General features: G+C 43.8%; 1 protein-coding gene across 1 annotated transcript; it reads left to right on the top strand.

The window, feature by feature from the left end:
• The first annotated feature begins 19,498 nt into the window (after nt 1–19,498).
• Nucleotides 19,499–21,438, top strand: foxe3 (forkhead box E3). The gene is made up of 2 exons (XM_078561838.1): nt 19,499–21,004; nt 21,240–21,438. The coding sequence occupies exon 1, from the start codon at nt 19,705–19,707 to the stop codon at nt 20,935–20,937; it is 1,233 nt and encodes a 410-aa protein (XP_078417964.1). The 5' UTR covers nt 19,499–19,704; the 3' UTR covers nt 20,938–21,004; nt 21,240–21,438.
• Nucleotides 21,439–72,089: the final 50,651 nt, after the last annotated feature.

Raw genomic sequence — 72,089 nt, 5'->3', positions numbered from 1 at the left:
ATTTAGCATGAAAATGCCATGAAGAGATAGGCAGTTCTTTTACACAGGCTCTGTTAATGGCAGTTCAAATCATTCAGTAATTCAGCTTAAAAAACACCAGGGTTTGTTTCCTCACTGGTTGGCTTTCAGGATTTTATTTGGATGTTATCTTCCTGTTTAGTTTATAGGAGCTTCTGTAATCTGAATTTTCTGCTATCTTTTTTGTTAAACCCATCTGAATTAATTTTCTGTGGGCTTTTCTCCATATATTAATTAATTGCTGAAAAAAGAGACATGTCTAAGCTTTTCATCTTGCACCCATCAGGATATTTTGCAATAATACCAATGTAAGGAGAAAACAACAATTTATACTGTATGAGATGAGAGTGCTGTTTGGTTTGCAAGTGGACTCTGATTGGCAGAGGTGTTGCCATGGAGAATGCACCAGTAATGGTGACAGTTAACTATCAGGCATTGTTTGAAATTTAAACCAGGCAGCTTGACCATGATTGGTCAAAGCACTGCCCCGAGGAATAAATCAACGAATGGCTGTCACTTATTTTGTTTAGCTGAAGCAAGCGCAGTGTGTGTACATGTTCTTTCTGTCTGCAAAGAACAGGGCCCTGTGTATTAGTATATGTAGCTTCCAGTACACGCAAATGCTCCACACTGTGAGCCTGACTGGCAATCTTAAATTGGTTGTCAGCGTAATTCTTAGCACATTGAGGACCATTTAGCGAATGTTGCCCAACCGTGGAATCACATCTAATGTTGGACACTGTGTTTGGAGTTTTGCAAGCACAGGCTAGTTGGGTACAGACTGTACCCTGCCCATTGCAAACAGTGGCTGGGACATGCTGTTTGATATGATCTGCCAATCTTTGGGACGTATGGTCCACATACCTAGCATCACACTGGCACAGAGTGACACCTAATCCCCCACCTCTTGCATATTCCCGATATGTTGATGATACGTTTGCTACATTTAAATCCGCAGCTGCATGCACTAATTTACTTACATGCCTTAATGGGCTCCATCCTGCATTCAAATTCATCTTTGAAATCGAACAGTCAAATGAACTCCCCTTCCTTGACGTATTAATTGAGAGATCTGTTGGGGGTTCTCTACCACTGTCTACCACAAGCCTACCTTCACTGGTCAATATGTGCGTTGGGATTCTTACAGTTCCACACACTATAAGATTGGTCTTATTGCCAATCTTGTAAATAGGGCCCGAGCTGTTTGCTCACCATGCAAGCTTGATGTTGAAATAGGCATCAAAGGCATCCTGCAGGGTAATGGCTACACTGGTCAGATAATTTCGCACTGTATATATTATGCAAAGTCATGAACGGGCCTAAGGCCTTCACTTTTGATACTGAAACGTGCCCAGTCTATCTTGGATTACCCTGGAAATGAAGGGTATCTCAAAAATTTGAGCAACAGGTGAAGCTAGCTGTTTCACACTGCTACTATGCAGTAGCAACATGAGTGGTATTCACCATTAACAGGATGCTGCCATCAAGCCAAAAAGACGTTCTGCCTATCACATAAATGAGTAATGTGGTTTATGAATTTCAGTGTCAGTGTGATGCTAGGTATGTAGGCCATACGTGCCAAAGGCTGGCGGATCAGATCTAACAGCATGTCCTAGCTGCTGTTCACAACGGGTAAGATGCAAACCGTACCCCACCAGCCCGTGCTTGCAAAACTCAAATCACAGTGTCAAATATTAGATATAATTCCGTGATTGGACAAGATTTGCTAAATAATCCTCAGTGTATTAAGAATTACGCTGACAATCAATTTAAGATTATCAGTCGTGCTTACAGTATGGCATGCTTGCATGTACTGGAAGCTACATATATTAATACACAGGGCCCTGTTCTGTGCAGACAGAAAGAACATGTACACACATTGTGCCTATTTCAGCTAAACATAATGGGCTGAATTTTGCCGTCGGCGAGCAGGGGGCGAAGCCCCCTCGCCGACGTGTAAAATGACGCGGGATGACATCGGGCAGAACCCCCGACGTCATCCCACCCCATTTAAATTTTCAGGAAGGCAGGGGCACAGCAAAATCAGCTGCGGGCCTGCCGACCTGTCAATGGCCAATTGAGGCCATTGACAGGATCAGTTATACAATTAAAGGACCTGCCCGTCCAACCTTAAGGTTGGCGGGTCGGCCAGGAGCCCTGGCAGCAAATAGATAAAGCATGAAACCTCATCCAAGGGCAGGATGAGGTTTCATGCAGGGTTTTAAAAAGTTTAATAAACTTATTATGTAAATTATGAACATGTCCCATCTCATGTGACATTGTCACATGCGGGGGACAAGTGAGGGAATTTCTTTTCCACTTTTCATATTTTTAAAAGTGTAAGCGATCTCCCTGAGGCAGCACTTTGCCTCAGGGAGATGTGGGCTCTTTCGTGTGCATGCGCGAAAGAGCACACTCTCGCTTTTGGGGAATCCACCCCCCGCCCACAAAGGAAGCGCATAGCGCTTCCCGCCAGACGTCACGCTGGGCGGGCCTTAATTGGCCTACCCACGTAAAATACCAGCAGGGCCCGCTTCTCCGGCGGGGATCGGCTCCCCACCCGCCTGAGCTTGGGTTGGGCCCACCCGCCTGAAAGGCAGAAAATTCTGCCCAATAAGTGACAGCTATTCGCTGACTCATTCCTCAGGGCAATGTCTTGACCAATCAGGGTCCAGCTGCCTGGCTTAAATGTCAAACAATGCCTGACAGTTAACTGTCAGTCACCATCACTGGTGCATTCCCTGTGACGACGCCTCTGCCAATCAGAGGCCACTTGCCAACCAATGAGCACTCTCTTCTCATACAGTATAAATTGTTGTTTTCCCCTTATATTGGTATTCTTGTAAAGTGTATTGATGAGTGCAAGATGTAAAGCTTAAACATGTCTCATTTTTGAGCAAAACTCAAGTTCTGTACTACCAAATGACTATTTATTATTTAAATTCTTTGAGAAAATTAAAGTTCCTATGATGTCTTACTTACATCTAAGAACATTTCCCATTCAATACAGCTTTGGCAATCTGTCTTAGTTAGAGGCTGGTGGGGGAAAAGAAAATGGCACAGATATTGCAGTCAGTGGCAAAGGGACATCACTTGCTGCTGGCATCAAAGCTTCCCACAAAGATTAAGCATGCTCTGTGGCATCAATTTCCTCAATTACCACTCTACTTTCTTTCTGGTGCAAGTTATAGCGGATCTCTGGCATTCAGGAAGAGTGAAATCATCTAACAAACTGAGCAGCCAAACAGATTGAAGCATTCTCACAGACAGAAAGCCAGGAAGTAAACTGCACTGAATATCATTCAATTTTAATAAAAATACCTGGAAAAACTCAGCAGGTCTGACAGCATCTGCGGAGAGGAACACAGTTAATGTTTCAAGTCCATATGACTCTTCAACAGAACTAAGGAAAAATAGAAAAGAGGTGAAATATAAGCTGGTTTAAGGGGGGGTGGGACAGGTAGAGCTGGACAGAGGGCCAGTGATAGGTGGAGATAGCCAAAAGATGTCATAGACAAAAGGACAAAGAGACGTTGAAGGTGGTGATATTATCTAAAGAATGTGCTAATAGGTGACATTAAGGGTAGAAAGCACGACGAGCAAGGGACAGATAGCCCTAGTTGGGGCGGGGTGGGGGGAAGGGATCGAAATAGTCTAAAAGGTAGAGATAAAACAATGGATGGAAATACATTAAAAAATAATGGAAATAGGTGGGAAAAGAAAAATCTATATAAATTATTGGGAAAAAGGAGGATCAGAAAGGGGGTGGGGATGGAGGAAAGAGTCCATGATCTAAAATTGTTGAACTCAATATTCAGTCCGGAAGGCTGTAAAGTGCCTAGTTGGAAGATGAGGTGCTGTTCCTCCAGTTTGTGTTGAGTTTCACTGGAACAATGCAGCAGGCCAAGGACGGACATGTGGGCATGAGAGCAGGGTGGAGTGTTGAAATGGCAAGCAACAGGGAGGTCTGGGTCATGCTTGCGGACAGACCGAAGGTGTTCTGCAAAGCGGTCACCCAGTCTACGTTTGGTCTCTCCAATTTAGAGGAAAACTCACGGTGGTTGACAGGGCCTTCAACCATGTCTGGCCCATCTCCCGTGCATCCGCCCTCACACCTTCCTCTCCCTCCCAGAACCATGATAGGGTCCCCCTTGTCCTCACTTATCACCCCATCAGCCTCCGCATTCAAAGGATCATCCTCCGCCATTTCCGCCAACTCCAGCATGATGCCACCACCAAACACATCTTCCCTTCACCCCCCCTGGTGGCATTCCGCAGGGATCATTCCCTCCGGGACACCCTGGTCCACTCCTCTGTCACCCCCTACACCTCAACCCCTTCCCATGTCACCTTCCCATGCAACTGCAGAAGGTGCAACACCTGCCCCTTTACTTCCCCCCCTCCTCAACGCCCAAGGGCCCAAACACTCCTTTCAAGTGAAGCAGCATTTCACTTGTATTTCCCTCAATTTAGTCTACTGCATTCGCTGCTCCCAATGCGGTTTCCTCTACATTGGAGAGACCAAACGCAGACTGGATGACCGCTTTGCAGAACACCTTCGGTCTGTCCGCAAGCATGACCCAGACCTCCCTGTTGCTTGCCATTTCAACACTCCACCCTGCTCTCATGCCACACGTTCTTGGCCTGCTGCATTGTTCCAGTGAAACTCAACGCAAACTGGAGGAACAGCACCTCATCCTCCGACTAGACACTTTACAGCCTTCCGGACTGAATATTGAGTTCAACAATTTTAGATCATGAACTCTCTCCTCCATCTCCACCCCCTTTCCGATCCCCCTTTTTTCCAATAATTTATATAGATCTTTCTTTTCCCACCTATTTCCATTATTTTTAATGTATTTCCATCCATTGTTTTGTCTCTACCTTTTAGCCTATTTCGATCCTTTCCCCCCACCCCACCCGCTCTAGGGCTATCTGTACCTTGCTCGTCCAACTTTCTACCCTTAATGTCACCTATTAGCACATTCCTTAGATAATATCACCACCTTCAACACCTCTTTGTCCATTAGTTTATGACATCTTTTGGTTATCTCCACCTATCACTGGCCCTCTATCCAGCTCTACCTGCCGCCCCCCCCCCCACCCTAAACCAGCTTATATTTCACCTCTTTTCTATTTTTCCTTAGTTCTGTTGAAGAGTCATATGGACTCGAAACGTTAACTGTGTTCCTCTCCGCAGATGCTGTCAGACTTGCTGAGTTTTTCCAGGTATTTTTATTTTTGTTTTAGATTTCCAGCATCTGCAGTTTTTTGCTTTTATCATATAATTTTAGTCATTTTACAGAGAGCAAAATAAAGGTTGAGACATATGCATGGAATTAAAGTAGAAACTGATATATCATAAATGAAAGTAAAACAATAACAAAGATTAAGTTCGATTTTTCTAAGAATCTATGGAATTTTTATTGTGCAGTGGAGGGAATGATACTCCAAATTTCTAAAATTAGTTTTTCATGGGTTGCTCAGCCATAATTATAGCTTTGAATGCCTTTTGGTTACACCTAATTCAGCAGAAGTGTAACATCTTCAGTTGTTGTTACAGTGAGAATAGTGTGTAAGAAGTTAAAATTCACATCAAATCACTGATTTCTGGGCTGATAATATCTATGAAAACTACAACAGTGCACACTGTGAAAGAGCATGATATCACAAACAGCAGCTAATGGATGTCCATGTTTAAGTGCCCACCAGAAGTTGCTGTCAGTTTCACAGAGTAATGATGGTGAAGCTATCAGCTTCTCTCTGATTATCGAGGTAAAAGTGAATGACCCTTGTGCTTGAAAAGGAATAGGAAGCCTCCTGCCCAACATTCCACCACCAAACACATCTTCCCTTCACCCCCCTTGACGGCATTCCGTAGGGATCGTTCCCTCCGGGACACCCTGGTCCACTCCTCCATCACCCCCTACTCCTCAACCCCCACTTATGGCACCTCCCCATGCCCACGCAGAAGATGCAACACCTGCCCCTTCACTTCCTCTCTCCTCACCGTCCAAGGGCCCAAACACTCCTTTCAAGTGAAGCAGCATTTCACTTGCATTTCCCCTAACTTAGTCTACTGCATTCGTTGCTCCCAATGCAGTCTCCTCTACATTGGAGAGACCAAACGCAAACCGGGCGACCGTTTTGCGGAACACCTGCGGTCTGTCCGCAAGAAAGACCCAAACCTCCCTGTCGCTTGCCATTTTAACACTCCACCCTGTTCTCTTGCCCACATGTCTGTCCTTGGCTTGCTGCATTGTTCCAGTGAAGCCCAATGCAAACTGGAGGAACAGCACCTCATCTTCCGACTAGGCACTTTACAGCCTTCTGGGCTGAATATTGAATTCAACAACTTTAGATCTTAAACTCCCCCTCCCCCCATCCCCACCCCGTTTCTTTTCCCCCCCCACCCGCCTTTTTTTTCAATAATTTATATAGATTCTTCTTTCCCCACCTATTTCCATTATTTTTAAATCTAAAACTAAAACCTTTAGTCTTTCCACCCCACCCCCACTAGAGCTGTACTTTGAATATCCTGTCTTGCATTCTTAATTAGCACTTTTCTCAGACAAAGACCACCACCTTCAACACCTCTTTGACCCTTTTGTCTCTGACATCTTTTGATTATCTGCTCACACCACACCCTCAATGTGTCTCTTCCCCCCCACCCACCTTAAACCAATTTATATTTCTCCCTTGTTGAAACTATGCTTCAGTTCTGCTGAAGGGCCATGAGGGCTCGAAACGTTGACTGATTTCTTCTCCACCGATGCTGCCAGACTTGCTGAGTTTTTCCAGGTAATTCTGTTTTTATTTTGTTTTGGATTTCCAGCATCCGCAGTAGCTTTTAGCTTTTTGTTTTTATTCCTCTTTCAATATTGTATCACTAAAAACACCTTGACTGGGCAATCATATTATTTTCTGTTTATTTTGGATTTTGCTGCACATAATTGTACATATCCAAATGACTGCATTTTAGCAGCAGCGACCACAGACATGCTGAACGTGGTGACATTGGACTTAAACTCCAGTTAAATGCAAGGGTGCAAAAAAATCCTCAGGAGGGCATTGACGGCTGATCCAACTCAGGCGAATGGGACTGCCCTGTGGATGTGCTCCTCACCAATTTCAAGCAAGCCCGTATAATTTGTTAGGGGAGACCCTCTGATTGGAGGTTAGAAATCTGCTGCAGTGCCTTTCTGCAGTATAAATGGCTGTGTGTGCTGTTTAAAATAGGAAAGAGGTACCCTGATCTTAAGTAAACTGGTTTCCATGATGAAGTTGATCACTCTGATCAATTACAGTACAGAAACCAACTTTTTAAATTTTAAATCCTCCTTGCGTTCCCTTATCAACTCTAGATGTCAGGGACCCACAATTATCGCTTTGAACCCAGTGTTTTTCAGATACATTTCATTCATTTGCATGGCACCACATATATCCGCCCTAAATAATACCCAAATTTTGACTGACAGGGAAATAGATGAGGACCTGGCCAAATGGGGCTTGACTTTAACTTCCAGGAAGATGCATTTAACGAAGATTTTTTTTCTCTTGTTTTTTATTGTACTTGGTGGAGAGGACTAGACCCAAATTTTCACTCCCAGGTCGGGTGTCCAGAAACAGGAGAATTCCCGGCTATGTGAACTTGACCTTTAAAAATGGCTGCCTGGAGGTCGGATATTTGGTCTGGGGTGGCTGGGGGGGTTTTGGCTGGATTAGATGCCAAGGCTGGAAACCTGGGAAAAACTGAGGAGGATGCCAGGTGTGCAGGCAGGCTGGGCGGACGGCCTGCTGCAGGGCTCCGGCACTGTGTCCAAAGTTTAAAAATAAACATGAATCATCCCTCCAGCACTCACCCCTCACCCTCACACACTCCCCATGCCCCATCCATGCCAACCCATGACACCTCACGCCCCCCACCTACACCCATGGCCCTTTATAACCCCTATGCAAATTCAATGCCAACTCATGCCAATCCATACCCACCACCCACCACCTTATACTACCATGCCAACTCACACAGTATCCATTATGTGCATACCTCAGGACCCGTGCAGAGATGAGATAAAATTAAGTTCTATAAAATAAAATTTGAAGTCTTTATTACAGATTTCACTATATTGAAAAAAACACTCCCATTCATGAGAACCCATTTATTACATTTACATTCCTTCAACTAAATAAAGCCATAAAACAACTAACATTTCATTCAAGTGCACAATCCCTTATAACAAGCATTGGAATTCATAGTCACACATCAGAGAGTCTTTCACCACTTGTAGTTGTCAATCAAACTGTGAAATAGCAGGCATCCTATTGTGATAATGAATTGTTGTGAAATCAGCCATACAGCACTAATCCAGTGATGGAAGCCTTCAGGCTTATACCAAGGACAGAGTGATTTTCAAAAATTCATTCATGGGATGTGGGCTTCTCTGGCTGGGCCAGCATTTATTGCCCATCACCCTTGAGAAGGTAGTGGTGCGCTGCCATCTTGAACCGCCACAGTCCATGTGGTGTAGGTACAACCACAGTGCAAGAATCATTTTTTAAAAACATTCCTGACATTTTTTCCTGAAGGTTTAAAGGGCAGGACTTTTAAATGCCTTGACAGCTCCCTTTGACAGGTGCTTCTGACAGTTTTGACTTGATTTTGACAGATCTGTTGATAGTTCCAATTAGCTTGACAGTAATGAGTTTCTGCACCTTTTGTGCACATTTATGCCAATTTTAACAATTCTAAAAGACACCTGATCTACCACAAATGTGCTCCGGGATCAGATCCAAAGGGATCCAAATGGCTATCCTGGCTATCCAAATTAATCCACAAAGTTCAGACCTGCTCTCACCTGGTCTAATCTGCACACTTTGGATATCAGACTCCTGCCCTACCAAAGTTCCACTAAATGGGAGGAAACTGATGATTTAAATGGCTAGCTGCTTCCTTAAACAGTGCATGTGCAAAACCTGCCCCACCTCCATTTCTGCCCTTGTGTAAATGGAAGTGCTGTGTTCAGGGATGGGACTTACGATTTTTGGCCAATTCTGCCATTTTCGTCATGATGGAGGACTCTCCATCCTGGTGAAAATCTGGGCCTTTCCTGCAGCCCTGATCTTCCTGCTACAACCCTCAATCTTTCTCTAAAATGCAATCCTGACACCTCCCTGCCCCCCATCCCGCCCAGATCACAAGGCTGAGAGGAGAAAAGTTACGCACGCCAGAGGAAAATGGAGACAGTGAAATAAAAAGTAAAGGAAGGAGCAGTGAATAAAGAAGTCATGAGGAGAAAACTAGAAATATAGAGCAAGCAAATAAAGAAGCTGAGGAAGTGATTGTTGCCCATATCACAACCTGGCTAGCTGCCCAACTAGGAAGCACCTGATCCCAGTGTTGATTTCCGCTAGACCACTCTCTCCTGTAACTTAATTATATAAAAACAAAAATTAATGCTCCTCCATATAAAATTCATCTAAGGCGTAACTTAAAAAAAATCCCAGCTCAAAAGACATCAGACCCCACCCATCTACAGTGCTAATCACAAGGAGTTATAACTCAGAGCATGAAGAGACCAGCCCTGATGTTTAAGATGTTGAATCCGGCTTCTCCAGCCAACACAGCAACAACAGGGAAGCAGCAAGATCAGCATTCCAAAACAAAGCCAGCCAACTGGCTCAGGTTCCAGCTCCCACTCCAAGACTACCTACACCCCTCCATCACTGAACTCAAGAGCAATCCAACAATGCCAGCAAGGAAACTCCTCGCAACAGAAGAAGAACTGCTCCAGGTAATACTTAAAAAGCAATTTTCCTCAATTGAAAAGGTTAGAACTGAAACATCTCGCCTCCAAAGGTCCTACTGGCAGCCTCTGCCATGCAGGCCTCCGGCGTCACCATTCAAATCTAACAGTCTGGCAGCTGACATCCCTAATCTCTTTTGGCAGACCAGTGTCCAGACTGAGACAAGGATGACTGAGACAGGGAAACATGAGATCCCTAAGCAGAGATGCCCAGCCTCTCATTCTACCCTTAATGACATTTGTCTTTCTAGACATAGCTGGAGGTTTCTCTTTGAGAGATAGATTGGAAAATCCTGGAAACGGTAGAAACCTGGTGCAATTAGGTCCCGACTATTTTTTGCTGAATTCCACAGTCTTTTGCTGGAGTTACCACAGAAGATTGACAAATCACCTGCAAATATTTAGGATCAATATATCTCACCTTGATTCTATTGAAAACTACTGAGACTTCACTAACTACATTACGTTATTCCTCCAAGTACCAGACTAAAAGCACTTTACAACCAATTAGGTATTTATGAAGTGTGTCTACTGTAGGAAATGTGACCAATGTGCGCACTGTAAGGTCCTGAAAACAGCAATATATAATGACCAGTTTACATGTTTTTCATTGTGTGTTGATTGAGGGATACACATTCATCAGAGGTTCCCTGCTTTTCATCATGGGATCTTTTATGTCCTTCTCAGAGGACAGATGAGGCCTGGGTTTAACTTCTCATCTGAAAGACATCACCTCCGACAGTGTCACGCTCCCACAATGTAAACATATGAATTAGGAGCAGGAATAGGCCATTCAGCCCCTCAAGCCTGCTCTGCCATTCAATAAGATCATGGCTGATCTGATTGTGGGCTCATATCCACATTCCGCCTACCCCACCCCCCACCGCTACCCCCCCCTCCCCCCCCACCCCCCCCCACCCCCAAAACCCCCAATAACCTTTGACTCCCTTGTTAGTCAAGAATTTATCTATCTCTGCCTCCATCGCTCTCTGGGGAAGAGAGAAAAAAATTCTTCTCATCTTCGTCTTAAATAGGAGACCTCTTATTTATAAACTGTGTCCCCTGTTCTAGTCTTTCCCACAAGGGGAAACATCCTTTCAGCATCCACCCTGTCAAGTCCCCTCAGGATATTTTTTTCATTCTTCCATGGGATGTGGGCATCACTGGCAATGCCAGCATTTGTTGCCCATCCCTAATTTCAGAGTGCAGTTAAGAGTCAGCCAGATAGCTGAGGGTCTGGATTCACATATAGGCCAGACTGGGTAAGGATGGCAGATTTCCTTCCCTAAAGATCATTAGTGAACATTAATGAACCAGATGGGTTTTTCTGACAACCGATGATAGTTTGATGGTCAACATTACTGAGGCTATCTTTATATTTTTCAGTAATTGAATTCATGATTTGAACTCATGTCCCCAGAGCATCAGCCTCGGCCCTGGATTACTAGTCCAGTGACATTACCACTATGCCACTGTCTCCCTCTTATATATTTCAACATGGTCAATATTGCACTGGAATGTCAGCCCATCTCTAAAGTGGGACTTCAACCCATAATCTCATCACCCAGAGGCGAGATTGCTACTTGCTGAGCAATAGCTGACACCTAGACAGAAAGCATGTCCCTCACAGAGGATTTTCCTATACAAATATGGGAATCCAAACTTTTACATGGTCAGGGTGCTTTTAGATACCTTTATGTGCATGACACACCACAAATTGCCACCTTGTACAAAAGAACTATTCCCCCTAACCATCATATACCACAATCAAATCACATGAACTAACTGCTCATACTGCTTGAGTAAATTCATACAATAAAGATAAATATTCTTCCTCACCTCATCAATTATTTGAGATGTTGCCTGTTAGCCAAACTATTCTGTGACCTGGAGAGTTGCACCTCCAAATTAATTTGAGTGCTTAAGCAGTATGAATATGCGTCAACACCAGCTCCCATTAGCAGGAGGGAGGACTGGCCTTCCACATACACTGTAAATGGGTGGCCAAGGTCAAATGGTCCCTATTCCCAGCAAAACAATTGGCTAGGAATGGGAACCAGGACCTCCCTTCCAACCCGCTGCATGGTTTACCATTCACAACCCTCAGAAGGAACGAATCAAGAATTATCATAACCCACTGTCACTTGAGCTCTTTCAGCTTAGAATCAAATCTGTACCTCCTGGAACATCTCACCAGATTGATTAGTCTTCTCTCCAATATGATGCAATGACAAAATCTCAGAATTACTCAGATCTTGTGAATCTAGAGATTGGCATGAGACCATGATTACTAGATTAGGCTGGTTCCTCCATAAGGGCCAAATTATGCCCTCCCATCAAGTCACTAACAAATTTCACCTCTCCCAATCTTGCAATTTTCAAATAAAGCACTACCTCTAGAACAATACAAATCTTTGCCAATTCGGGCAGAACCAAACCTTTGAACATATTCCTCCACATCCCAAGTTCCTGTGGATACAACTCGATTTTGTGCACTATGTTCACCCCCATGACCAAGAATGGGACAAAAGTACCTGAGGTTAACCTGGTAACGAGCTCTCAGCCAAATATAAAGGGAGGAGGAGTGACAGGATGTATGGGGTCAGATTCTAATCATAACTCTTTTGTGGCCAGGAGAGCTGGATTTACAGCAAGGCGGTATAAATCTGCCACTGCTAGCTACAAATTTGGACTGTAACTACGAACCTGCTGCATACTGGAATATGTCACACTTGCTTTGCAAAGTGCTCTTTTTGTCCCATTGGACATCCCAAGAACAATTTCTAAATCCATTTTTCCTTAATTGAAATATTTCAAGATTAGGTATTTTCATCTTTCTGCTCTCTGAACTTTTGCATTTCTAACTTTTCTAACAAATAGGACTGTGAAATATTATGGCCCAGAGCTTCCGAGCTCTGGATGGTTGTATCCCAGATGTACCCTGCAAGATGTGCTGGGGGAGCCCTCGGAGGTCCCCATGTAATGACTACATGGGAATTGCCCAGGAAGTTTGCCCTTCCAATGGCAATTTCCCTGCATCTGGAACCCTTTGAAACTCCAATTTAAAGTCAGAGATGGTTTCAACTCATTTACTACAATAGTTATCCAGGAAAAATTAAAAGGTTTAAAACCAGTTCTAACTCATGGGTAACCACCCAACACTTCACTGGACCCAACCCCCCCGCCCAATCCTGATTGCTGCCTTGAGCGCCCGACTACCCCTGGCCCTCCTGACTCAGCTCTGACCCGAGCAAGTTCCCCCGAGCCTTCTGGCCCCCTCAAGCCCAACCCCACAACTACCCCCCAACCCGACTAACCTCCCCGATTCCCCAACTACTCCCCAAAGCTGACCACCCCGCCTGACCACCCCAACTACTTCCCCAACCCAACTACACCCCATGACCCTGCAATCCCCCGACTACCTCCTGACCCGACTACCCCCCCAGTTCTCCTACAACCCCTCGACCCCTGACTACCTCTAAAGCCCCAACACAGCCTACTCCCCTAACCACTTACCTTCTTGCCGTAGCTTCTAAAGTGGCTTTGGGAGGTTTAAGCTTACTGGAGTATGACAGCTAGTGCTGTAAAAAAGCGGTGTGGCTTGGTTTCCACTGGCACTCCTGCACTACAAAGGAGGATTCTACACTGCACGTTTCTGAGGAGGCCCAGCTTGGAAGTCTGTGATTCAATGGTGGTTGCCACTCCAGCAGATTCTGCCCAAGAACTAAATAATAGGAGCAGAAGCAGGCCATTCAGCCCTTTCAGCTTGCTCTGCCATTCCAGACGATCATGGCTGATCTTCCACCTTAATTCCACTTCCTGCATTATCCCCATACCCTCTTAGTATCCAGAAATCTATTGATCTCTTAAATGTGTTCAACACCTGAGTATCCACAGCTGTTAAAGTTAGAGTACAATCCATGCAATGCAAGCAGGGTGTTCCTATCTGGAGCCATACAGTGAGTGGAATATTGCTCAGCTCCACACAGTAAATGTGTTCTGATCATATCACACATTAGGTATTCTGTGCAGTTCTGGGCACAAAGACACAAGAGTGACATTGGAGGCAGTAGAGAAGAGACACAAAACTGCTCCTTTAATGTTCGCTCGACTGTGCAGTGGCATTGGAAAAACCACAGAAACTCTGGAAAAAAGGTACTATTGACATTTACTGTCCATTCTTTTCAGAGTTTCTGCTGTTCTTCTGTCAAAGTTATGACAAATGATTAAAAGACATTCCGCCCCTTAGATCTTTCAGCTATGAAAGGAAGTATCTGGCAGAAGTATGTGAAAAGATAAATAACATGTAAATGATAAATGCAGAGAAGTACTTTAAATTGAGAGTAGGGCAAGGGACAAGACGTTTAAACTAGTAGGAAGCAAGATTAAGATTGATATCAAGAAGTTCTTCACAAAGAACAATCAGGACATGGAGAACTTCCCCTTAGAGTAATGGTTAAAAACCTTGGGATTTGTTTAAGGACCAATTAAATGCTACAGTGGGGATACTATAAGGTCTTCCTGAATGGGTGTACTAAGATGGGTCAAATGAACTCCCTGAACAATTATCTTGTGAATATTCTCCCAGAAATTCATCAGGAGTCTCAATGAAAAGATTGACTAAAATAACTCATTTAAAGACATTGAAATTACAGTGCCTATTGTTATCATTATGCAGGGCAATGGGCAGTGGGTGGGGGTCATGAGTTGGCATGGCTAAGCATTAAATTGGCATGGAGGGCATGATGGCCATGGAGATGAGTGAGAGGCATGCGTTCCCATGGATGGGGCAGGGAGAGTGGATGGGGAATGATAGAGTGTGAGGGGTGAGAGCCAGAGGGCCTAATATTTAACAAAACAACTGGGATGAAGTCCCAGAGAACTGAGGCAGGCCTTTGAATCAGCCCACCTCAGCATTTGGCAGCTCCTCTGGCCACCTCTGATCTGCTTCTGAGGGCAACTGACTTGACTCCATTCCTCACCTGACCCTAGAGCAACAATCACCATTCGGGGCACTTTTTCCCGAGGCAGATGCGGCGAGCCAGCAGATTTCCTGACTCAAGCTATCCGCCTCAGGTGTGAAAATCCAGCCCCTAATGTCTGTCAGAAAAGGGAACTGACTATCACTACCTGGTCTGGACTACACGTGACTCCAGTCTTACAATATGTAGCCACCCCTAATGCCCTTGTGGTGCAGTTTAGCAACCTGTTCAGTTACAAAATAACTGTTATTGGTAACTAAGGAAATCAACAACGTACATTTATACTTCTGACATTTCAAAAGGCCTAAGGAAAAATTTGACACTGAGCCAGTAAGGAGTTATTAAGCTAGGCGGCCAAAGCTTGATCAAAGGAATAGGTTTTGAGGAACATCCTAAAGGAGATAGAGACAGAGAGAGAGAGAGAGAGAGGTAGATAGGCAGAGAGATTTAAGGACAGAATTCCAAAATTTACAGCCTCCGCAGTTCAGCTTGGGCATAGGCTCTAATGGAGTGATGGAAATCAGGGATGTGCAAGAGATGAGAATTAGTGCAGAGATCTCAGATTGTAGGGCTGGAGGACATCACAGAGACAGGGAGGTACAAAGACTTGAGGGAATTTGAAAACAAGGATGGGAGGTTTAAAATCAAGACCTTGCCGAAGACTGGGAGAAAATGTAGGTCAGCGAATGTAGGGTGCTGGATGAATGGGACTTGGTACAAGTTAAAATATGGGCAGCAGAGTTTTTTTATTATTCATTCACAGGATGTTGGCTTCGCTGGCTGGGCAGGCATTTATTGCCCATCCCTAGTTGCCCTTATTTTGGATAAGCTCAAATGAGAAGGCAGCGAATACTGCATTATTCACATCATAAAAAATCAATTGCAATTTCAAATTTCTCGCCATTATTTTCCCAGCCTCCCTCCAGCCTAGTAATCTCCTGCTTATGTCTCTGCATACGTCCTTCACTCCCGCTAACACCACGCTTCTTGTTTCACCCGAATGTCCCGTGCATTCCCTTCCACTTCCCCAACTGCCCTGTCTTCAAAAGCCTCTTTCATCATGCTTCCCATTTTCCATTCCCCCCCTTTTCCCATGCTCAATGTCAACCTCAATCCTTCCAGAGAATACGCTAAATAAACCGAGACTGTTGCTGCAATGGTTATCAGTGATTTTGATATCTGCTGGTGTTCTTTATTGAGACACTGCGAATACGTTTCAATTCTGCACAGGGTACGGATTTATGCCATGGGATATGTATGAACAGCTAACACGTACTTTGAAAAAAAACGGAGACGTTGATCTATTTGTTAAATAAAATCGGGTAAACTGATAGCATCACAAGGTTTAATTTGAGAACTAGTGTCTTCAAGTCCGTCACAAATCTACCCAGCAGGTAGCATCTTTAGTATTTCATTTAACATGATATCTTTGACCTCAGCACCTGCTTGAACGAGAACTCTCCCCTCCTTTGTTAAAGCTGTATCTAAGAAATTGAATGCTTCATGTATCAACTTAACGTTCCATAGAGCCCAAGTCTGTCCAAAGTCTCTATTATTTCCATATCTAGATGGACAGAAAATAAGAAGAAAAACAATAATTTAATAAACAAGTGATTCTTCTTCATCGTAGTTTTTCTTGCAGTTGTCTATTTTATCCAGTGATACATTAATAAGACAGGGGCTGTGAGAATGCAATTATCGCATTTATTTTTTTTCCTGTAAATAACAAGTAGGAATTATATTATTTTGTGGGATTGCTCCTCTGATATTTCTACTCGATCACTTCCAACCAAATTACGTTATTAAAAGATATGTGTCAGGATGATAACATCTGCAATATCTGCAAACTGATTCCTCATTACATCCTTATTGGCAAATGCTGCAAAATATTTTAATCTAGAAATGATTTGACAATAACTAGCTCCAAACCCGTTGGCAACAGCTTATCTTTCTTTAGTGCTGTCTAGAATCATTCAGACAGACCGAGAGCAGATATTCGATATGAATTTTAATGTATTCAGAATCATACAGTTTTATCATTATTAATTCCTCTCCCAGTGCGATGTATAAAATGACTGTCCATGCAAGTAAAACTGATATGTTTATAAAAATGATATAAAGGTGAAAACTGAAATTAAAACAAAAAGTGAAGGATCCTTGACCTCTGTTTCTCTCTCTCCACAGATGCTACCTGACCTGCTGACTATCTCCAGCCTTTTTTGTTTTTAATCACACGGACTGAGCTGAGAGGAAACTTGGGAAACTTTTGCTTTCAGCTTTAAAAGGAAATGATTGAAAGATGACCTAACGGAGGTCTACATCAAAGCAGAGAATTATATCGTACAATCACGATTGTAAACAATAAGGAAGGATTACGTTGAAGAATCGTGATAGGAAAAGGGGACACTGAGCGAAAATGGGGACAACAGTTCAAGTTACACTTGACTGTATTCCATCAGTAATATTTCAAAAACATATTTTTCATTATCCTTCAACTACTTACCCTGGAGGTGATTGAAATTAAGACGCAAGGATATTTTCTGATTGGAATTGAAATCTTTACTGGTTAAGGAGATTTAATCTCCTTATTTAGATAATATCTCTTCATAACTTAAGGAACTGATTATGTTCACTGGGTCCCTGTGCAGCTCAAATACACTCGGTGATCATTTTGCTCAGTTGCCGGAAAGTGAAAGTTTCGCCAGCAGCCCCTGATGAAATACTTGAAAGGTTTTAACTGTCACAAAAGCAAAATAATGCGGATGCTGGAAATCTGAAATATAGCCTGATGACATGCACTGGAGAAATTTACGCTTAATGTTGTCATAAAAATTCACCTCACCGGATGACTGTAATACTATTTCACAGCCTAAATACAATAATAGAAATCAGTTCCGAATTCATTCTTATAAAACGCCATTAATTAATGTATTTTTCATTATCAATGTATCTATGGTGAGCGGCATTATTTAAACAGCACTTCCGAGAACCTATAAATGAATTGAACACAAAACATTTAACGATATATCTCTGTATAATTTTAATTATACATTTGTAAAATTATTTCGTTTATTAATATGATGTGACTGAAAAGTATTCTTCAGACACAAGCCCTTGCTATTAACCTCAAACAACAACCACTTTGCTCCAGAGAAGCACTGGTCGCTTTAGTTTCTTCGAGTGGATGACCTGATCCAAACGCTGTGCGGTCGACTGGGGATAGGCGAAGAGTTGGACAGTCCACCTGAAAAAGAACAACCCTCAAATGTAAGAGTACAGCACCATCCACAATGTTTCAACGAGGAAGATTTGCGTTCAGAACGGAAGGAACCATTCATGAACCAGTATTGCTGAAATTACAATACTCCTTACCTTGCCGAGGTAGTAATCGAAGCACAAGCGAGGCCAAACTCCGGTCCTCTTATCTATTTCCAAACGCTGAGCTACCGCGGAAGCCTCACCTTATTTGTTACTCGTTTCACAATTCCTTAAGCACGTGTTGCTTCTGATCAGGAAACGGAAAATTATAACGGGCCTGTTATTCTTACCTGTATATGATGACTTTTATAAAATTCGTATTTAATCTGTGATTCTTCCTAACTCTAACCCTTAATTCTGACCAATCCGATATGTTGCATTTTAAGATAATGATAAATTGATAACATATTGATCAACAATACAAACAGCAGCACCAAATTAAACTTCAACTATTGACAGTAACTGTAATCAGCAGAAATGTTTAATAACATCTCACTCATTTGTCAAACGTGTCTGACATTTCTAATGGATTTTAAAATATATTTGTCTCACTGGTTTATCCCTGGTTCTAGTTCAGAAGAAAAGTTCCGATTCTAAAGCTGACGAATTGCAGTTTTTTCGTTCCGACGAAAGCTAGCGAGAGTTATTTCTCTATAAATGACTAACCTTGTTACATGTTACCCTCTAATCACCGTAGGCGAAATAATGCAGACCACACGCCCTTAAAATAATATTTATATTATCCAATTCAATTCGTTGCTGAAATGCTAGAGGAATTGAAACGTACATTTTCTTTCTGAGAAGTGATCATTTTCTACCCTCATAAGTAAAGCCACGTTTCGTATTCGCTTGAACAGAGCTCGGAAACTAGTGTGGCAAATGCACAAATGGCAATTTGTACCTTTCTACCTCCGATACTGTATTATAAACAAATATCCTACATCGAATGGATTCAACGGATTGTGTGGTAAGCGTTGATATAATTTTTCTGTGGGCTAGAAATTGATAATTTCAGAAGTGATATAAATATATTATTTTTTGTATGCAATTTATATCCGGTGTTCTACAGCACAGCACAATAGTCCGTCCAATGAGACGGGCCTTTAAGGATACACGTAAATATTTATTTAGTCCACTGTGCCTATAGTCAAGTTAAAATCAACACCAAAATGTAGTTAAGATTTAATACAATAATTAGAATATACAGTACATGATTTAGGAAATTTTGCAGTCACATTAGAGGAGCCTTATTACACAATGCGAACTAATACATATTCTACATTGCAGAATACTATTCACTGGGTCATGTAGTTTCAACCATAAAATGCCTTTACACATCATCGAGCACTTTGTGAACTTTTTGCGGATTCTCCTTGTTGATGATTTCCTCTAACTGCACATTAAAATTCTAATCTCGTTTTCAGCGTATTGTTAGTACTTCGTGTACCTATTTGGAGAGTTTGGGGGAAGGTGGGTGGGCATGCTAATTAAAAGCTTTGACACAATGAGGGCAAATAGGGTGGCGCCAGGCTCCTTTTGCTCTGACATATAAGCCAGGTGGCGTCAGTTCAGCACCTGATCCGGCCTCCCCAACAACAAACCTACATCAGACTGTGTACTGGGAAGACCTCAGGCTGAAGTTTATGAATCTAGCCGACATTTCGTACTTTACTGGCATGTGCACCATGACTGCAGAATCCCAGCAGTCGCCCACGGAGGCTTCCTCTGCTTCGAGCCCCTTGGATAGCTCCGCGGACGTGTCAATGGGGTCGCCGGGAAAGGATGAGGTGATGGTCAAATCGGAGCCCAGAGGTAACACGCCGAGCGCGGAGAGAGATGACGAGAACGTGGGGGATATTGAGGGACTGGTACCGACTACTGGAGGCAGAAGGAGGAAGCGTCCAATCCAGCGTGGCAAACCCCCATACAGTTACATAGCACTGATCGCCATGGCCATTGCCAACTCACCAGAAAGGAAGCTGACCCTTGGGGGTATTTACAAGTTTATAATGGACCGGTTCCCATTCTATAGGGAAAACTCCAAGAAGTGGCAAAACTCAATCCGCCACAACCTAACCCTCAATGATTGTTTTGTCAAGATTCCTCGCGAGCCCGGCCGCCCTGGGAAGGGCAACTACTGGACGCTGGATCCGGCAGCTGAAGATATGTTCGATAACGGGAGCTTTTTACGCCGAAGGAAACGTTTCAAGCGATCAGACATCACCACCTATCCAGGCTACATGCAAAATTCCAGCGCCTTCACTCCAACCCCAGTTGGGAGACCTTCCTATCCCAATACACTCTATCCAAACGTGGGCTCGGGCTACAGTCCTCAGGTCCACACTGCTAGCCACCACCCGGCCATGTTGCATCATTACCAAACCTCAGCAGTGAGCCAGGCTCAGCACAGGATGTTCAGTATTGACAATCTCATCAGCCAACAGTCTGTTCTACAGGCCTCTTCAGGGATTGATTTGAACTCTCACGTAAATGGAGAACTGGGACCGATGGCCAGTTGTTCAGTTGGTGGGGCAGATGCTTCGAGTTTTCAGTCGCAGTCGGTAAGTCCCACTGGGATGGGGGCCATGTTGAACAGGTCTTCGAACAGCGTGACTTCGAACATGACCTATTCCTATTCCACGTCCCCTCCTCACTTACCTATGCCCCAGGCCAGCTATTCGCCCAATAATAGCCAGATGTATTGTCCTTCAAATCGACTCGCCATACCGTCCATGAGAGCAAACACCTGCTCCGACCACACTGAGCAACTTTTGGGCTTATCCAACCATCAGGTGAATGGACTTACTCAGCTCAATGGCAATACCACCTACATGAGACAAACAAATTATGCACCTGGACTTGAAAGATTCATGTAGAATGTTTTCTACTTTTAGGGGAGAAGCAGCAAAACAGTGACATTCCTAAACCACAAAACAACTCAAGGTTAGCTCTTTTACATATTTATACCGAACTATACTGCCAAAGCTCATCGTTTTTCTATCCTTACTTTATCAATACCGTGCGATGGTATTTTACATTTCTAGTTCAGCGCTGTAAGAATGTAAATTTCAGTACAAACAGGATTGTTTTCTGTCTGTGAAGGATACACATCTGTCACAATTTGTCAACAGGTAATGACTGTTTGGTTAAAGGTAATCAATATTTCGTTTCCTTTCAGAATTGAGAAGAACCAGTTTAATCGCATACTCTGTGGTACTTTTTGTATGTATTTCGGGGAGAAAATATTTATCGTTTAGTTTGTGTAATAGCTGCATTAGATGCAAAATTTCTGATTTGTTCTTACCGGAAACGACAAAAATAAATAAATATTGTTTTTTTACGTTAAAAGAAATTGTCTTTCTTTTTTTTGGAAGCATATCCACAAATAAATGAATGTATGTGGCAATCCGTTTTGTGAGCCAGGGCTCATTAGAAAGCTAAATTTGCAAAGAAATTAAAAATAACGGAGCCGCTGTGTATTTCTGCTTTTTATTGCGTGGGGATGACATTCCTAATGAGGCAACGAGTAATATGGAATTTAAAATGGCTTCGTGTACATGTCTGTACGTGTGTTTACAAATTGAATCTGGATATATCTGAAACTAAAAAGGAAACGAAAGGAGGGAAGGAGAACAAATAAAAGTGAAGTTACACAAGATTATTTTCTTAAATAATTTAAAAGCAATGCAAATATGTCTGACGGGTAATAGTGACGATTTAATTCGAAACTGGTTCCCTTTGAGAACAGTATTTTGAATGCTACATTTACGACACCACATCTTCCGTGTATTGTTCATTCTTGTTAAACTGTTAATCTGGAGTTTGCTCTCCAAAAATAATTGGAAAGGATTTACACAGCAGCAGCCCACTGATCGAATTAGGCATCGATCGAAAGCCTATTGTCCAGTGGGTGACAATTGTTTTTCTAATTACACGGAAGATGAGGCTGCCTTTGTTTTCTGACACCTGGTTAATACAAACCTGTCATTGTTTCAAATGTTCTGGGATTGCTTTGAGATATGTAAAAAGATTTCCTTGAAGCATCTTAAAGTTTACAATATCAACAACTTGCACTTATATAGTGTAGTAGTGATCTGCCCAGGGGCAGGTCCGTATATCCTTATATAATGTCTTTGACTTAGATAAAAAAAAACACTCCAAGACAATTTCCAGAAGGGAATGACGGTTTTAGAACATTAAACTGCTTTGTCTGGGATTACACTCAACTGTTCAAACGTAAACCCCGCATCTGGTAGCATCCAGATTCCGGGCTCTAGTCTTCATATGTTACTAAGCATAAAAGCATAGAATATGAAAAGAAATGAATGTAATATAGACTCAAACTGCAATTACAGTCTCGGCATGGAGCAGCTCACCGGTGCTGAAGGAAAATTAGATAATCCTGGTAAAGCATATTAGAAATAATGTTTAGAAATAATAATAATTAGAAATAAAGCCGTTTAACAATTCTAAGTCTAGAAAAAAAGAGAAACTGCAAAAACACGCATACTTGGGCACGTGTCTGAAGTCATTTTTTTCATCCGCTCCCGGGATGTGTATATAGACTTACATTCTCTGAACCTGTACTAAAAAGAAATCCTACTTTTCGTTTCCCAAATTCTCGATCAATCTGACAACATATGGATTTAGTAATAACCCGAGAATCTTACACTTTTATTTTGTCGAGGTATCAAATGCAGATTAAATAAAACTCATAAGCGAAGTTAAAAACAGGTAATTCTGTTTTTGTTTCATAAGCGAAGTTGTTGCCCCTGTTAAATTCGATCAAATAAAGAAGCAATCGGCGGTATGGAAAAGGTCATTACATTATTTTCAGAATCTGTTTTTTTTTAATCGCCGTTATATATTGTTTATTGATAAACAATGTGCCCAGTCACAGACCATTTGTAATGCGGCTGATTGATGAGTATTGGGACCATTCGTTTCGTTCAGTGCGGAGGCAGAACCCGGAGCGTTATTGGAAGTTTCCTGCACTTTATTGCCCAGTAACTGCTCTCAGTTCTGGTTTCACCTCAAGTGGCTGTGGAGCCAGGGACGCTCAGGATGTCTGACAGAGGCTTTTGTATCACTGATCGCCATCTCCAGCTGGTATTATTGACATGTTTGCTGTTCTGCTCACGCCGACAGACACTTTGACAGGCTTTCTTACGCAAGCACATTCTCAAATCTCCTAATTCTTATGAAACTGGAAATGTTTGGTGGGTTTTATGGATAATGTAGTTGCCCCGGGTAAGTATTTAATATAAATATAAATACATTGTAAAAAGAGTTTTTAATACGTAGCATATATCGCTCTCTTAGTAACTGAGTACTACTTCAGAAAATAGGTTCATTTTGACTTATCTTTTTGTGCATTTTAAATTAAAGAGCAATATTGTGCCAGTTGAGGGAAACAGAACCCAAACAAAGATATGAATAAGAAAGATAAATCAGAAGGGCCAAAATCGCCTTGCACAAAGCAGGGCAGCGAGTATGGTAACACGAAGGAGTTTCGGTAGCAGCCGCAGACCACTAGCTGTTGGTACATTAGTGTCCGTGAGGAGTGATTTTTCTTTCACACCCATACTGCAGTTAGAGCAGAAATGGAGCCTGCATTCAAAGTCAGGGCCGGAGTTGACACCTTATTTAAAAGTCAGATCCATGCAATTGGGAACTAGGTTGTTACCTTTAACACTCAATTTGCGCACTATAAATTGGACGCATGCTCAGAGCTTCTCCCCTCGGACAAGAATTCCTAATGTTAGAGACTGAACTGGCCAACATTTAAAATGCTTCAAATTAAGTTTTAAAAGTTGCCATTTTGTTAAGCAGACAGCCTGAACGCTTTATAAATACATTTTTACATGGCATTGGCGCCTTACAGTGAATCTGAGGTAGTTTCTGACAGTTACTCTGAGGGACTGTCAGCCACCAATCTGCTTTGACATCAGATGGGAAACCTGCCTTGGAGTTATGCTGCCATTTTATGTTGATGCCTCCAACACCAGGTTGAAGTGACATGAAGTACGAGTTTAAAGTTAAGTGCAAGCATATCAACAGCATCAAACTGTAACCTAAGGCAAAAAGTGTTGCAGTGAGAATTCTGACTGGCGTTAAGTGGAGGAAAACGCTCACAATGCCTATCGAGGTTACCATTCAGGGGTGATGGGTTCAGGAGAGCAAGTCAAGGAATTTGCACTGGGTAAACTGTGGAGTATAATTTTCGGGATTCCACATGATCAGATGAACAAAAGGGAAGCGTGTTTGGGGCAGTATAATGGATTCAGACTGGGGAGATTTCTACAAATAAAGAAATTGGACCATTATATCTGGAGGGAAAGAAAAGGCACCGACAAGGCAGAATGGTCAGCTTCTCCTGACACAACAGGATGTGAGGGCAGAAAACCCCAGCGACTAGTCCACTAGTCCATATACCGCTCTCCCCGCTCACCATGCCTGGTTATCTCCTAATTCGCAATTTTCACTTACGGCAATGGCCTCAGTACAAGGCAAATAAGGTACAGATTTCTGCTCGTCATCATATCCCTCAAATGTTAGTAATTGCTGCGGAGCTGAATAAATGAATTGTGCATTTAAAGAGTTCGAGGGCGCCTCCAAGTCCGATATTGGAGAAGGGACTCACCTAGACAGTTACTTACCTTGGCCAAACCTTCAAGCGGGGATCCACGAGGTAAACGTGCACAATGCTTATTTGATTGTGTTTAAGCTTGTGCATCTGAGAGATGGCAGACTAATATGTAAAAACACAAGCAAGCATGGATGCAAACCTGAAAATCCAGACAACCCTTTTCAGAATTGTCTGCACAAAGTATTAAACTGGTACAACTTTTAGCACTCTGGCTGTGGACGCTTGCCCTACACCAAGTGAAACTTGTGGGACCAGGTGGGCCCAAGCTTCAACAACGGTGGTGGTTTTGCTCAGCATTAACATGGGGGTTCGCTGACCTTGGCTGGGCCACCTCTCGGCACCGCGGTGGGAGGTTGGTAGTTTATGCCAACATGGAAACCGGTTGAGCACTAGTCTATATACCGTATGCCAAATTTGATCTTGATAGTAGCAACGGTTGCATTTGTTTAAAAGCCAGATCTGAGATAGTGTTTCTAAAGTGTCGCTAGTTTCGTCGGTGCCCGGGTTCATACAAATAATATTCCACCTTCAACACCTCTTTGTTCCTTTGTCTATGACATCTCTTGGCTATCTCCACCTATCACTGGCCCTCTATCCAGCTCTACCCGTCCCATCCCCCCTTAAACCAGCTTATATTTCACCTCTTTTCTATTTTTCCTTAGTTCTGTTGAAGAGTCACACGGACTCGAAACTTTAACTGTGTTCCTCTCCGCAGATGCTGTCAGACCTGCTGAGTTTTTCCAGGTATTTTTATTTTTGTTTTGGATATCCAGCATCCGCAGTTTTTTTGCTTTTTTCATACAAATAATGTTTGTCTATCTACCTCATTCCCAATTGACCATCAAAAGCGTAGGTACTAACTTAATGCTTTATTTTGGAATGCTCCTCCACGATGCCCGGCTCCTATTCTGAAACAGTTGGCATTTAAAGGGCAGTTCGCAGCATATCACCAACATGAACTAAATCTGTGAAGCTTTTATTCTCGTACAAAACCAAGTTAAATGCAAAGGACCTATTCCATTTGTTGTTATGCACCAAGAGTTATTACATTGTACCTAATACTCTGGAGAGGACATCTTGCGGATTGCTGTTCAATTAGTGAATTCTCTTTACAAAATATATGCTTCCCCAGAAGTAATGTCCTTTGGACTTTAGCCATTATCCTAACGATTAGCTGAAAATCCGTTCCTACATGTCGCAGGCTATTGAATACAGACTCCAGGAATGTCTGTGGCCCATATTTGCAGCAACATGGTAAATCTGTTGGAGAAGATTTCCGCTGTTGGGTAGCTCTAGATGAATGACAACCGCGTTATTTTAGGAACATTAACTCATTTATTAGAAGTAGCTAAAAGAGAAATTGGTTCTGAAGACTTACCCATATCAGTGCACATAAAGACCTGAATGATTTTTACCCCAATACCATGATTTAGAAGCCAGGAGCTGCGTCCTTGTTTGTGCAGTTCTCGCTTGGATTGTGCCTCAGTTTGAAGTAACAGTGCACAATATTATTAGAATAATAGTAGTAGGTATTATTGGAAAGGCTTAAATGGTAATATCGCTTTTCCTTAAGATGGAATATTACAAAATTTGATCAGAAGGGCATGGAGAATGATTTCGTTCCTCCAATGAAAGCAGTATAAGTACGCAGCCCTCTTAGATATCAGAAGCAATACCTTTTCCCCTGGAAAGTACATTTAGCTTCACGGTCAAGTGGTCACCATTTCCCAGCAATGTTAGAGACGTTGTGTAAACACAGTCACCACACAACAGAATAAATCTTCAGACGCGACTGCCTAATGCTGGTATTCTGTGATTTCAGTGTAAACGTGCTCTTCTGCAGTTCGGGTCCTTTAGGCGCTTAGGGTCCCTTAGTTTGGAGATCCAAGAAGAAAGGAATTGTCAACTTAAAACAAAGTGATTCCATTATTGAGTTTTGGCTTTGTGATGAAATTAGAACTCATTTTGAAAATAAAAAGTAATCGACAACATTGACATGCATTTTGCTGTAACGATGCCACGTTGTCAATTTCAAAAACTCTCCAGCAAAGTCAGAGTAGTTTTCAGAAGTATGTTCGCGAATGGGGCCTCCAAGCCTGGAGTATTTGGAAAAAACATTAGTCGCATTGAACCTTATGCCTCTAGTACATATACTCTCCTAAGTATCAGCTACATTTTGAATGTCAAATAATTTTGCTGTTCACACGCTGTTTGACAGATTATTGTTAACACTTATCATTCTTCCAACAAAGACATTATTAGTAATTTATTTCCCTCTAACTTAAATCCATGCTCTTTGGTTAAATTTTCAGCTGTTATTATGAGGTGATGTTCTTTGTCTTAATTAATATATTATCTACCCTGGTGGCATCCCATTAGCTGCTTTCTTTACTGTACTGAAAACTTGAAGCTCAAATGCAGTTGTCTTACCCTTTTCACTATTTAAATGACGTTCTGGAATGTGCTAGGTTATCTGGAGTTTATGCTAGAGTTTATGTCTGTCTGGAAAGGGGCAGGCCAAAGATTGGGAACACAGATATTGCAGCTTCAACCTTTCCTTAGCTCTGCTAACTCATTAAACTTTCCAAGTTGGTACATTGGCAAGTCTCACATTTATCGCAACTTTCCGCCAACTCCAGCATGATGCCACCACCAAACACATCTTCCCTTCACCCCCCCTGACGGCATTCCGTAGGGATTGTTCCCTCCGGGACACCCTGGTCCACTCCTCCATCACCCCCTACTCCTGAACCCCCACTTATGGCACCTCCCCATGCCCACGCAGAAGATGCAACACCTGCCCCTTCACTTCCTCTCTCCTCACCGTCCAAGGGCCCAAACACTCCTTTCAAGTGAAGCAGCATTTCACTTGCATTTCCCCCAACTTAGTCTACTGCATTCGTTGCTCCCAATGCGGTCTCCTCTACATTGGAGAGACCAAACGCAAACTGGGCGACCGTTTTGCGGAACACCTGCGGTCTGTCCGCAAGAAAGACCCAAACCTACCTGTCGCTTGCCATTTTAACACTCCACCCTGTTCTCTTGCCCACATGTCTGTCCTTGGCTTGCTGCATTGTTCCAGTGAAGCCCAACGCAAACTGGAGGAACAGCACCTCATCTTCCGACTAGGCACTTTACAGCCTTCCGGGCTGAATATTGAATTCAACAACTTTAGATCTTAAACTCCCCCTCCCCCCATCCCCACCCCGTTTCTTCCCCCCCCCCCCACTTTTTTTTCAATAATTTATATAGATTCTTCTTTCCCCACCTATTTCCATTATTTTTAAATCTAAAACTAAAACCTTGTTAGCCTTTCCACCCTACCCCCACTAGAGCTGTACTTTGAATATCCTGTCTTCCATTCTTAATTAGCACTTTTCTCAGACAAAACACCTCTTTGACCCTTTTGTCTGTGACATCTTTTGATTATCTGCTCATCTCCACAATCACCACACCCTCAATGTCTCTCTCTCTCCCCACACCCCCCCCCCACCCCACCCACCTTAAACCAATTTATATTTCTCCCTTCTTCTAACTATGCTTCAGTTCTGCCGAAGGGCCATGAAGGCTCGAAACGTTAACTGATTTCTTCTCCGCCGATGCTGCCAGACCTGCTGAGTTTTTCCAGGTAATTCTGTTTTTGTTTTGGATTTCCAGCATCCGCAGTAGCTTTTAGCTTTTTGTTTTTATCTCACACTTATCTTGCCACTTGCCAATGCTAAGTAATAGGTGATTTACACTAGGTGTCAGGCAAAACTGAATGTAATCAAAGCCCTTTAAATGCCGAAAGAATGCAAAAATCGTGGAAATAATGTTTTATCTTCATTGGAAGGGCAGTAATTTAGAGGAGTGAATCCATTATAAAACCCTCATCCTATTTGCTGTTATTTTCAGAATTTGTTATACACTTTGCTCTTTCTCACCTATTGCACATATTAGTAATTCAATTTAGCAAGTGAGATTTGTGAGAATCAAATTAGATTTTTAGATTTAATTTTTCTCTTGAGTGTTCACAGTCAGGAAAGCCTATGTTTACATGAGAACATAAGAAACAGGTGCAGGAGTAGAACATTTGGCCCCTCGAGCCTGGCTGAACTGATTGTGGCCCAACTTCACTTTCCTGCCTACCCCCATAAACCTTGATTCCTTTCTGGATCAAAAATGTACCTAACTCAGCCTTGAATATATTCAATGACGCAGTTTCCACTGCTCTCTGAAGTGGAGAATTCTGAAGACTAATGGCCCTCTGTGACAAGAAATTCTGCTTATTGCTGTCTTAAATGGGAGACCCCTTGTTTTGAAACTGTGCCCTCTAATTCTAGATAAAAGCAAAAAACTGCGGATGCTGGAAATCCAAAACAAAAACAATAATAAAGATAACTGGAAAAACTCAGCAGGCCTGACAGCATCTACGGAGAGGAGTACAGTTAAAATTTCGAGTCCGTATGACTCTTCAACAGAACTAAGGAAAAATAGATGAGAGGTGAAATATAAACTGGTTTAAGGGGGGTGGGACAGGTAGAGCTGGATAGAGGGCCAGTGATAGGTGGAGATAACCAAAAGATGTCATAGACAAAAGGACAAAGAGGTGTTGACGTTGGCGATATTAGCTAAGAAATGTGCTAATAGGTGACATTAAGGGTAGAACGTAGGATGAGCAAGGTACAGATAGCCCTAGTGGGGGTGGGGTGGGGGGAAGGGATCAAAATAGGCTAAAAGGTAGAAATAATGGAAATAGGTGGGAAAAGAAAAATCTATATAAATTATTGGAAAAAAGGGGGATCAGAAAGGGGTTAGGGATGGAGGAGAGAGTTCATGATCTAAAGTTGTTGAACTCAATATTCAGTCCGGAAGGCTGTAAAGTGCTGTTGAGATGCTGTTCCTCCAGTTTGCGTTGAGCTTCACTGGAACAATGCAGCAAGCCAAGGATGGACATGTGGGCATGAGAGCAGGGTGGGGTGTTGAAATGGCAAGTGACAGGGAGGTCTGGGTCATGCTTGCGGACAGACCGAAGGTGTTCCACAAAGTGGTCACCCAGTCTGCGTTTGGTCTCTCCAATGTAGAGGAAACCGCATTGGGAACAGTGAATGCAGTAGACTAAATTGAGGGAAATACAAGTGAAACGCTGCTTCACTTGAAAGGAGTGTTTGGGCCCTTGGGCGGTGAGGAGGGGGGAAGTAAAGGGGCAGGTGTTGCACCTTCTGCAGTTGCATGGGAAGGTGACATGGGAAGCGGTTGAGGTGTAGGGGGTGACGGAGGAGTAGACCAGGGTGTCCCGGAGGGAACGATCCCTGCGGAATGCCACCGGGGGGGTGAAGGGAAGATGTGTTTGGTGGTGGCATCATGCTGGAGTTGGCGTAAATGGCGGAGGATGATCCTTTGAATGCGGACGCTGGTGGGGTGATAAGTGAGGACCAGGGGGACCCCGTCATGGTTCTGGGAGGGAGAGGAAGGTGTGAGGGCGGATGCGTGAGAGACGGGCCAGACATGGTTGAGGGCTCTGTCAACCGCCGTGGGTGGAAAATCTCGGTTAAGGAAGAAGGAAGACATGTCAGAGGAACTGTTTTTGAAAGTGGCATCATCAGAACAGATGCGACGGAGGCGAAGGAACTGAGAGAATGGGATGGAGTCCTTACAGGAAGCGGGATGTTCCCCATGAGGGAAACATCTTCTCAGCAGCTCCCCGGACAAGCTGCCTCAAAATCCTATATTTGAAAGAGATTCTGATTCTGCCCATCTTCATTGTGGACCATTCAGGTACAAAGAGATCCTAAGGAAAGTCAGGAACATTTTCTGAAACTGTACATTTCCTCAACTTGTACTCCTCAACATCTCCATGGTATTTAACATGGTTGAGAATGCCATTGCCTTCTAATGCATCTTCTTTGTTGCCCAGATTTGTTGAACGGCCTTGTATCTTTTCATTTCTATGTTGTTGAAGACAGCCTATACATCTCCCATACTGGCTTGCCTACCTGCCCCTGCATTGTCACCTCTGAAGTCCCCAGAGATCTATTCTTGGCTTCCTTCTCTTCCTCATGCACATAATGCTCCATGGAAAACATTATCCACAAACAAAAGCCAGCCTCACATGTATGTGAATGGTATCCAGCTTGATCTGTCTGCCAACCGGTCAAACCATTGACTGCCTCCCTGCTGTCAGATTTGTTGTCCAACATCCATTGTTCTCCAGATCAGTATTTGGAAGACTGAGACTATTGCCTTCAGTGTCCAATGCAGACCCTACACTATTCCTCTCCTTGAGCAGTGCCTCAGGCTCAACCAGGTCCAGTTGGACCCTTAGCTGAACTTCACTTGTTTCTACCTTCTCCAGATTTCATGCCTCTATTCCAGACTTCAGACCTTTGCTACTGACATCCTTACACACACTTTGTCATGGCTTCATTTTCTCTCCCTCCACCATCCATAATCCCCAACTTGTCCAACCCTGCTGCATATAAGCTTCTCCACAGTAAGGTCAACTCACTTACCATCCATGTCCTAATTGGTCTACATTGGCTCACTGGCCACCAATGCACCAAATTTAAAAACCTCATCCTTGATTTTAAAACCCTGCATGGTCTTATCCCTATCCTTGTAATCTCTTGCAGCCCTCAATTCCTTCTTCTCTGCACACTTTCTTCTCTAATCTTGGCCTTGTGTGCAGTCACCCCTCCCTTCAACCAGCTATTGGTGGCAGCCTTCAGCTGGCTGGGTTCTGCTATCTCTAAACATTCTTATTGAATCCTTGTGTTTCTTCACCTTTGTCCCCCTCTTTAAAAGCCTTCCTAAAACTAATTTCTTTTAAGCAAGCTTTCATCCACTCCTCCCACTCGCTGTCTCTCTCTCTCTTGGTTTGATTTCTATTTTCTACACACCATAATGAAATGCCTTGTGATATTCTTTATATCAAACCTAGCATATTAGTGCAAATTGTTATTGCTTTTGTTGCACTTTGAACTGGTGGTCACATATAGGCTGCATCCTATGCTGTGATTTCACATGAAATTGGGTGTGATTGCAATGGAGAATGAGGCCTATTGCTGTCTCAATGCACTGACCAAGATTTCACTCCTCTTTCTCCATCCCTGGTGATATCCTGCCACCACCCTCCCCACTGTGGCCTTCTTTTCCTCGTCTGGCTCCTAACATAGCTCCAGTCTCAGCTAAGGCCTTTAGTGTGATAGCTGGCCTCATTTTTAAGGTGCTTGTCCTCCTTTAAGGTTAATAGCAAACTCTGTCTGCAACAACATCAACATTTCTTCTGCACTGATGGGCTTCCTGTTGGTGGCAGGAATTCTGCCTGGACCCTGGCATACATCCATAAGAAGCCATGTCCCACTGAAACATATTGGATTTGCAGTGGAGTCAGAGGGATTGATGGAAATTCAGCACTACTGTAAGTCTACCTCAGAGAATAGCTCTGGCCATAAAGTTTCAATCATGTTCTCTCTCTGTTGCATATATCTCACTTTGCTGGTACAAATAGATTTTGGTGTTCTAATTTAAGAATTATCTACCAATAAAAAAACAATGATGAGAACAGATTTTGTGATTCTCTAGGTTAAACAGTTTCAGGACAAATAAGAAATATAAATGCTGCTATCATGATTGGTTTGCCAGGTCTGGGTGGGAGGATGAAGGGTGGTGGAGAGAGGTGGGTTGGGAGGGAGATAGGGTGGGGTTTATGGTTGGGGAAGAGAGGTGTGTAGTGGTTGGGGAATCTGTGGCCTATACTTTATAGCTTGCAAATTCCTGATATGCATTAATTAGCAAGATCAGTGAACTGCTTTTGAACAAACATAAAAACCCAGGAGCATTTTGGAGGGTCAAGTGAAATAATGTTTATAAATGTAGCTTATAAGTTAATGTGTAATATAAATTCATGTTTGTCATGATCCTATTCAAAATATTTAATTAAATCACCAAATGAATCAATAAATATTTTGTGAAAAACTGCATATGAAAATACTGGGTAAAGCAAGCAAGTGTTAACAGTTTAATAATAATGATTGCTTCCCTGCTTCGTTTAGTCCTCAGAAGAACCTTAAAGTTGAATAATGTATGACATAACTTGTATTTTAATCTGCCTGTTCTTATATTCCAGTATCAAACACATTTAAAACATTCAATATCACTATATAAGGGCAACAGACAGGCACCAAGCAATGAAACTACAAAGATGGTACAAAAGTATTGAAGAACTGGCAACATTTAAGTAAGTGCACAGCTATTCCTGATGAGTAAAATATCTGATGACTTTTTATTTCCTTACATCCAGTTTAGGCAAACATAATACAGTCAACCAGCTGGAAAAAATAGACAGTGAAGGCAGTGAGAGGGAGATGACATGCAAGTTTGTGGTCAGTTAGAGACAGAAGGAATGCGGACAAATGATAAGATGCAAACTTTTTTTTCCAGCTACCATTCATACATAAACTGTCAATGCAATGAAGATGTTCACAAAAAAATAGACAGCAAATTTTTACCACTAAATGGTTCAAAGCTGTCTCTTGGATGAGATCACAGACAAATCGAATTGTGCAGTCTTTGCTCATCAAGTTGATTGCAGGCTTTCAACAATATTTGGTGTCTCAGCAATTACAACAGTGAACAACAGTGTTGGGAAATTGGGGGTACATAGGATAATCTGAAGGAAAATCTGTCAGGTTCAATTGTGTGGCATGGGACATGTAGGGTCCATCATTAATAGTGTGCAGAGCCTTATGCTTTAACATGAGCAGTTAAGCCCAGTCTAGACTATGAATAAAATACTTTGATTTACTAACATAAACAGTAAAGAAGTCAAAGAGAACGTCAGGACATTTATTTTATCCCAAATACATCTCAGGCTAGTTAATAATATCAGGTTGCTTTTACTTCTTTCTAACTTAGTGGTTGAAGGGAGAAAGTGACCACCTGTAATATGGAGATGAGTCTGAAATCTTTACTGAGGCAAATCTGAGAGTAGTAGCTACAGTTTGGGTTCCAGTCAGGCAGAACTCTGTTTACATTACTCGGCTCCTATCTGGCTGAAACTGTAACTTCTATTTGGGAGAGTGGGCAGCAAATATCTGACATATGAATGTGCTGAACTATCTCCCAACGTTTAGAAATTAAAACACTTAAGACTGTGGGAAGTGGAGAATCTCTGTCCCCTGAACATACAAGTTAAGGTTAGGTAGCATTACGAAGTGTCAAGGGTAACCAACAGACCTTTTGAACACTATCAAAAGCAAACATCACTGTTGGATTCTACCAGCCAAATTGTTGATGTTTTGAGGCCATTACTGTCAAATTTGGCAAATTAATATTAATCCCAGTGTTCCCATTATTAAAGATGTAATGGACTTTATTGAAAAAAGTGAACTGATTTGAATTGGTTCATAAAGAATGCATTAGAAGATAGTAATGTGCTTCCCAATTTGGACCTGTTGGGCTTGTTTGAAGCTAATTTGTGAGCATTGAGAAATAGATTTTCCACCATTGGATGGAGAAGGTAATGGAATTTGAAGAAGGTAGTGATTGTGAATGTAAGAGAGATAACATAAGAATATAAGATAAAGGAGCTGGAGTAGGCCATTTGGCCCTTTGAGCCTGCTCCACCATTCAATAAAGTCTTCTACCTCAACTCTGCCTTCCTGCATTATTGCATGTGCTTTAATTCCCTCCATATTCAAAAATTGATCAACATACATCTTGAAGAAACTCAAAGATTGAGCATCCTCAGCTTTCTTGCATAGAGAATTCCAAGGATTCACAACCCTTTGAGTGAAGGAATGTCTCCTTGTTTCAGTCCCAAATGTTCAGCCCCCTATTCTGAGACTGTGCCCCCATGTTCTAAACTTATTAGTCATGGAAACTATTTTCCCGGCATCCCCTTAAGGATTTTATATCTTTCAATTAGACCACCTCTCATTCATCTATGTTCCATGGATTATGGGCCTTCTTCTCCAGTTCTTTGCCTGAAGGCAGGTCCAACCCACAGTGCCACAACCTCCACCATGGATAAGGCAAGGAGGCAGGTCCTGAATCCACCCAAGCTGGAATGAGGATCAAACCCCATGCTACTGGCATCAGTCTGAACCATACCATCCAGCCAACTGTGCCAACTGGCTCCCCAAGGAGTCCGAGTTGATGTCAACATATACTTTTACGTGCATGTTGTAGCCTAGAGCTATGGATAGTGATGGTAGAGGCTCCATTTTATTTCCATCACATGGCTTGTTGTAGGGTGTTGGATACCATTCATTAGGTCTTAATGAAGTCTTCGTAGCCTTAAGAAGGTTAACTGTGTGTACTTATTAACTACAAGAACTGTGTACATTTATAAACTAAAGGGTTCAAGCTAGGAGTTGTCTACATGCTTGCTTGTTCACATGGCTTTGTCCAACTCCAGACTGACCCCTAGTTGTGTATTCAGTCCCACATCAACCCTATATATGCCAGACCCTTATACTACACCTCCCCAAGTCTTTATCAAGTGTACCTCAAGTTATCCTAGTTTACCCCATGTATTTACATGATTATTATTACCCCATCTCCCCACTTCAAGTCTCTGAATTCATTGGTTCAGGCGGTCTGGTGGACTTATAACCCCTCCATATGTCATTCTCACTACAGTTGGAGTTGTGGTCGGCTCTGTTGTTGCAGGTAAACTCTGTTAATTTAATGTTGTTCTAGCATCTGAATATTTTTTCATCGTCTTTTTCCATTCCTTGGTATTGAACCACTGTTTATCAATTCAGCTGTTGTGGTGATAGGTAGTTGTTGATTTATCCTGTTTTTTTTCTGGGGTTGGTGAACACTGTGCTCATCACCAGAGCGTTTTTCTGTCTTCTTCCATCGCATGGCTCTCCACAATGCATATGATAGTTCATAGTTTAAAAATGGAACCTTTATTCCCACTTGTTTCACAATTTTAGCCAGATTTTTGAATATTTTCTTTTGTTTTCAGTTGTTTTGAGGTTATGAATCTTTTCATTCAGCTCAGCAACAACTCTGGTAAGTTGAGTTGTTTTTGTTTCAGAGTTATCTGTAGAACTCTTGAATACATTTAAAAACTCCGCCTGAGCATTCAGTTCCTTTCGGACTTTTTCTTCCATGGTCACTGACTGTTCCTTAGACTCTTTCAATTCATTCGTTAGATCTTCAAACTGTTCCATAGAATTCACCTTTTCTGCTTTTAAAGTGTGGAATTCTTCTTCCATACTACGCATCTCATCCTTCATGTTGTTCAGATTGGACCAAAGTTCAAGAAGATCATCAGTTTTGGTTGTTAATTCTGTTTTCAAGCAACTGTTCTGATTCATCATCAATTCCTTGTCCTGTTCTCTGCATTTTGCATGATGCTTAGTAAAGGCTACTCATGCTTGAATTTCATCAAGTTTTAATTGAAGATCTATTTTTACTGAATTTGTTTCTACAAGTTCATCATTTAAGCATCTTTTCAAGTGTTCTACTTCCTGTGAGTGACATTCCAGTGTTCTCATTAGTTCTAATTTTTCCTTATCAAATACATCTTTTGGATGTGAAAGCTGATTCTCTATGTCATTTTTCTTTGGCAGTGTATAATTCCTCTGTGCTATCATTCAAGCTCACATTCTGTAATTGTGTTTCTGCTAATTGTTTTTGTGACTCCTCATGCTCTTTTGTGAGAACTTCTACTTTCTCTTGCCATCCTAGGTTCTTGATTTTCATCTCTTCATATATCTCACTGGAAATGTTATGTTTTTCCAAGTTTTCTTCCAAATATTCAACCATTTTCTTCACTTCTGTAGTCTCTTTCTTGTACTTCTCTGACAACTCAAAATTTTGTTTGTTCAGATCTTAGAACAGTTTGGTTCACTGACAACTTTGGTATCTCATGTGTTTTCTAGAGTATATACTCAGCTTAAATCTTGAGTTTCAAATCTTCCAATTCAGTTCTGATATGAACATTTTCCAACTATATTTCATTTTCTTTTTGCAGGGTTTGTTTATTTTGGGTTTCATCAGATAGCTTTCCTTCATTCACAGCCACCTGCTTGCCCTGCACTATTATCTGCTGTTGCAGTTCAGGCAATGTGTAAGGATTTCTGAAATGATATATTTTTGAGACTTCCAGAAAGTTCCCTGCCTCTCTGGTGCCCTCATGTGATTTACTCAAGCATTGTCTTTTACCCTTTCGGCACTTCGCTGAGGGTTTTCTGTGCCTCTTCTTAAATCTCTGTGCGCTCCACAACTTGAAGATTAAAAATATTCATCAAACGCTTTTAATATTTCATTGAAGCTGGTTGAGGATTCATCAATGCATTAGGATTACTTCACCTGCAAGTTCACCAAACCAGTGTATAAAAAGATAGTAATCTGGACTTTTTCTGACTGTTTACTTAGACTGGATATACTCTGACAGTTAAAAAAATTCTCTTCTCAAAGATAAGCAATTTTCCATTAGGTTTGGCCCTTGGATGAGTCCAAACTGATTTGGAAAGGTGGATTTTTGATCCTTTGTTAAAATGTTTTAAAATGTAGGTTCAGATTTAACAAGTTAAATTCAAGATGGCACTGCTGTTCATTTGAAGACAAAGGGTTTACCCACACCTGCCAGTTTTGGTGGGCTCCTGCTGCAATGGCTCACACTCAGCCTTGAAAAAATTTTAAACAATGGCTGCTTGGATCAACTAGCTGCAGACTTCTCCATTTCAGTGCTATATTTTAGGGCTGCAAAGGCATCGAATTCTGGCCTTTGCTGGCCTTTAAAGCTGATTCTTTGACTGTGACTCTTCCAAATGCATTAATAGCATTTTTTTCTTCTCGGAGCATGCTCGGATGCCACGTGTTCAGGCGCTGGCTTGGGAATTCAATTTCTCTGTTGGCGTTTTTAAATGGCTAGTTCTGATCACTGAGCTATTTAAAAGTTTCTCAGGACTTGCTGTAACCTGGAATTTAAAAGTTTTAGCTCACCCCTGCTAAGTCTGCTGACTCTGCACTCTGGGAATTGAAGCTGGACTTCCAAGAGATCCCAAGGAGTCTTCTGCTGCAGTGGGAATTTTAAATTTCTGCCTTCAGCTTCCAACTCTTTCTTTGGAGCATTTCCCTAGTGATTTTCCTTTGCATGTCTACTTCTTGAGCTTTTCTTCAGATCAGAATGCTTCTTTGAATATTTCTTTAGTCTTGCAGGGTTTTAGTTTTTCTCTGCATTTTTTGTGAGATTTAGGGTTTTTGCATTCGATGCCACCATGTTGTAGGGTGTTGGATATCACTCGATAGCTCCCTATTAATAAATACTGTATGTACTACATGGCTGACCAGGAATCTCTCCTGCTCTTACCGCCTGTCATTGGTATAACTTGTTTGGCTGTCTTATGAATGCACCTTCCTTGGCCATCAAGGCCTGGACTGGGATTTTCCATGCCCATTGGCGCCGGGTGTGTTCGGTGGCCTGAGCAGACAATATGGTGAGAAGGCCAAAAATTGGTTTTGCAACGTTGTGAAACAAGTTTGCGATCATTCGCACAGCCTGTCAATGGTGGGCTTTGTTTTCCACCATCGAATGTCAGGAACCTCATTGTAATACATCAGCATATGATTATAAGGCCAGCCCACCAGATTCATCCCCCCGCCACTGGACCGTCTGCCGACGTGTTTCACAACAGCATATATAAGGTGTGCGCTTGGTGGGCTGCACTTTGAGGGGAACTTGGAGGTGAGTGCACAGTAATGTTGTGCAGTGCTCATGAGGGACGCCTGTTGGACTTCAAGGTTGAGGCATGTTGGGGCAAGGGGGTGGTGCATTGACTGCCCTGTGGCTGAAGGTAGCACACAAGCACGTGCAGGCTTGTATAAAGTGACCATTCCTCTGCAGCTGAGACAGTTCAGGTGCAGCCACATTGATATGATTGGATAAAAGCAAAAAACTGTGGATGCAGGAAATCCAAAACAAAAATAAAAATACCTGGAAAAACTCAGCTGGTCTGACAGCTTATATTTCACCTCTTTTCTAGTTTTCCTTAGTTCTGTTGAAGAGTCATATGGACTCGAAACATTAACTGTGTTCCTCTCCACAGATGCTGTCAGACCTGCTGAGTTTTTCCAGGTATTTTTATTTTTGTTTTGATATGATTGGAGTCGGGCCTCTAGCTTCTCTGCCCACTCAAGCAATGCAGAGGCATCAAAGTGTCATCAAATGCTCCAGAGCCTTTCACCCCTTGGGCACAGACTGCAAACTAATGAGCATTTTAGTGGACTGCAGAACAGTTGGACAACCAGGCATGTTGTGCAATCTCCTTGTGAAAGCTGGCCATGGAGCAGTCACTGGTGGAGGTGCTCACTGCAATGTCTTTATTAAGGTTTGGACCAGTCTCCCCCATGGTTCAAGTTAACAATGCAGCCTTGCAGTGTGGGTTAGGAGAATGCCTGCGCCTGAGCTGAGAGCACAGCATGCAGTCCAATGGGCAAAGCTGCCCCAATCCTCAGGTGAAGTGGAGTGGAGGAGGGTGGGGTTTCAGGCAGCCATGCAGCGCACTAAACTCTGGCCGTCCAAGTGGTGGCCAGAACTCTCTGGAATGCATTAAGGGGCCTTCAGGCTTAACCAGGAGAGATTCTTAGTACACCCATGCTAAACTACCTGTCTCTCTCTTTCATCCTGCAGGAGGAGTACATCAGGATCGTGGAGCCTGGTGAACTAGCTGTATGCCTCGTGGTGTACAGAGAGCAAAAACGACAGAGAAGAGAGTGACTGAGGTGCCTGGCTGTGCAGAGGAAGGAGCAGCACCCTCTGGAAGAAAGAGTGGCTGGGGCTCCCGCACACACCTCCAAAGAGCCACAATGAACCGTTGCTGGTCGGTACCTAGTGATACTCGGGGTCTATAGACGCCACCTTTCATTCCTGTGGCTGACCGAGAACTAATGTTGCCGAAGACTGCGCATGTCTAGGGAACTGGTCGGTCACTTATGCCAGCTGCTGCAGGATTTGGCGCCATGGGGACATGGAGGGCATCCACGCGGCGCTCAATTTTTATGCCAGTGGCTCCTTTCAGGACTCCACAGGTGACCTCTGTGGGATATCACAAACCTTCATCCACAAATGCATCCATGAGGTCACAGATGCCATCTTCACGAAAGCACACAACTTGGTGCATTTTGTCCAGGACCAGGACAACAAGGATGCATGAGCGATTGAATTTGCCCAGGTCTTGAGTTTCCACAGGTGCAGGATGCCATCAACTGCACTCACGTGGCGCTCAGATCTTCATTGCAACAAAGGGTCAACTGTGTCAACCGCAAGGGATTCCATTCACTGAATGTGCAGCTGGTGTGCGACCACCACAAACGCATCCTGCAGGTCTGCGCATGGTTTCCAGGGAGTGTCCCATGACTCCTACATTCTCAGTTGGTCACAGATCCCTGATATCTTCCAAGGTCCACAGAGGCTGCAGGGATGGCTCCTCGGGAAGGGCTACCCGCAGAGGACACAGCTTATGACACCCGTGCGGTGGCCTCAGACTGCAGCAGAGCGAAGGTACAACAAGACTCAGGCTGCAACTTGCAACTTGGTGGAGAAAACCATGAAAATGAGGCTTCTGTGTCTGGACTGGTCTGGTGGAGCCCTGCATTAGAGTTCAAAGAGGGTGTCACACATCGTTGTTGTCTGCTGCACCTTTTACAGCCTGGCGCTACAACGTGGAGAGGCTGGCTGAGGAGGAAGTGAGGGGCTGGAGGCCTCCTCTGATGAAGAAAACATTGATGGGATGTGGGTGAGGAGGTCCTCGATGGCAACAATAATGGTGATGAGGCCCTTGCACTGGCCAGACGAGGCAGGCGCGCTTGGGAAACTCTCACAGCGGCTAGATTTGTGGAGGATGATGACGACATGGAGTGAGGGGACACTATGGACAGAATTTTTCAGTCGGCGTATGGGGGCGGGCCTGAGACGGCGACGTGTAAAATGATGTGCGACGATGTCAGGCGTGTGTTCCGATATCACTGCGCGCCATCACGATATTTTGTTTGGCAGGCGCGCACTGGAGTTGGCGGCGCGCCCACCGAAATGTAAATGGCTATTAAAGCCATTAAGAAATCAATTGAAGCAATTTAAGGTTGGTGGGCAGACGAAAAGCCCAAACAGCCTTCGCGTTTTTCAGGAAACCTCATCCACGAGCGGGATGAAGTTTCCTGAAGCTTTTATTAAATAAATAAATACATTTTCATAAATATAAAAACATGGCCCAACTCATCTGACACAGTCACATGAGAGGACATGTTTAAAAAATTTTTTAAATCATTCACTCAATCATTTTAATAACCATTCAATCTCTCTGAGGCAGCTCCGTGCCTCAGGGAGATTGCTGTGCTCTTTCATTCGCATGTGCAAAAGAGCGCTGGCCCCGACTCTCCCTCCTCCCCCTGCCCACACAGGTAGTGCTAAGTGCTACTGGTCGCGTATTCCACTGGGTGGGCCTTAATTGGCCCGCCAACGTAAAATGGCGGCACGGAGCTGACCTCGGGTGGCGATCGGCTCTGTGCCTGCCCCCGCCCACTCCCGCCCAGCCCGCCCGCCATATGAAAAATCCTGCCCCACAAAAGATCCTCATATTGTATCTATGAACATTTGAATCCAGTATGGTTTATGGCAGCGCACATACACTCTGTGAGAATGCCCCTGTCATGGAGACGCAGCGGAAGCCCTAAAAGTCACTTGATTGCAGGAGGATGATGACGACATGCAGTAAGAATGCACCATAGATCTTCACATAGCCTCTGCGAATGTCTGATTCCTGTCTGGCCGAGGGCAGCTTGCTTGTGCTCTGTGATCAGGGTCATATCATAGAGACACAGCCATGAAACTTTAAAAGCATCTGATCCTTTGTCCACCTTCAGCACCTGAACCCTTCAGAGCACATCATCACTGGCCACAGATGCTGAAGAGATGAGGGCCAGGCCCATCTTAAAGGTGCTAAGAGCACACAGAGAATGATGGAACTCTGTGACGCCTGCCCACAACATTCTGGCAGCAATGACAAGCACCATCGAGGTGCAGGTATCAGTAATATGTCCAGTGAGTGTGACCATCACTTTGGTCTGAAGGCTGCACAGAGCACAGGGAAAAGGCCCTGGACTGAGACACTTGCCTTTATCTTGTGCAGAAAGGTTTCACATCTGAGTGACAAGAACACTGCTCATCAGAACAAGGAGCCATAGGCAGGGAAACATTCTTGGGAGTTTATTGACAATAGTGAACAGTATGTACAAATGATCAACACTTGTGCCCAGGCTGTGCAATTACATCTTCTTAACTTTCCCAACCCTGTCGCTATGTCTTGGTGCTTCCCAGACATCTACAGCAGAGGTGGAGGCAGCCTGCTGACTGCAGCGCCCTGTCTGTTATGACTTTGGCAGGCGTCCTCTGGAGGGTCAAGATCTGGAAAACCCTGGCCTGCTTTCGGGGCTCTGCTGTGTGGCAGCAGCACCCTCCTCAGCTGGTAGTGTTGATGCTGCTGAGGTCACAGGAAGAGGGGAGTTGGATGGGCCGGACACCCCTGGCATCACCTGGGTGGATGGCCCCAGGCCCACCTTCTGATCCTCCTTCCTATGGGTGCCCAAAGTCTCCTGGCTGACTCCTTGAGGAGAAGGGGTAGCTAGAGTGAGATCGAGCTGCCCAGCACACCTCTCACATACACACTGTTGGAAACCAATTATGGCATCAGCGATGGCATTCAGCCCACCCAGCAGTGCAGAAGTGACATCCTGAACCAAGGTCTCCATGGCGGCCACCATCCTACCAGTGTTGACCTCGGTGCGTTGGCATGCCGGTGCTATCACCTCAGCCTGAAGGCAGACAGAGTCCCCCATCGTGTCTTGCAAGCTGAAGAGTGCAGCGGACAACGGTTCCTGATGTTCCCAAGCTTGCATTTGCAGCTCTAGCAACTGTGACATGACCGAGTCCAGAGGCTCATCATCTGACTTGGACTCAGCAACGTTCTGGTCTCCAGCAGTCCTCCAAGTGCAGGGGATCTGGGAAGCTGCTGCCGCCGCCTGCTGTGGATCAGAAAATGCGATGTGCTCACCAGATTGTAATCCCGAGGCTACTCTAAAGCTAGGTCCCACCAGGGTGTGTGTCTCTGTGCTGGTGGAGGGTGTGGGTGAGCGCTGTGTTGAGACTTCAGGGAGGATGCCTTCAGATTCCTCTTCAGAGGTTTCCTCAGGGCTTGATTGGAGGCCCTGGGCCATAGACTCCGTCAGCTGTTTGGCAGATGTGCCTGTGAAAGTAAGGAGAGATAATTAGTGCATAGCAGTGGCCTGTGAAACAGGACACATTACTCACAGCATGGTTGTCTGATGGATGTTGCACTGCTGGATCCTCACTTGGTAGAGCAGCGCGATCTCACTGTCAACACAGGAACTGTCCAGATCCTCGCTGGCCAGCTGGATGACTCTGTTTTCAAAGTCCATGAGGATCTTGATTTCAGGCATTCCTCACTGGTCTGTGACCTTGCTCTCTTGTGTGCCAGCTTGCCCTGCATGGATAGAGATGGAGAGAATGTAAGCAGGATGTCTGCTGGGCCAGATGATAAGTATGCCTGGCCTGTGTGAGTCGTGGGTGGTCCCATGGACAGGATGAGGGCAATGAAAGTGTGTGTAAGAGAGCGAATGGTGATGTCCCTTGAACTGTCAGTGAGTGAGGGCCCTGTGGATGTGTGATGGGCTAGTGAGTGCGCAAATTGAGAGTCATGAGAAGAGTGACTTACCCTGGTGGAACGAAGGAGATCATTCATCCACTTGCGGCACTGGGTGGCTGTATTTTTTTGCAGGGCATTGGCACTGACCACTGCTGCCACTGCCTCCCAAGCTGGATTAGTAATGTTGCCACCCATTCTGAAGCCAGAGCGGGAGTAGAGGACATCACAGCAAGCCTCCACTTCATCCAAAAGGCACTTGAAGGACTCGTCATTGAACCTGGGGGCTGCAGTCTTCTTAACTTTCGGGGCCATGTCTTCCATGCAGCAGTTGTGGGCTAGAATCACCGAGAGGCGTGCATGTAGCTGCACTTTAAATATGGCGCCCGGTGTGATGAAGTGGTGAGGTGACAGTGTGGCGGGTGAATGAGAGCGCACCACGGAAATTCCGAGGAAGGCATAATTAAATGCAACGGGTTTGGGACAATACCATGTGAAAAGCTGCCATTGCAGCTGGCGGTTAAAATGTTGTTTTGCCCACCCGCTACCACACTTGGTGGAAATCTTGGACTTGAACCCAAAGCTTCTGGCTCAGAGGTAGGGTCACAACCTACTGCACCACAAGATCTCCAGGCCAAGACTATTCAATTAATCCTCAAAGGGCAAACATTCACCCCAGGGACCAGTCTAGTTGCACTTTTGTTGCAACCTTTGTTGCACTCCCTGTGGGGAAAGCATGTCCTTCCTTATGTAAGAAGACCAAAACTGTACACTGAACTTCAGATGTGGCTTCACCAAATCCTTGTACAATTGTAACAAGATTTCTTTATTCTTGTCCTCCAATCTCTTTACAACCAAAGTAACATACCATTTGCCTTTTGAATTGCTTGCTGCAACTTTCTGTGATTCATATACAAATGCAAACATTTCCCAATTTCTCAGCATTCAAAATATATTCTGCTTTTTTTATATTTTTCCTATCAAACAGGTAATTTCACAATTTACCACATTGTATTCTATCTGCCATGTTCTTGCTCACTCACCTGAAGTGTTTTTTTCCCTCTACAGCCTTTTTGCATCCTCTTCACCACTTACTTTCCCAACTAAGTTTGTATTGTTAGCAAACTTGGATACGTTACTCTCAGTCCCCTCATCTAAACCACTAAAATAGATCATAAATAGCTGAGGCCCCAAATATTGATCCTTGTAGTATTCCACTAGGTATTGTCTGTTGTCCCAAAAATTTCTCTATTCCTACTCTCTGTTTACTGTAATTAACCAATCCTCAATCCATGCTAGTATATTATCCCCCATCCCACTGGTCCTAATTTTGTGTAATAACCTTTTATGTAGCACCTTAATGAATGTTTTTTGAAAATCCAAATACACTACATCCACTGGTTCTCCCTTACCCATCATCCTAGTTACATCCTCTAAAAATTATAACAGGGTTGCCTTTCGTAAATCCATCTTGACTTTGCTTAATCATATTATGAATTTCTAAGTGCCCTGTTATCACATCCCTAAAAATAGATTCTAGCATTTTGCCTGCTACTGAAGTTAGGATAACTGGATTATAGTTCTTGTCTTTTTTTTTCTCTTCCTCCTTTCTTAAATAGCAGGGTTGTGTTTGTTATTTTCCTATCCTTGGGAACTGATAGTTTCTGACCCATTTTCACTGAAGGACAAATCTAACGAATTCTGAAAGATCATGCATCAACTATCCAATGCATCCACTATCTCTGCAGCTACCTCTTTTAAAACTAGAATACAGGCCATTAGGCCCAGGGGATTTTCCATCACTTAGTACCATTCATTTCTCCAGTTGTATTTCTTTACTTATACTGATTTCTTCAAGTTCTTCATTCTTGCTAGATCTTTGGTTCATAATTTTCCATGGAATGATTTTTGCATCATCTACCGTGAAGAGAGGTGTAAACCGTTTGTTTAATATCTCTGCCATTCCCTCATTTCCCCATTTCACCTGTCTCTGCCTTTAATTGGCTCACATTTACTTTCACTCTCCTCTTCCTATTTACATATGTATAGGAACATTTACAATCTATTTTTATGTCTCTTGCTTATCTACTCTCATATTCTCTTTTCTCTTTCCTTATCAGTTTCTTGTTCATTTTTTACTGATTTCTAAAGTCCTCCAAATCTTCAGGATAGCCACTCTTTTTGACAAAATTATAAGCCTTTTCCTTTCTTCAAATTATTTATTTCACTCCTCTTGTTAACTATGATTGAAGTGGAAGGAGAGATGAGAACAGAATGGGCTGAGAGATGGCTGAAAGTGAAGTGTAGGAGTGGGAGCCTTGGACCTGGAGCCATTTATGTTCCATATGAATAGTGAAACCTCAAATTACATAGAGCAATGGTAGAAAGCTGGGCAAAACAAAAAATAATTTTGGATAGAGGTTAACATGAGAAAGCTACGCAGTCAAATACCTGAAAATCTGGCTTGGAAGAAGCTTCAGGACAGAAGGTAGTGATGGAGTGAAGTCAAGTTCAGGAGTCAGCAGGGTGCAACTTAAAGCCATCTACTACATAGATCAGTCCAGGAGCTAGGAAAGATGTGAAGCCCTCTTCATGAACGTATTAATGATGCCTTTTTGACTTATCTAACACAAAACACAAGCTAAACCTTCTGCCCCTGGATCCAAATCCACTTCATGGCACATATCACTTTTACAGACACATTTCAGCCAGTGTGTGAAGCCTTAGCCCCACGCAGGTGAGTGCGTCATTAGAATACAAAGATTGGGTATCTGGTGATTTCATCCTGCCCCTTGATGCCAAAAAATAACAACGCAACATAGGAACATAGGGTCAGGAGAAGGCCATTTAGACCCCCCAGCCTGTTCTATTGTTGAATGAGAGCATGGCTAATCTGTGACCTAGCTCCAACTATTACTGCCTGAACGATGAACAGGAGCATAGATTGCAGTCAAGTCCAAAATGGCAGACCTGATGACACGCTGCTGGCAGCAGGCATTTATGCAACAGAGGAAGGAAACTGATATAGCTTCAAGAAATGCCTCATTCCTCAGTGAAAATGGGTCAGAAGCTATCAGCTGCCATGGTGGGCACACTGCTCAGCATGCTGTTAAAATGTCATTGGTGTCCTTTGAACATTACAGTGCCTTGATGAGCATATATTAATGAGACACCCAACTGAATCAGGCAGGTGCCTCTGCTCCCACCAATAGCAGTAGGAAGAAAGCAAGTGCAGGGTAAGAATGGGACAGCAAACACAGCCTCTTGATTATAACATGCTTTCTACCCAGTTTCTGTCCCATGGTGGGTGTTAAAATGGTCTTTTATGATCTTCTCCACCTCAGAGGGGACTGTGCTCAGTACAACAAGCATCTTGCGCCACCATGTGGCAATTAGAAGTCCCGGTTAGAGTACATGTGCAAATACTGTCATTTGAATGTACTTCCTCTCTTTATTACATAAACAATATATTGTTTTTCAGAAAGCTGCATACTATCTTAAATTAATATTTAATATTTTTATTTGTAAGCTCCAGGAAAGAACAGCATTACGCTCAGCTGTAATGCCCACTGTATGAAGTTTGCTGTCTATTCACTGCATATTTTTGTGGGGAGTGACTCATCTCCTGACACCCAAGACCTCTTTGCCATCTACAAGGCGCAAGCTAAATGTCCTGCTCCCAGATCCAAGTGCACGTCATGGGAATGTGATGGAATACTCTCCACTCACCTATATGGTTGCAGCTACAACAATACTTAGGAAGATCAACACCACCCAGGACAAATCAAGCCACTTGATTGGCAACCCACCCACAGTTGAACTATCTACTCTCTTCACCAGTAGTGCATCATGGCTGCAATGTGTACCATCTACAACATTCATTGCAGCAACCTGCCACAGCTTCTTTGACAGAACATCAAAAGCCTGCAACCTCTGCTACCTAAAAAGACAAGGCAGTAAGACCAACATCACCTCTATTTTCCCTCCAAGTTACACATCATCATGACTAGGACATTTATCGTTGCTGGGGTCAATTCATAGAACTCCCTAGCTAACAGCAATGTGGAGGTACTCTCACTACATGGACAGCAGCAAGAAGAAGGTTCATCACCACATCCTCAAGGGCAAATAGGGACAAATACATACATACGAACATATGAGTTAGGAGCAGGAGTAGGCCACTCAGCCCTGCAAGCCTCCTCCGCCATTCAATAAGATCATGGCTGATCTGACTGTAACCTTCTGCCTACCCCCGTTAACCTTTCACCCCCTTGTTTATCAAGAATCTATCTAGCTCTGCCTTGAAAACATTCAAAGACTCTGCTTCCACTGCCTTTTGAGGAAGGGAGTTCCAAAGACTCACTACGCTCTGAGAGAAAAAAAACTCTTCTCATCTCTGTCTTGAATGGGTGACCCCTTATTTTTAAACAGTGACCCCTAGTTCTAGATTCTCCCACAAGATGAAACATCCTCTCCACATTCACCCTGTCTAGACACCTCAGGGTCTTATATGTTTCAATCAAGTCACTTCTTACTCTTCTAAAGTCCAGCAGATACAAGCCAAGACAAATAAATGTGGTGCTTCTCAGCAGATCCCTAAACAATCAAGAGAAAATTAAATGTTCAGGTAGGATGGTCACTTCAATGAGGTACTGGACCATGGACAGAATTCATAAAATTATATCCAAGAAAAAAAATCAGTAACTTCAGGGCAAAAGGAAAAAAATTTGGAAAAATGATTGACCCTAGGTTCCAAAGAAGACTTTGAGCATGCACAAATTCAGAAACTAAGGACATTGTTGTGCAAACAATGCCATAATCAAAAGCCAAAAGGCAATTCTTCATTAATTTTAGTCTGGAAAATCCAGTCAATGTTTATTTTATCTTTGTTCTTTGCCTCATTGAAGCAAATATCAGATCATGTGCTAACCAGCATATTTAATGAAAGTTTGGTCAGAATTGATGGAATTTTAAAATCATTTAGGGAGAAATTTAACTCATGGTTTCTCTTTCCTCTGGTGTAATATTGATGTTAAACTCCAAATCCCACATCTCATTGGTTTCTGCAACTTTTGGTTGACCAGGGTGTCCACCTGAAACAGGCACATTAAGAATGCAAATCAGAGTCCTCCTCCGATTGTGGGATTTGTGATGTAAAAATAAGGTACAAAGGAATGGAGTGACTGCAAGTTCTGTCTGGTTGCACCAGGGACAGGATTTTGAGGTTGTCGGGTGGATGCGGCTGGTGGGCCTGGGAGCGGCCGGGAAACGGGCCACCACCCGTGATCGGCCCCCGATCGTGATTCCATGCTGGCCGGCCAATTAAGTGAAATGCGGCTCCACGCTAGCTGGGAAGGGGCAGACGGGGTCCAATGGCGACCCAGCAGCTGGTTTAAAAGCAGCCAAGTCAGCCCCTGGAAGGCTGTCACAGAAGGACGCCTGTTCAGCGTTCCCAATGGAGTTGAGTGCAGCTGGACACATCAGGCGAGAGGGCAGGTAGGGTGGGAACTCAGCCCCCTGCTTTTCCGAGTGCCTCACCATCCTTCTGGAGGAGGTGGCCGCCAGGAGGGGCACCCTTGTCCCCAGGGAGGGGAGGAGGAGGCCACCGCACCTCACCAAGTGGGCATGAGAGGAGATGGCAGCAATGGTGAGCAGCCATGATGTGTTGTGGCACCCGTGGGCGCAGTGCCAGAAACAATTCAATGGACTGCTGAGCTCAGGAAGGGTGAGTACCATGTTGGCATGGGTCAGTGTGCAGATCTGTTAAGGTGTGGTTGTCCCCCTGTGGACCTCAGCGGTGTTAGAGTCTGAGTGCCAACTGTCAATCATGCCTGAGCTGGCCTAGGGGGTGAGCCCTGGCTGATTGGACTGAGTACGTTGCAGCTCAAGGGCCATGACTTGGATGTGCCCTGGGAGGTGTTCCTCAGCTGGGGTTGGCCAGGTTGCAATGGCGCTGCAGGTACAGAGTGGGCTAATCAATGCTCCTCTGTCCTTTCAGGAGAAGACAAGCCATAACCAGTACAGGTGGAGGGCAGCCCAACCTCCTGCTGCACAACAGCAGGTTCGAGCAAGACGCCTTGGAACGGGAGAGCTGGCACATTCCCTGTGCAACCAGGCGTGGAGAGGTGGGGTGCCAGATGAAGGTAAGAGCGCAGTGCAGAGAAGTGAGAGTTTTGGATTGTGCAACCATTCTACTGTAGTCTCTTCATTGCTAGGAGCCTCAAGCCTGGAGTCCCCATTGATCATTGGAAGATGATGGCACCATGATGCAGATCTCCATTGTCTCACCAGGGTACCTGGCATGCACAGTGACAGTGTGATGACTTAAACAAATGACATGTCCTTGTTCTCCCTCTTAGGTTCGCCAGCAGGCATCCGATCTGTGGACCTCGAAGGGCCACCCCAGACTCCGGAGGACCACCGAGCTTCTGTTGCACCTACATCACACCCACTCTCTGAAGCACCAGCGCAGATACCAGCACCTCGATGGGCATTAGTTTGGTGGCTAGTATCTGGGTGCACATTGGTGAGGGCACCGCACTCGCTTGAGGTGCAGGTGGAGGCAGAGAGTGCCCAGGATGCCGACAGTTGGAGGACTGCTGGAGACCAGGACGATGCTCAGTCAAAGGAAGATGATGAGCCTCTGGAGTTGCCTATTAGGCAGTAGATGCTGCATGTCCAGCAGGGTGTGTGGGAGGATCTGGCGGAGATCCACGAAGGTATGCGTGCCATGGTCTCTGTGATGGAGGAGTCCATGCAGAGTGTGAGCACGGCATTGACTGTCTTGGCCAGGTGCACTACCTCCTCCATTGAGAGAGTGGCGACTCTCATAGAGAGGCAGCTCCAGGAACAGAATGAAGGGCTCCTGGGGGTGCACTCAGAACTGCAAGCCCTCATACAGGCAATGACCTCAGGTGGTCAGTGCCAGCGTGGAAGATAGATGAGGCACCTAGTATCCCAGGTATGTGCCCGTCCATCAATGGCAAGCATGGAGGTCCACAGCGACCTCACATTGACGCACAAGCTGCTTGTCATCTCTGCGGGCTCCTTTCAGGGTGCTCTGGATGATGGCAGCAGCTCCTCCACCCCTCTGCCAGTGACCGTGGCATCTGATGAGGCTGCGATGACTGGGGAGAATGCCAGCCGTGCACTGGCTGTTTCTTCCCACGTGGGGCCATCACAGGCTCCAGTGGCCAGAGGATGACCACCACGGTCATCAAGGCCAACAAGACAGCAGAGTCAGCAGGTTCCATTGCCAGTACCAGCAAGGGGGAAGTACCAAGACATAGCACTCGCAAGCATAAGTTAAAGGCACCATGAGCACAATTATGTTTACTTTATCTATACTGGTCTGGGAATGAAGACTAGAGATGTTTATGTAAATAGTTCGGAATTGTCAAAATGAGATAAATTTTGTTTTTGTGGTCATGTCCTGAGTATGCTTCACCTTTTCATTTTATTGGTGTAGTGTATGCCATATGTAATGCTGGACTTTATTGCACATGCACTGAATGTTCTTTGTGTTCAAATGAAAGAGTCCTTTCAGACATCTGGGATGGAGGTGGCAGCCCTGGCATGAGGTAGAAGCAGATCTTTGGTAGCCTAGCTGAAGGAGCATTGGATTAAGGTGTCCCTGGTGTTCCTGCCTCCCTGCTGGTTACCGAGGTCTGCCTCCACGCCCTCAACATTCTCCTCACTGTGCTCCTCTTCTGACTCACTACTAGATTCATCCTCTGTGGCCTGTGCAACTGCATCAAGATCCTCTTCCTCCAGTGGGTCCTCCCTTGCTAGTGCCAGATTGTGGAGAGCGCAGCATGCAACCACTATCAGTGACACTTGCTCTGGGGGTATTGTAGTACTCCCCCTGAAGAGTCCAGGCATTGGAAGCGCATCTTCAGAAGACCTATGGTCCTCTCTACCAATGCCCTTGTGGAGCCATGACTTATATTGTAACGCTTCTCTGCCTCTGTTCTTGGGTGGCAGAGAGGCGTCATGAGCCACCTCTTCAACAGGTAGCCCTTGTCACCCAGCAGCCATCCATCCAGCCGGGCTAAAGCACTGAATAGCCTCGGCACCTGGGGGTGTCTCAGGATGTATGCGTCATGGGAGCTGCCAGGTACCTTGCACAAACTTGCAGAATCTGCATCCTGTGGTCACACACTATCTGCATGTTCATGGAGTGGAATCCCTTTCTGTTGATGAAGGCACCCGGCTGACCCACTGGTGCCTTGATGGCCACATATATGCAGTCGATGGCACCCTGAACGCAGGGGAACCCAGCAATCACTGCAAAGCCTCAGCCTGGCTGGCCTCATCTGTACGATAAAGAATAAAGGTCAGTACCCGCCTGAACAGACCTTTAGTCACCAGCTTGACACAACTGTGGACAGCTGATTGGGTGACTCCACACAGATCCCCCACTGACCCCTGGAAAGAGTTGGAGGCATAGACCTTCAGAGCCACTGGCATGGGGTGTCCACCCACACAGTCGGAGTTGATCTCAGGGTCAATCATCTGGTAAATGGAGGTGATGGTCTCCCTTGAGATGCGGAGTCTCCTTCAGCACTGCAGCTCAGACATATTGAGGTAGCTGCTTCGCCGCCTGTAAACCCTGGCAGCAGGATAGAGGCGTCTTCTGCGGCCCCTTCCATTTTGGACTTCCTGCTGGCCCTGCGCCCCTTGTGCCTGCGCCTCTCCTCCTACAGGTCCCTCTCCTGGAAGCTGCATTGGGACATCTGGCCTCCTCCCCCTCCTGCCCCTCTCTTCCTCGTCAGAAGAGGTTCCACCAGCGAAGACCATAATCCCCATTACCAAGGTAAGGGAAGGCTGTCCAACGTCATCGCGCGTTATTTTACGTCCAATTGGATCAGGTACATGCCCAACGGCAAGACCTAAAATTCTGCCCCAGGTGTAGAGCGGCCTCACTAGATATCCTTAAAAATACTGCTGGAGCCCACTAACAAAATGGACCAGGAGATTGTGTTTTAAAAATGTGGGCTCAGTAGAGGCAGAAGTGCTTCTGGGCCTACAAGAAACCGTGGCCCATTTCAAACGAGAACCCCCCATCCCTTCCCCTCAGGATCTATATCCCCATGCATTTGAACTGGCCGATTTCTCATTCTACCTGACTGGTGAGCAGTATCAGGACAGACGTATGGCACCTGCAGCTCACTGGACCTTTTAAATGAAACCTATAGATAAATTTGGCTTAGACCTCAGGCAGAAATGGACCAGGACACAGAGTCATTGCCCTCCTGATTTTATGACTTTTTGGATGCGAGTTGATTTTTTCAGCATTTGTTTGCAAAACAGGTGCCAAAAGCAGTTCATAAAGTCTAGGAAACCTGAAACCTGATGACTTTTCTGCTATTTTGCTGATTGCATACAAGCAGTGTTTCTTTCACCTGCTGGCTGCAATAAAGTTGGGAAATAATGAAAATCATTTGATTTTGGATGCACAGAATCAATTCCATAACCAGCTCAAGGAGATTGTCTCCCATCACTTCTGTAACACCCCTGTAGTATTATTTTTCATTCTTAACTTCTATTGGCACTTTATTAACATTACATATTGTTGGTACATTGGTGAGAAAAATGATGAGCATACTTGTAAGGTTGTACATGCAGGCCTCTGCTTCCCCTGATAGGGAGTGATGCTGCACTCTGTTCTATGCAGTTACCAATATGAAACTGGTACCTGAAGTGTAACCGCACCATAATTTATGTGGGTTGTATCCATTTTTACTTTCAGCCCACATCAATGAGCAACAGATGACAGTAATTTACACAAGATTGTGAATATAACCTTAATTCACTACCTTAGCAGACCTACATTAGTCATGAATGCTGGTTTTAAAATATTCTCCCTGGTGGGCAATCCATTGTATTTAATAATCTCAGGTGAATTATCCTCTGTTGTTACTCTGTGACTACTTTAAAACTGCTCATATTTAGTATTTTATCCCAAGAGTATAATTCTTCTCTTTATTTATGGTTTGATGGCCCACTAAAGTGGGGTGCAGTCTGGGCTGCAGGAAGTGGCATTGCACACAGCAAAACATGAGCCAGTTTCCTTTCGTGTGATATCACAACACGTTGACCCTTTGATTTCTGATGTCACAATCCTTAGAAAGTGATCTCTTTCACAATATCCCAAAGTGCCTCTAATTCTGCTAGAATAATGCATAGTTCCAGGGCAGATATTAGTCTGCAAACCAGACAAGGCACACATACCTGGGCGGAATTTTACAGCCCCATCATGGCGGGGGCGGGGCCCTAAAATGTGGTGAGCTGTTCAAAAGTCCATTGACTTCAGCGGGACTGTAAAATCCCACTGGCATAAAATTCCACCCCTAGGCTGTCAATAGCAATACATTTAAAAAACAAACAAGAACTATATATAATACTGTACTTAATTAAAGAGCTAAGTGGAGACAAGCAGATTGGGAGGTTTGCAAGTAATTTATTTTCAGAACTCCTGCATTCAGGAGGTTTACTCTGAAGCTGATATTTCAGTCCCTTTGAAAGGCCAGAAGATTAGATATGGGGAAAAGGAGGAATGGAAGATTTGTGCATCAGTTTGCATCCTAACAATGTCATACACAATAGCCGTTGTGGTATTCTGGCAATGCAGTGTATTAAATCCTTGAAAGTGTGCTACACCTTTATAACACATACAGCCATGGGGTATTTTCTATGGGAAAACTTTTCCCCCCGTCGGGAGTGAAGTGTGGGAGCGGGCACAGGCGGGCACGCCTCCGATCAGCGCCCCCGATTGGGGGGGTGCTGCCATTTCACGTAGGTGGGCCATTAAGGCCCTCCCAACGTGATATTCACTCAGAAGCGCTATGCACTCCCTGTGCGGGTGGGGGGGATTCCCTCAGCTGGGAGTGTGCTCTTTTGCGCATGAGCACGAAAGAGCGCAGATTTCCCTGAGGCTAATTGCTGCCTCAGCGAGATTGGCTCGGAATTAAAATTTGTAATACAAATGATAAAAAAATTTCCCTGACATGTCCCCTCATGTGACACTGTCACATGAGTTGGGACATGTCCATAACTTTTATTGAAACCTTTAATGAAAATTTAAATACCCTCGTGAAACCTCATCCTGCCCGTGGATAGGGTTTCAGGCTTTTCTGAAGCCTGCCAGGGCTCCCAGCCTGCTCGCCAGCCTTAAGTTTGGACGGGCAGGTCCATTAATGACCTTAATTAGTTTCTCAATGGCCTCAGTAGGCCGTTGACAGGTGAGCAGCTAACTCGGCTGCACCCCCGCCGACCTGAAAATAGAAATGACGCGGGGTGACGTCGGGAGTTCCACCTGACATCATCCCGTGACATGTTATGCGCAGGTGAGCGGGCCCCGCCCCCACTCGCCGACCGGAAGATTCTGCCCTATGTGTATTGCTCTACTTGTTTCAATACCTCTTTTATTGATCAATTAAGATCATGAAATTGACATCAAACTATAATTCTGTCACTGAACTAGATTCAAACTCAGCCATGAAGAGTATTGGCCAATTGTGATACACAACTTCTTCTGCAGTACAGAGAGTTGGGGAGTGAACTTAGTCTGTGCTATCAACATGAAGGAGACTTATAACAAATCAGAAGCCACATTTTCTCGCAATTGATCTTCTTTCCACTGAAAACAGAATGATAATTCAAACTCTTTTTAAGGCTTGTTTCCCAGTTTCACTGTTGCCTTTACTTGGATTGAAACTAAAAACATTAGCAGTATTTTCCAAGACAATCGAACGGTGACATCTTGGCTGCTGACTCACTGTAAGTCCATTTCATGCTGCATAGACCAATTTCACCCCCTTGAACTGCAAACATAGGCTTTAGCAAATGAGCCCAATAGTTAAAGGATACCTGATATCTCCAACCAAGATACATCTTGGAATTAAGCTGTAATTTCATAAGATCAACAACCAGGCTGTTAGCCTGCTAATTTATGGGAACATCAATGGATGGAAAAGCTCAGATCCAGAAATTCTTGAAGATGTCCCTGTATTCTTACAGAAGACCATCCTGAAAGTACATCAGTCATGGTATAACCAGGCCAAAGCTGTTGGATCAAATCCTTCCCTTTATAGACTTCATGTTAACATAAAGTAAGGGATACTCTTATTCCCTATTTTTGACCTGCAATGACAGCATCCTCTTCAGTTGCATCAGTATAACAGTTTCCATTTCTCACAATCCCACTGTGAGTAAAACTGCTGATTTTATTAATGTTTTTCAGGCTCTTGTTGTGGAAATTCATATCCACAGTGAAGATGCAACTGTGTGCGTGTAATGTTCTGAATCTGGACGTATGAAATGAAGAAACTGTTAATAATGTTAAATGAAAGCTCTTGTTACTTCAGCAGTGCACATGAGGGATTATGTGAAAGTAAAATTATGCATTGGTGGCTGAACTGCTAGTTGAAACCTCTCTGCTGTACTGAAAGTGAGCAGGGCCAAAGCATATAATAAAACAAATTTTGACTACAATTGTCCAACTATAAAAATATATGGATTCTCAGGTTACAGAAATGACCTTGTGTTTTCAACAGTGCTCTTAATCTTCCATTTAGACATTTTAATAAGACTCTGAGCCATTTCTATTACTCTTGGTCAACATGTTAACATTTTAGTTCACTGGTATAGCCAGTATTTATGTAATACATGTCAATCCTTCCAGCTGCAAACATTATTCATTTCATGTTTTTATGCTGTTTTTTTCATTCCATTCTCTGTTAGAACTGAAAGATTTGTACTATCATATTGCCCTGAGATTACCAAAATATTCACTATCTTCGTCATTTATTTACTAAAGCTCACAATTTGTCTTTATAGGTCATTAGGATTCAGCTAGGAAAGCTATTTTGAAAAATGAACTAATAAAAATATTGTTTTCATTGAAATAAATATTGGGTTGTTTCTGTTGTAAAGACTGTTCTATTTTCAGCACACACCCCTCCCTCCATTTTGAACAATCTGCATCTCACCAAGGTACATTTTCTAAGAGACAGAGAGTGCAGATCTTTACTTGGAGTTATTATTCCTCTTATCACTCTTGTTTGGGACTTCCTAAATCATGCAATGCCTCAACTAAGAAAGAGGCAAGACGGGCAATATATTTCCAGGCCTCTGATAATGCCAGTTAACCTATCTAGAGTGACTCATTCTCTGATTCCCATCAGTCCTCGTGGGACCCCTATGCCCATTCAGTGACCCAATCAAATATCATGAATAAAACCCAAAATTTAGTGCAGAGAACTGTGAATGCCATCCTGCATCTGACCACTCATAGCGATAATTTTTATTTGAGCAGTAATTCACAGCGATATGTCACACGTATCCTATTAACGAGGAAAACAGCAGTGTTAGGGCTGGTGCACTTTTGATTTTTAAACAATTCAGGCATCACTCACTGTTGCTAGAGGGATGAGAATGTGGTTCTTTGATTGCCACCAAACAGTTGTGTTTCTGCCATGAGGTGTTGTAAAAACATAGTTTTACATTAATGCAAAGCCAACTCAATCCAGCTCACAGAACCTGTGTGCATTTCTATGCTGCATTATTTTCCAAATGTCTTCTGCTTTCTCCTCTCTTTCTTCCCTGGAGACATTGATTTCCTGTGGGGGCACTGAGCACACTATCCACATGGCTATTCTTCTTCAGTGTGAGCTCAGAAAATGAGTGTAAACTGGCTATTTAGTTGTGTGTGTGTGTGTGTGTGGGGTGGGGGGGGGGATGTGGGGGTGTGGGGGGGTGGGGTGGGTGCATCATAATTGAAACATCAATTAAACCCCTATGCAGGGGCAAAAAAGTTAATTGCTCCATAGAGCTGCAGAAGTCAGGACAAAGACACTTTTAACAGATTTTTGCAGCAGTGTCTTGAAGCACTGACTTGCTGCTATTTATTTCTGTATGACAGCAGGGCCCCAGGGCTCATGAGAACTTCCAAAAATATACTTATGCTGGTACAAACCAGAAGTCATACAAATTTTTTCAAACTGAAATAAAACACATTTAAACTAAGGAATTTTGGAACAGCATAGACCTTTCAGCCTCTTAAGCATATTTCACCATTCAATTAATTCATGGCTGATCTGTACGTCCACTCCATTTAACCTGTCTTTGTTCATATCTCTTTTATCGTTATTGAAAATACCTGTAAGCTGGAACTGCTTTCTGGGAATGCTGGAGATTTGGGGATTTCTGTCAGGGAAGTGGGAAACAGAAGCTGGGTCTGTTTTTGGGTCAGAAACCCTCTTCCAATAGCTCAGGTTTTCACAGGGATGAGCCCTTAATTTGTATAGAGACAGATTGTTCTCCATTTAGAGCCAATGGGAATGGGAACGGAGGTGGGTCAGATGAAATGTGGGATTGATTTGGGTCCCCATGGCAGCCATCACTGAGGCTGCTGGCTGTCCTGAGGGTGAGAGCTGCTAATTGCGCCAAAGCCTTCCACTGCGCCAGAGGGAAATTTGATGTCACTTGGGAGCTTGAGCTCTGGAACCCAGGGCAGGACAGCCTCTCTCTTCATCAATGCCAACCTGGATCTAATGCTGGAGGCTGTGAAGGGGAGGAGGGACATCCTATTTCAGCAGGGTGGTAGGAGGAGGCTACCTCATCATGTAGTATGGACACCTCACCTCTCTCTGTTCAGGGTCATCTCCTTCCACCTCCAATTCCTTTTGCTGTCTTACCTCCTGCTCCACCTCTGATGTACTGTCTCTTTCCAGGGCCTCACTGTCTTCAAGGTCCACACTTCTGGAGAGCCATGTTATGGAGAGTGCCGTCGACCACCATTACCTTCCTGACCTTCCTTCCTCCCCTGAGCACCTGTGATGTCCAGGGTTCTGGTTCACCTGCAAAAAGTGTTGCTCCTCATCACCATTGGGCCCAAAATCTGACAGTTGCGCCACCAATTCCAGTTGGAGTCTTCCTTCTGGGCATATGGCTACCCAACTGTCCTTGGCAGCCTTGCTCCCTTGCTCTTCTGCCCATGTGATGCAAGGAAGGTGCCAGCCCCATTAAAGTCAATGTGCTGAATTTTAAGTTCCAATAGTGTTTAGAAATGAAGACCAAAACCAAGACAGACTCCTTCAGACAGAGTTTTGCTGCTTGTCATAAAACTCTCCATAGACCCCCAACTAGTTGCAGCTATTATCCCTTCTATACAACCAAATGGGTGCTTAGTTAAACAACCTAATAATTAGCAATTAAGCTTCTTTAACTGTTCCCTTCTCTAACACTGAATGTCCACTCTCCCTGTCACTTGTGCAATTAACACTAAAGGTACCCCCTTACCAAGTGTACAGGCCCCCTTTGGCCCACTGACCTTCTTATGGTGATGCCCTGAGGCAGCCATGACTGGTTCCCCACTGTGTACCTGCCTTCCCTCAACTGTTCTGAAACCGACAGCTTCTAAAACTTTCCTTTTAATATCCCACCCTTCCCCTTCATCAAGCTCTAAATGAGCTTTTCAACAAGATCTGAATTGGGAGGAAAGCAGGATTCCTGTCACGCCCTCCTGTGGCCCTGATGATGATTGTTGGCACTGGGACCGGCATCTTCAAACTGACACATCGCCCAGGGCTGTTATTTTTGGGGCCTCCTGTCCCGCCTTCAGGGGGCCTGGAAAATTCAGCTGTTGGTGAAAGCAGAGTTCAGAATCATCCTAAGAGAGTTAATGGGAGTGCTGCAGTGTCACTAATAGAGAAAATATGTATTGTAGCCATTACCTGTTTGTGACTTACAGCTCACATCCTCCTTGCACTCCTGGTAACCTCATTCCTCTCCCAAGGATGGAAAACTTAGGGATAGGCAAATCTTTAAAAGTGAGAGGATAAGTTTTCTGCAATATGAAGTGGGTAGGATCATTGGTTTTATAAAATGTGGTAATGGCACTGGACTAGTAATCCAGAGACCCAGGCTAATGCCCTGGGGATATGGGTTCAAGTCCCATCACGGCAGATAGTGGAATTTGAAATCAATTAATAAATCTGGAAGTTAAAGCTGATCTCAGTAATGGTGACCATGAAGCTATCATTGATTGTCATAAAAACACGCCTGGTTTGCTAATGTCCTTTAGGGAAGGAAATCCATCATTCTTACGTGGTATGGCCTACATGTGATTTCAGACCCACAGCAAAGTGGTTGACTCTTAACTGCCCTCTGAAATGGCCTTGAAAGCCACTCAGTTCAAGGGCAATTAGAGACGGGCAACAAATGCTGATCTTGCCAGCGATGTCCACATGCCGTGAAAAAAATAAAGAAAAAAATAATACAAAAGCAAAGAGGTAATTCTAATTAGTCATTGACTAGGTCACACTTAGGAAGATTTGGAGTGAAACTGGAAATTGGGAATGAAATGTGTAAAAATAATTCACTATTGCTCATCTTGCACTACAGTCCAACTCTAATATATACCTATTGGATGGGATTTAATGGGCCTGATGGTGGTCTTGCCACTGGTTGGAGATGACATGTAAGGAATCCCTGTCAATTCTGTGGGGGAGGCCTAAGGGAATTATGTACCCACCAGGCACTTAACTGGCCACTGTCCTGCCTTCCCAGGATTGAGGACCCCGGCAGCAGAAATCCCATCCGCCAATAACTGCTGACCAACGAATGGTGTCAGCTGCCGGTAATGCACCTACCAGAGGCCCAGGATCAACTAGGGACCCTAGTCAAAGGTGAGTAAGGACAGGATGGGGATCTCATGGAGAGGCCAAGGGAGAAGGGGAAGGGAGGGTCATTGGCAAGGGCAGGGGTATAGTTTTCAGTGCCCCCTGTTCCATATGCTGGGTCCTCCTTCAGGCACTGTGTGCCTGACAATGAGGATCACCAACTGGGCCACCCCCACACCCCCACACCCCCAGCCCCCCAACAACCCTCCCCAACCCCTGCATCTCCCCCTGTCATTGCCAAACCCGACAGGGTTTCCTGGCTGTCCTCCGGGAGTTCCTAAATTCTGATGGTCTCAGGGATAATTGTGTCAATTGTCTCATTAATGAGCCTAATTGACATCCCTCCATCGGGTGGGAGAGGGGTGGTATTTTCCACATTGGGCCCATCTGGCTCCCAATGTAATTGGAGACAGTTTTCCTGACGCTGGGAATCCGATGCAGGTACTCTCACCCAATTCTTCCAGCACTCGTGCTGTCATGCCCACTTTGTGGACTCAATTAAATTCTGCCCATTGTTTCTAGCTTTGGGCCCCAATTTTAGGAAAGATATTAAGCCCCTTCAGAGGATACAGAAAACATTCAGTAAAATGATACCGGGGCAAAAAGGGTTTTGGTATAGGAAGAGAGTAAACAAACTGGGGCTGCTTTCAGTGGAACAGCAGAAGATGATACCAGAAAGAGATCTCTAAATTTATGACGGATTTTATAATCAGCTAAATAGCAGAAAGTTACTTCTATGGGTTGGTAATTCAGTAACTATCAGGCACAAATTTAAAGTAATTTTGTTTAGGAGATTTTTCTACGTAGAGGATTGTTAGGGCATGGAACATCTTAACAGAAACAGTGCTGGGTGCAGAATCCATAATAGCTTTTGGAAGGGAAGTGGATAAATATTTGAAAAAGAAAGATGTGCAAGATTTTAGGGACAAGGCATGGGAAATAGTACCAAATGAGCACCGCTGTCAGTAATCTGGCACTGATGTGATGGGACAAATGGCCTCCTTCTGTGCTGCAAAGTTCTTTGGTTGTATGAAAGGACAAGTCCACATCAATCTGTCACTGCACCTTAGAAGAGTCAGCTTCATGATAGACATGTCTCTTTGCTGAAGAGCTCCACTGGAATACCAGTACTAGGCAATTGATGAGGAATATGCCTGGTATGTGGTATTGGATCTAGACATCTCAAACATCAATTAGCTAGCACAGGTCTTCTCACCATAGTGAAGGTAGTTGTGCCATCAAATAGCCAATGAAGAAACCCCAAGACTTTTGATCACAGATTCTTGATGGTATTATCTAGCCAGCCAGACATGTGAGCTGTAAGTCAATGCCCTAACTAGAGGGTTGGCTCCAGATGGGCAAGCAGTAGGATGCTTATATAGACCCCATCCTTCTAAACTACATAATTTTAACAGGGTAATCTCCAACAGTACCCCGACACACACTTGGAGATCCTCAATGCTGGCTTTTGCTAAAAGTTCCTTGTGTCAAACATCTAAATGATCTAAGAATAAAATATCTTGGCTACTTTTATCACCTGAGCCATTGGGGAGCTCCTGCTAAAGGGACAATAGCAATGTGGATAGAAAATTGGCTGAGTAATAGGAAACCGAGAGTAATGGCCAATGGATATTTTTCGGGTTGGAGGGAGGTTTGTAGTGAAGTTCCCCAGGGGTCGGTATTAGGACCCATGCTTTTCCTGGTATATATATTAATGATCTTGATCTTAGTGTGCAGGGGACAATTTCAAAGTTTGCAGATGATACAAAACTTGGAAGCATTGCAAACTGTGAGGGGGACAGTATAGAACTTCAAAAGGACATAAACAAGTTGGTGGAATGGGCAGATAGGGGGCAGATGAAGTTCAATAAGAAGAAGTGTGAGGTGATTCATTTTGGGAGGAAGAACATGGAAAGACAATATAAAATAAGGGGTACAATTCTTAAGGGTGTGCAGGAGCAGAGAGACCTGGGTGTATATGTGCATAGATCATTGAAGGTGGCAGGACAGGTGGAGAGAACAGTTATTAAAGCTGACAGTATCCTGGGCTTTATTAATAGGGGCAAAGAGTACAAGAGCAGGGAGATTATGCTGAGCTTGTATAAGACACTAGTTAGACCTCAGCTGGAGCATTATGCACAGTCCTGGGCGCCACAGTGATCACATTGGAGAGAGTGCAGGAGAGATTTACAGGAATGGTTCCAGGGATGAGAAACTTGAGTTCTGAAGATAAATTGGAGAGGTTGAGACTGTTCTCCTTGGAGAGGAGAAGGCTAAGAGGAGATTTGATAGAGATGTTCAAAATCATGAGGGGACTGGAGAGGGTAGATAGGGAGAAACTGTTCCCGCTCATCAAAGGATCAAAAATGAGAGGGCACAGATTTAAAGTGATTTGCAAAAGAAGCAAATGTGATGTGAGAAAAAACTTTTTCATATAGCGAGTTGTTCGGGTCTGGGTTGCACCATCTGGAAGTGTGGTGAAGGCAGGTTCATTCGAGACATTCAGGAGGGCAATAGGTGATTAGTTGAATAGAAAAAATGTGCAAGGGTATGGGGAAGAGGCAGGAGGATTGCACTAAGTCATAATGCTCATTCAGAGAGCAGGTGCTTACACAATGGCCGAATGGTCTCCTTCTGTGCCATAACAATTCTGATATTCTGTGATTCATTTTGGAATATTTTATTGAAAGTTTTAAATCTGTTGTCATGCTAATAGAATAATTCTCACGATGACAGCAATATTACTTCATGCATTCTGTTTTCAAACATTATGCCAAAATACTAATAGTCTTCATAGATCTCATCAAAAGCAACAAACACAATTTTTGCGAATCACAGCTACAGGTTCTAATTCATTTAAAATGTTCTTTCTCCCCTTCTTTAGTCTCCCTGTGTCAAAATATTTCTGGCGATTGGAAACGTATTGGAAATCTGCTCTCTCATCGATGTTAATGCTGCTCTTCAGCTGGCTACTCAGAAGCATATGAAAGCAGCTCAGGATCAAGGCTTAGTGCTCTATAACATCACACTGATGATCTGCATAATATATTAAAATTGATTTTATGTAATGCTGTTGAAAAAGAAAGTTGGCTTTAGAATCAGTCCTTATATTAAACCTCAACTCTCTAATCCCAGTGCATGTCAGTTCCCATTATTGTTTAATGAAGTCTCGGAGGATCTGTTGAAGTGATTTGAGTATTTCTGCAGTATTTCACTTTTAGTACAATGGTTATCTTTTATCTGTTGCTAACAGAAGTCCTTGAATTGTGCTCTGAAAGCCACTTGTTCTATTTTGAATGTTTTTATGTATGCTTGTCAATGTCAATCATTTAAAGCTGCTTTGTTTCACAATTTTGTTTGTCATTGTTTAGGAAATAACTTCATTTTTTAGGAATAATCAACTTTAACCTGATTTGTCCTATTCGGAATGTATCTATGGAAACCATTTTAAAGGAACACGAATTTCACCTTAATATCATCTGTCTAATATTTCGCTTACATCGCAAGACAGCACAAATGCACCATACTACAGAGTGATAGGAGTCAGGTTTTTACCCTTGAATGCTGGCATGGTAAATTCCAAATCTCAGTCATAGAAGTATTGAGGTCGGGTTACCTTATGTGAAAAAGGAAAGATCGGCTTGAGGAGACTCACTGCAGCACAATTCCTAAGGATCAAATTAGAAGGTCAAGATTTCATAGTGTCTTGTTTGGAGCCTCTAGTATGTGATAAGTATTGCTGAACCATAATTTCTTTTTGACGGTATTTAAAAAGAACACTATCATTGTTAGTATTGTGAATAAAGGAATGGGAAAGCTATGCCATCTGCTTCAACTTTTTATGCCATGAGTCAGAAAAAGCAAAAACTAGCAGCTGAGTTTCCACAATAAAGTTAAAAAGACGTCAATAGATATTTACTATTTCACAGACTTTGCTGGTCCATTTTGCGAACTTCACTAGTTTTCATGTATCTCTAATCTGATTAAGAATTGGATATATTCTGCTATTAGACCACCAAAGAATAGGACTGCACTACTATTGGACCACCAGTGAATAGGATACATGCCAGCATAATGCCACCAGAGAATAAGACACAAATCAGCAGTAAACCACAACAGAACGGAGTATACACATTGCTGGTAGACCACCAAGTAATGTAGATGTCTAACTCAATAGACCACCATGAAAAATGGATGTCTGGCCAGCAGATCATTACGGAAAATGAACCCCTCAAATTCAAACACAAAAACATGCAAAACCATCATTTATTATAATGCAATCTGTTCCGATGCAGCTGGTGTTGCAGAGGGAGAGGTATAAATTTGAAACATTTTCAACCTGCTTAGCATGGCATTTCAAATTGACAAATACATCTGAACAACCAGATTAGGATATAGATTTCGACTTTTAAGAACTGATAAATTTTGGCCCAATTTGAATGAAGTCTTAATAGAAGGAAGCCCACCTCCCCAGCCCTAGGCCCCACCTCTCAACTAGCCAGTTAAAGAATGGAATTTAACAGATAATCAATGTGTGGTACAGCTATACCCAAATCACAGGAATGAAAACAAGTAAAATACAAATACATAAATGAAATGCATTTTTTCTTGGTTTAAGAATGTTGACTTGTGCTAGCTAGAAGGACACTTGTACTATTAGGCTGTAATATAAGGCAACACTTCATGCAGAAATTTTGGTGCATAATTGGGAAAATGGATCATTGGAGTACAGATTATGGAGGTTCATGATTTGGATTCTTTGCTGAACTTTTGGTATTACCCACACTATTAACATTAATGGTAAGAACATTTTTGTGGAATGATTAACTTTTTTTGCTATGTTATAATATACATAAAGGTAAAAAAAACTGTATGGTTTACTTGCAACCTGGACAAACAGTGCTATCTTTACCAATATATGAACATACAAAATTGACAGGGAGGGAAAGACCACAGCATGATAACCAGATCATCCTGGCTTAACACTTCTTCTATTCCCAATACAGCCCCTCCACAACCTGCCCTGACCTCACACCCATTCCAGGCCTTCAATATAAGGTAGTCACCAAGAAATCAAATGGAATATTCAGAAGAAACTTCTTGCAAAGATGCTTCAAGGGGATTTGTAGAGGCTAAGCGAGTGGGCAAAAATTTGGCAGATGGAATACAATGTGGAGAAACTTTGGTAGGAAAAACAGAAATACTGAGTATTTCTTAAATGGTGAAAGGCTGGAAAGTGCTGAACTTCAAAGGGACTTGGGTGTCCTTGTTCATGAGTCACTGAAAGCTAACAAGTGAGTACAGCAAGCAGTTAAGAAGCAAATGGTATGTTGGCCTTTTTTACAAGATGATTTGAGTATTGGGGTAAAAATGTCTTATTGCAATTACACAGAGCCTTGGTGAGTTTGCACCTGGAGTACTGTGTGCAGTTTTGTTCTCCTTACCTAAGGAAAGATATACTTGCCATAGATTGAGTCCAACAAAGGTTCACCAAACTAATCTCTGGGATGGAGAGATTGTCCTATGAGGAAAGATTAAATAGGCTGGTTCAAGAGTATGTTCAAGACTGAGGTTGATAGATATTAAAAACATCAAGGATACGGGGATAGTGCAGGAAATTGGTGTTGAAGGAGAAGATCAGCCATGATCTCATTGAATGGCAGAATGAGCTCAAAGGGCTGAATGACCTACTCTTGCTCCTATGTTCTTATGCTGTATGTTCTTACTTGGAGAATGGTGAGAATGTGGAACTCGCTACCATGGGGAGTGATTGATGCTAACAGTATAGATGCATTTAAAGGCAGTCTGAATAAGTATATGAGGGAGAAGGGAATAGAGAGTTTTGTGGTTAGAATTAGATGAAGAAAAGAATGAGGAGACTCGGCTGGAGCATAAGCAGCTGCATGGACTGGTTGGGCCAAATGGCCTGTATCTGTTCTGTATGTAATCCTATATAATCCCTTGAGCCATTACTTATGGAGATACTTACTTTCTATATGATGCAATCTCTGTTTCAGTCAGGTACTGGGCTAGCTCACTCATGAAGTCATACTGAGGTAGCACCATGCCACAGCAGCTGGCAAAAGAACAACCACCTAAGTTCCAATATATTCCTACCCTCCCTTTCAAATCTGATTTCATCATAACATGTTCTCAGGAAAAAAACTCGATCCTTCCATTCTCCAAATTTCCTTTCCTCTCCAAACTTGGACATATTAACGCCTCCCAAATCTGTGCTCCTCTTTCCAGGAACTCCATGTTTGAATCCCTCTAAGCAGATTTTCATCCCTGTCACAGTACTGAAATGGCTCTTATCAAAGTCACAAAAGACATTGTATTTAACTATGACAAAGGTAATCTATCCTGCAGCCTTTGACGTGGTTAACCATACCATCCTCCTTCGACTTCTTGCTATCTTTGTACTACTGGGTGTGACTGCACTCTCCTGGTTCCACTCTTCTCTATCAATTTGAAGCTAGAGAATCATCTGCAATGGCTTCTCTCCCCATTGCAACAGCATCGCCTCTGGTGTTCCTCAAAAAGAAAGATTTGCATTTATATGGTACCTTTCAGAACTACTGGATATCTCAAAGTACTTTACAGCTAATGAAGTACTTTTGAAGTGTAGTCATTGTTTTATTGTAGGAAACATGGCAGGTAATTTGCACACAACAAGCCCTCACAAGCAATAATGTGATAATAAACAAATAATCTGTTTTTGTGATGTTGATTGAGAGATAAATGTTGGTCAGGACACTGGGGATCACAACACCAAGAATCTATCCTTGGCCCTCTCCTACCCCTCATTTATATGTTGCCCCTTGGCAACATCATCTGAAAACAGCATCACTTTCCACATGCATGCTGACAACATCTAGAACTATCTCAGCTTCACCACTCTCGACCCCTCACTGTCTCTAAGTTGTCAGACTACTTTTCCAAAATCCAGTTCTGGTTGAGCAGAAATTTCCTCTAAATAAACATTAGGAACACTGAAGCCATTGTCTTCGGCTCCCATTTCAAATTCTAGTTCCCTAGCCATTGGCTCCATTCCTCTTTCTGGTAGCTGCCTGAGCTGTTTGCAGCCTTGGTGTCATATTTGACCACAAGAAGAACTTCCAGCAACATATCCATCCTATCACTGAGACCACTTATTTGCACCTCCATCGCCCAACCATGTCCCTGCCTGTTGCTGAAACCCTCATCCAAGCCTTTGTTACTTCTAGACTTGCCTATTCCAAAGCACTCCCATTTTCTACCCTGAGTAAACTCGAGGTCATCCAAAACTCTGCTGCCTTTTTCCCTACTCACACTAAGTCCTATTCATCCATGACCCCTGTGCTTGCTGACCTACACTGGCTCCTGATAAAGCAATGCTATGATTTTAAAACTCTCACCCTTGTTTACAAAACTCTTCATAGCCATGGACCTCCCTGTCTCTGTAATCTCCTCCAGCCCCTTAACATAATGAGATATCTGTGCTCCTTTAATTTTAGTCTCTTGAGCAATCCCAACTTTAATTGCTCCACCATTAATGGCTGTGCTTTCAGCTGTGAATTTTAAAAAGACCGTGTTAGCAGAGCAATGAAACCAAAAATGGTAGTACTGTAGCCAAATCAGCATTGCAAGCTGACTGACAGTGCGGCCTGCCTACTCTCTCTGCTTGTGGCACACACTCCATTTGCGCAATCTGGAATGGCCAGCACCAGAAGTGTGCTTGAGCACTTCTGATGGCATTTTGAAATTGTAACATCACCCTGTGGCGCTGATCTTTGCCTTGGGTCATTCCAAGATGTGGAGGTTGTTTTTAGGCATGGTCTAATTGCCAAAACACCAAACACTTAAGATGCCAATTAACTTGCTGGGCATCTCCTGTATGTATCTGGATTTGCAAACTTTATTTTTTCCAATCAGTTCTGCAATATTCTGACATCCTGGAAGGTTTATGGCATCATCAGACATTGCAATTGAACAGCAATTTAGATCCAATATATTTTGTCAAATAAAAATAAATATTGCACATGGTATAACTACATTGTGTTCTGAATTACATCACTATAAGCTTGATTGAAACATATAAGATTGCTATAAGCCTGGTGTATTCAGCTCAGGAATTCCCTCCTTAAACCTCTCCACCTCTGCACCTCTCTTTCCTCCTTTAAGATGCTCCTTAACACCTACCTCTTTGACCAAGCTTTTGGTCATCTGCCATAATATCGCCTTATATGACTCAGTATCAAAATTTGTTCCTGTGAAACATCTTGGGCATTTTATTATATTGAAGGCACTATATAAATACAAATTGTTGTCGTTAATACTGTTACAAAGTTTAACCTTACGTCCTCTGGCCCTCCCTAATCTGTTATAATTGAACCGTCCATCAATAGGGGTAGTATCCAGCCCTTTAATTATTTATAGGCCTCGATTAGTTCACCTCTACCTCATTCCTGCTCTAAAGTATAAAATAGTCCAAGGCCCTTGATTTTGCCTGAGTAACAGTTGCTGTTAGAATTCTTTCCAATTGCTTAGCAAAGCATCATGACATGTTGTTGTTTGTTCTCTATCATTGGTTACGAACATACAAATTGGGAGCAAGAGTAGGCCACTCGGCTGCCATTCAACAAGATCATAGCTGATCTGATTCTAACCTCTACTCCACATTCCTGCCTCCCTCCAATAGGCTTTCACCCCCTTGTTTATCAAGGATGTAACCACGTCTGTCTTAAAAATATTCAAAGACTCTGCTTCCACTGCCTTTTGAGGAAGAGAGTTCCAAAGACTGACAAACCCCTGAGAAAAAAAAATTCTTCTCACCCCTGTCTTAAATGGGCAACCCCTTGGTTTTAAACAGTGACCTCTAATTCTAGATTCACCCGCAGGGTGGATGTTTCCACATCCACCCTGATTGGACCCCCCAGGATCTTATATGTTTCAATCAAGCCGCCCCTTACTCTTCTAAATTCCAGCAGATACAAGTGCAGCCTGTCCAACCATTTCTCATAAGACAGCACTCCCATTTCAGGTATTACTTCAGTAAGCCTTCTCTGAGTTGCTTCCAATGCATTTACATCTTTCCTTAAATAAGGAGACCAATACTGTACACAGTAGTCCAGATGTAGTCTCACCAAAACCCTGCATAACTTCTCTACTTCTTTATTCAATTCCTGTCACAATAAGCTGTCAGCTTTCCTGATTACTTGCTGTAGCTGACGCAAATGTTTTATGATTCATGCACTAAGGCAGCCAGATCCCTCTGCGTCTCAGTGGTAGGATTTTGTCCTTGGCGGGGTGCTCAGCGGGGTCGGGCGGGGCCGGTTGGGAAGCTGACTGCCGCCTGCGATCAGCACCACACTGCGATTTCACGCTGACCAATTAAGGCCTGCCTAGTGTGAAATGTGAGCGACAGAGCTGAATGCAGCCTGTGCAAGCAGGGGAGGGGGGCGGTGAGGGAGAGAGAGGGGGGGGTAGTGCGAGCGAGCTGAACGCGAACTTTGCGCATGCACACGAGTGAGCACTGCATAATCTCCCTGAGGCATGTAGCTGCCTCAGGAGGATGACAAGATATTTTAAAAATTAATTTTAAAAATGTAATGAAACATGTGACTCTGCCACATGAGCAGGGACATGTTATTAATTAAATTTTAAAGCTTTTATTTTATTATCGTTTGCTTTTGGAAGCCTCATCCCGCCCATGGGTGAAGTTTCCAAAAATATGCAAAGGCCGCTTGGCCTTTTTGCCTGCCCACCAACCGTTAGGTTGCGCGGCCGACGTCAACACTCACCATTTCACACTCGAGAGATTCGGGTGCGCACCTGCCCACCGAGCGAAAATTTCTGCCCCAGAGCTCTGCAATCTCTCACCATTTAGATAATGTGCTTCTCTTTTATTCTTCCTGCTGAAATGGACAATTTCTCATTTTCCCATATTATACTCAATTTGCCAAGTCTTCACTCATTCACTTACCCTATCTATGTCCCTTTGTAGCTTCCTTATGCCCTCTTCACAACTTATTTTCCTACCTATGTTTGTGTCATCAGCGAGTTTAGCAACCATACCTTTGGCCCCTTCATCCAAGTCATTTATATAAATTGTAAGCAGTTGAGGTCCCAGCACTGAACCCTGTGGCACTCCACTTGTTACATCTTGCCAACCAGAAAATGACCCATTTATGCCTACCTTCTGTTTCCTGTTACCTAGCCAATCTTCTATCCATGCCATTATGTTACCCCCTACTCCGAGCTTTTATTTTTTGCAATAAACTTTGATGTTACACCTTAACAAAAGCCTTCTGGAAATCTGAGTACAGTACATCCACCGATTTCACTTTAAATGTGACTCCTTCAAAGAACTTCAATAAATTGGTTAAACATGACTTCCCTTTCCAAAACCATGTTGCCTGATTACCTTGAAATTTTCTAAGTGCCCTGCCAAAACATCTTTAATGATAGCTTCTAACATTTCACCCCTGATAGATGTTAAGCTAACTGGCATGTAGTCCTGCTGTCTGTCTCCCTCCCTTTTTGAATAAAGGAGTTACATTTGCTATTTCCCAATCTAATGGGACCTTCCCCAAAACTAGGGGAATGTTAGAAAATTAAAACCAATGCAAAATTGCCGCTTGTAATCGGGTCCGCGCCGCCATTTTACGCGGGCAGGCCAATTAAGATCCGCCCAGTGTACTTCACAACTCCTATGCATAGCGGGAATGGGCGGGCGGCAGCTGGCACGCTCAGCCCTCTGGGTCCAGTGGCGACTTGGCAGCCTGTATAAAGGAAGGCCTGGCAGCCTGTATAAAGGAAGGCCTGGCAGCCTTGGAAAGGCTGCTCACAATGACTGGATGAAGGGCTCTGCAGAGGGGCAATGTTGGTGACGCAAGTCTGGAGGGTAGGCCATCGGGGCAGGCTAGGCTGGATGGTAGGCCATTGGGGCAGGCTAGGCCAGAGCGTAGGCCATCGCGGCAGGCCAGGCCATAGGGTAATCCATCCGGGCAGGCCAGGCCGGAGGGTAGGGCGGGGGGCCAGTGTGCCCCTCGTTTTTCCGATGACTGCCTTGCTGCCCTCCTCAAGGAGGTGACAACACAGTGGGTGGTGCTGGTTCCCTAGGATGGTGGGAGGAGGCCCCCCCAACATGACGAAACGTGCCTGGGAGGAGGAAGCGGAGTTGGTGAGCTCCCGCGACGTGGTGCGGCGCACCTGGATCCAGTGTTGTAAGCGCTTCAATGACTTGTTGTGCTTTGGAAGGGTAAGGACAATGTTGGCATTGGTAACTTAACCCCAGCAGGTCGGTTTTCCCCCCTGCTGGCCTCCCCCAGCAAGTCTAAGTGTAGTGACTGCATTGAATCATTGACAGCATGTGTCCTTTGCTGGGTGGGCCAGCAGATATTTCCCATACCGAGGCCACCTTGAGAGGGTGGTGAAGAGATGGGTTCTGCCCCCGCAGCATGTGGTACACTGAGACCCACATTACTGTTTTGGGGGCAACCTGGAGGAGCTTCACCTAGGCACAGTGCTGGAACTTCAGGACATGTCCAAGTCAGGGTGATGATATGCTGGGAGGGGAGCTTCAAGGTGGCGTGGCAACGAGCCATCTGCTGCCCTCTGCGCTCCACATGCTTGTGCCTCCTTGTTATGGAAGGATATACCGTGTGGTGCCTAATGTGATGTAGGCAACATGTGGCCAAGGGGGGCGTTGGAGGGGTGGGGAACAGGCCTAGCATCTTTGTGTGAGTGTTGGGCAGCAGGGGGGTGAGGAGGCTCTGGAGCCCTGATATGTCTCGCTCTGGTTGGGGTGGGCTGTGCGCGAAGAGAGTCCATGTGCAATTTGCACAAACCAATGCTCTCCTCTCATTTTCAGGAGAAGAATGCTCATAACGTGTCAGAATGTGTGAGGACTGGCGGCGGCCAGGCGCAATCAGCCATTCTTAGCCAGTTTGAGCAGGAGGCCCTGGATTTGGAGAGGGCCATGTGCCCAGGTCCACCGGTGCCGGTGAGGCTGGGGTGTCACGGGCAGGTATTTATGCCCAGCAGTGAGGTCGGCA

Source organism: Cetorhinus maximus, chromosome 17 (genome assembly GCF_964194155.1).
Source record: "Cetorhinus maximus chromosome 17, sCetMax3.hap1.1, whole genome shotgun sequence".
Classification (NCBI taxonomy): domain Eukaryota; kingdom Metazoa; phylum Chordata; class Chondrichthyes; order Lamniformes; family Cetorhinidae; genus Cetorhinus; species Cetorhinus maximus.
This window is presented reverse-complemented; position numbering and strand designations above follow the sequence as displayed.

Excerpts from the sequence above, each read along its gene's own strand:
- foxe3 (XM_078561838.1), top strand. The coding sequence starts at position 19,705 with ATGAATCTAGCCGACATTTCGTACTTTACTGGCATGTGCACCATGACT.